The sequence below is a fragment of the Heloderma suspectum genome, chromosome 4, assembly GCF_057233095.1.
Source record: "Heloderma suspectum isolate Gila_16-S chromosome 4, 16-S_ref, whole genome shotgun sequence".
NCBI classification, from domain to species: Eukaryota; Metazoa; Chordata; class Lepidosauria; order Squamata; family Helodermatidae; genus Heloderma; species Heloderma suspectum.
In genome coordinates, this window is record NC_139461.1 from 65550472 (window position 1) to 65611419 (window position 60948).

General features: G+C 47.3%; 2 protein-coding genes across 2 annotated transcripts; one reads left to right on the forward strand and one right to left on the reverse strand.

The window, feature by feature from the left end:
- Positions 1-15590: 15590 nt before the first annotated feature.
- On the reverse strand, positions 15591-30277 carry LOC146346952 (DGAT1/2-independent enzyme synthesizing storage lipids-like). The gene is made up of 6 exons (XM_084849510.1): positions 29947-30277; positions 27585-27749; positions 22548-22741; positions 19769-19829; positions 18494-18633; positions 15591-15695 (listed from the first exon to the last, which is right to left on the reverse strand). The coding sequence occupies exons 1-6, from the start codon at positions 30275-30277 to the stop codon at positions 15591-15593; spliced, it is 996 nt and encodes a 331-aa protein (XP_084705636.1).
- Positions 30278-45605: 15328 nt separating this feature from the next.
- Positions 45606-55377, forward strand: LOC146346953 (uncharacterized). Its single transcript, XM_084849532.1, is given in 3 exon segments — positions 45606-52105; positions 53810-53940; positions 55166-55377. A coding segment is annotated over 1 exon segment (5415 nt). The 5' UTR covers positions 45606-46512; the 3' UTR covers positions 51928-52105; positions 53810-53940; positions 55166-55377.
- The last annotated feature ends 5571 nt before the right edge of the window (positions 55378-60948 follow it).

Consider the following 60948-nt stretch of genomic DNA (forward strand, 5'->3'; position numbering starts at 1 on the left):
TATTGCAACAATGTAATTCTCCATGATTAATCACGTTGACACTTTGATTCAGCTTCTTTGTTTTGAAAAAGATCTGTGTATGTATGTGCTCATTGGGGACAAGTCTGCCTAGATGTGGTGCGACCAATGTTAAAAAGATCCTTTAGATGCATGTATCCATGAATGTGTGGATGGGCATATGCATGGTCAGAGAGAACACTCCTTAACACTCCTCTATATACACTTCTGCATTCTGTACTTCCTGGAAGCTCACAGGTCCTTGTCAGGACATTGGGGTGGACTGGAACTACTGGACTCAGAGGAAGTGAATTAAAACAAACACACTGCATTTGAGAAGATCATTTGAGAAGGGCTGTACAAAATTACAACAAGAAAACAAAGAGGATGTAAATTTGACCAACTTAATTCAAAACTTGAAATTACAGCCTTTATCCATATTTGCCAAGGGTGAAAGGTGCCACCGAGAGCTGGTGTCATCCTTAGGCAAATGCTGGGACCCCAGTGCTCAAAGACAGCACATTGCTGACCCTGCCCTGGCTCCCATGGAGGAGGGGTCCACCATGGGCACTCTTGTTGAGGACCCCCTCCAAAGTCTAGCTGGTGCTCTCACTTCTCAGCCATTGTCTTCTAGGGTGGCCACTTATGAACTATGAACAAAAGAGAGGGAATGCATCAATAAAAAATGTTGGAGGATTAGGGATTCTGCTGCTGCCCTTCGGTCTCATCATCTGAGCTCACAGAAATGCTCTCATATTTGATGTTGAGGATTTCCAGGCATGTCGTCCTAGGTGACCTCAACATCACCTCCTGGTTAGATGAAGGCTTGCAGCAGCCTTTCCCTGCACAAGGACAGCAGACGTATTAGAATAGTTTCCCTGAGACACTGATGGAATCCCAGGGTTTCCTGAGAGCCACTGGGGACTCTTCTGATGGCATGGCTGGCTAACAGGACTGAATCCCAGGTAACCCTCTTGGTATGCAGATGGTGGTACTTCCAAAATTTTTATTTTTGTTCTTAAACATATCATTAAAGCGTCCCACAAAAGATACTTGGAGACTGACAAACAATGTTCTTAGATTTTGTCTGGAATGGGAAAAAACCAAGAGTAGCAAAAAAACAAACAACTTTAATAAAACCAACAAAGAATGGTGGATTAGCCTTCCCATCCATACAAAAAATTATTACGTTGCAGCTATGCTTATGCATTTGAAGACATGGTTTAATCCAGATAGAGCAACTGAGTTAGAACATTATAATGTCTCAACAGAGTTGTGGTGGCACCCAAGGCAGAGGCCCATCCACAAGCCTGCACAGCGCAGACACCAAGTGTATCCCGACAGCTCCAGGTGCTGCTGGCCAAACCTCCTTTCATCCAGGCTCCTGTAGCCTTGTATCCCCCAGGACAGACAGTTACGCCACAGGTGCAGTAGTCCACACTCCAGCCCCACAAAAGCAGTCTGGACTTGTGTAGAGGAAATGCACAGGAAGACCATCGTATTTTGAGGAGACAGGCGAGTGGCATGCCACAGTTGGCAGGTCGCCCCCTCAAACAGCTTTTAAAAGGTTGAAAAACCTTTTCATCTTCCCCTGGAATTAAAAGGGGAAGCTAGAGTACCATCTGGATAAGATCTTGGAAGAACAACTCCTTTTGTGGAGCAGCAGAAGACCTGGACTCTAAGGTCAGTTTTCCGGAGCATCATCTAGTCAAAGCTGTTTTGAAACTCCTATGTAATTCAGAGACTTCAGGGCTGATGAGCTCCAAAAATATTTATGAATTAAAAATACCAACAATATCTGAGGACCTGCAAAATCTGTTGCAGTGACCATTTGTTTGTAATTATACTTACTTGCTTTCTCTATGGAAGAGGAGAATGGCAGCATCAAAGGGAAGGAAAAAAGCCATGGGGCCACCGCCAACTCCCCCAACCCCTCCCTTGGCAGGGGTTTTTAGAGGTGCCGGAGATGTACAGGAGCTCCTGGCTCTGATTAAAACTTTGTCTTCTCAATTAGCAGAACAGCCTAAGAGGCTGGATACAATCCAAGATTCTATTATTAACCTTCCAGGGGCTGTGGGTTTAATTAATGGCTCTTTCCAAAAGATGGAACTGAAGGTTAATGCTCTCCAAGACCAGGTGTCTGCGCAAGAGACGGCTATACATGCCTCACATAATATCCTGTCAGCAAGAATTTCCCAACTGGAGGCATATATTCATAGAGTGAACCTGCGTATCCTTGGTATTAAAGATTTGCCTGCTGATACAAGTCTGTCTAAATTCTTGGATAAATTTATGCATAAGCTACTTGCTCTGCCATCTGATTATTTACTTGATATGGAGCATGCATATCATGTTCCAGGTCCAGTTCATGCATCAAAGGGACTGCCTATACTGTTAAAGTTCAATTTGCAAGAGTTCCTATCAAAAATCATATTTTACGCTTGGCAAGAGAACTGGGAGAAGTTTTTTTTGGGGGGGGGGCAACACGAGACAAAGTTATGTTATTTCTGGATTACACTACAGAAATTGCTGACAAAAGAAGGCAGTTTACCAAGGCGAGAAATCAGGCAAGACAAATGAATCTGCAATATCATATCAAATATCCTACTATATTTTGCATTCTTTTTGAAAGACAGATGAAAAAGTTTTTAAATCATGAAATGGCAGAGGCATGACTAGCTGTAGGGATGTACGAAAGGCACTTACCTTTCACGGAGTATGTTTATGGTTGGGGGGGAGGCGTTCCGTTCCTCCCCCCCCCTGGAATCCTGGCCGGCCAGCTGTGCTCTGCAGGGATTCTGCAGAGCCGCCAGCCGGCTCTGCCAGCAGCCGGACATCCGGCCGCTGGCTAGCAGGGACACAACTGGTGGCAGCCGTAGCCAATGCCGTTTGCGTCCCTGCAGTCAGCCATGATAGGCTATGTAAATGTTTACGTAGCCTATCACGGCTGACTTAAAAAAACACAACAACAACGCGCCATGGCCGCCGCCATTTGCGTTCCTTATTTTGGCACGTCTTAGTCTACGTAAACATTTACGTAGACTAAGACAGCGAAACTAAGGGGAATGCAAATAGCGTAGTGTCTACGCTATTTGCATTCCCCTTATTTTCGGTGCCTTAGTCTATGTAAATGTTTACGTTGACTAAGACATCCCAAAATAAGGAACGCAAATGGCGGCAGCCATGGCCGCCGCCATTTGCGTACGCATGTTGTTGTTGTTGTTTTTAAAGTCAGCCGTGATAGGCTACGTAAACATTTACATAGCCTATCACGTTTTGTTTTTTTTTTAACTGGAAATGGCGGCGGCGGCAGCCGGTCGGGAGACCGGCCGCCGCCACTGCATCGCTGCCGCCAGAGCCGCCGCCACCGCCGCTGCCAGGAAGATCCGCCCAAGGTAAGTCTCGTACGGGGGGGGGGACGGGGGGCAGGCCGTTCCACCACCGATTTCGGGGTGCCGAATGCGCTGGCATTCAGCCTCCCTGAGATCCTTGGAGGAATTTTCGTACATCCCTAGCTAGCTGGCGTTCAAAGGCATGGGAGACATCTTCCCCAGCCTCATGAGCTGGGAACTTTTCAATTATCATTGTACTGCGGATGTGTTTGGGTTATAAGGTCCGGGCAGTATGCCAGTCCAGAGGATTGTTTACATGTATCCCCGTTCTTACTTCTATCTTTTTTACATTAGACATGATATACTGGATAATAAAATTCCTGTTCGTGTGTTTACAGATATGTATACATTTATATATAGATTTAGAAATGATACTATCTAAAATATAGATAGCATAAAATGTATTAATGATTTGTTATTAATAATACTTATCCTATTTAATTTCCCTCCTTTGTTATCATTATTATAATCATTATCATGAGACTTTGATTCGTAATATTTTTGGCTGGTTAAATTGTTAAGCTTTACTATTATAGGTTAACTGAAGGGCAATATATGGTTATTGGAAATGAATGGTACGCCTGCTCCCTTGCCATAAGACTGATGATCTGATATTGAAATGTAAGGTTGATTATCTATGCTGTATTGAATTGTAATATTGGCAATGTTATAGGTATAGCTTTTAAGTAGAATGATATTTGAAGTTTGTGTATAATGGAGTTTAAATTTAATCCTTTTAAGGAACTTTTTATTTTTTATTTTTCTCTCTTGCTTTCTTCTTCCTTTTCCTTCTTGTGTTTTTTCCCCTTTTCCCCCCTTTTTCATTATTGCTGTGTCCTCCTAAGAATACTGTAATGTTGGAAACTGTAGATATTGACTAGGTTTTTAGTACTGTTTATTTCATTTATAAAGATAAAAAATAGAATAAAAACTATTTTTTAAAAAAGCATCAGTATGTTGTGTTCCTCTGTGTCATTTTTGCCTGCTTTTTAATAAATTCCTTGACATCTCTCCAAAAGCTGCTCTCAGTAAAGGACAGTGACATTGGAGTTGTCTTCATTTCCACTCAGAGCTTAGCTAGGAAGGGATTCCTTAGGCCAAGCTTCTCAATGGAAAAGTGAACACACACTCCCATCCACCCATTTCCCCTATTCTCCCTAGGGATGTACGAAAGTCACTTACCTTTTCGAAGGGTGACATTCGCGGTGGGGGGGAGGAGCTCTGTCCCTCCCCCCGAAATTCTCCCTGGCCGGCTCCGCTCCGCAGCGACTCCGTGGAGCTGCCAGCTGGGGCCGCCCGCAGCCGGACATCCGGCCGCTGGGCAGCCTGCACAGAGACGCAAATGGCGGCCGCCGTAGCGGCCGCCATTTGCGTCCCTGCATTTTGCCGTGATAGGCTAGGTAAATATTTACATAGTGTATCACGGCAAAAAAAAGGGAACACAAATGGCTGCTGTAGCCACCGCCATTTGCGTTCCCTTTTTTTTTTTGCTGTGATAGGCTACGTAGATATTTTCGTAGCCTATCACGGCCTCCGCAGGGACGCAAATGGCATCCTTGTGTTAGCTGTGATAGGCTACGTAAGTATTTACATAGCCTATCATGGCTATAACGAAGAAGAGAATCACGGCTGCAGATGTGGCCGCTGTTCACAAAGTAGCGCGAACGGCAGCAGGTAAGTGCTTCATTTTGCGCGCCTTTTGCAAGGAGAGGGGCCGGGGGGCTTTGTTCTGCCACGGATTTCAGGGGGCCGAATGCACTGGTGGAATTCTCTGACATCCCTAATTCTCCCCTTTCCTGTGGAATTAAAGAAATGTGCAAAAGGGCCTTATCTCAGTAATGATCCACTGCGGTCCTGGAATCATGGGAGCAAAGACGCCTGTCTTGCAAGCAGGGAGAAGTGGCCAGAGAAGGGCAAAGGGCAGCTGGAGGTAGAACTCCCTGTCTGTTTGCTGGAACGGGGCTTACTTGCGCTGGTGGGGGGCTGCGATGGGGAGGGAGTATCTAGCTATGGGGAGGGAGTATCTAGCCTGCCTTTTAAGTGGGGCCGTGCAGGGACCCCCTGATCCGACTTGGAAGCGGCTTCGTGGCTTTGCAGGCAGGCCCAATTCAGCTCAGGCTGATTCGGGGGCCCACCCACAGGACTCTGCCCCAGACTCAAAGTGGGATTTGGATGGCCTCCTTTGCCTCCGCTGCCTCCTCCGCCGCCGCCGCCGCCTCCACCTCCTCTGCCTCCTCCACCTCCTCCGCAGCTTCCTCCTCCTCCTCCTCCTCCTCCTCTGCCTCCTCCACCACCACTGCCGCTGCCGTCATCAGCTCCTGAGGCCTGGACGCATGCTGGCTCTTACTGCTGGGACTCTCCATTTTTAAAATGGCAGCTCCCTGCAATAACAGCTGGCGGCATCCAGGCCTCAGGAGGTGGCGGCAGCGGTGATGGAGGCAGCGACAGAGCCAGCAGCGGCAGCAACAGCAATGCCAGTGGGCAGGCAGAGGCAGCCGCCACAGCAGCAGCACCAGCCATGGCAGCGGAGGTGGCAGTGACAGGCATGGGGGGCTCAGGCAAGCGCCCGGAGGTGCCCGCGCAGATGGGCTGGGGGTGCCGAAGCTCCCAAGGGCATCGAGGCACTTCGTAGAACCCCCGACGCACTCTGGGGTGCTTCGTGCCCCCTCCGCTTCACCTCGGAAGGGGCTCAAAGTGATCCGAAGCAGTCTGCTTCGACTCGGGCTGCGGGCCTCAGGCCAAAGCAGTGCACAGCCATACTTTCTCATGCTGTTTCTGGCCTTCAGAATTGTGAATTAGTTGCTCTTCATTCATAATGATGTTGTAGTGGGGGGGGGGCTGGATGGGAAAAGAATCAACCCCCTCTTGTCGGTTGAGCCACCCCTGCCGGCTTGATGTTCATTTCGACTCCCCCCACCCAACCCTGAAGGATGTTCCTTTCAAGCACTGTGTGACCCATGAAAAGACGATTTTTCTGGTGTGGTACCCTTGGCTTTTCTTGCTTCATGCATCTGTGACTGACTAAAGGCAATTCTATGAGAAGGGGGAACCCTCTTTCTCTATATGAAAATGGCTGCAAGGTTATTGTATGCACAAAAGTGGAAGAATGAAACAATACCTACTGCGAATGAGTGGATCATGAAAATGATGGAGCTGGCAGAGATGGCAAAACCCACTATTATAATTAAAGAAGGATTAACAATTAAATTTATGTCAGAATGGAAACTTTTTTTTAGAATTTGTACAAGAAATAGAGAAAAATGATATCTATGTATGCGGATTTTGTCAAGTCTCTTTTTCTTTGTTAAAAATTAGCAGTGAAATGAGATAATGTCTGTGAACTCAATGTATGACATACAACTAAGATAAGAAGTAGAGAACAATAATAAGCATAGTTGTGTAAGGGGAGTCGAAGGTAGATAGCTTATAATCCTAGATGTATTTTAGTGTATCCCTGTGTGTGTGGTTGTAATATGTGCCTCTCTTGTCTTCCCCCTTTTTTAAAAAAACTAAAACTATTAATCAGAGACAAAGGCAATTCTATGAAAATCCGGATAATTCTCCAACATGCTTCTCATTCCGTTGTCGTGACCCCCCCCCCCCTTCATCAGATCAAGGCATCCTCCTTCTCATGCTGGAAACAGCCATGCAGAGGGCCGGCAGGCAGCTGGGGCTGATTCCGAAGTTGACACTGAGCACTGCTTGTTCCCGGCTCAGACTGATGAAGGAAACACAGCTGTGGGTGGAAAGTGAAGGCTTGAGTGGGCTGTGCGTGTGTGCGTGTATGTGTGTGAGCACGCGCCATTGGTTTAGCGCCATCAAGGGAGGGACGAAGGTGCGATTTCTCACCCTGATTTTTATGCCTAAACCTTCACCAGTCCTCAGTGCTGTAACTAGAGGAAAAGACTTGGAACAAAAAGCTTACTGCACTAAGAGTTGCACACTCTTGTAATCATGGAGAGCATAAAAGAGACCGGGCTTGATGTGCGGGAGACCTGCCCACGCATCCGAACTCACACAGGTGTGTTTTTGCGAACTGTCTAGCAAGGACCCAGGACAAGGAAGCGGGCAGTTCCCTCCAGCAGTCCCATGACCCAGGCTCCCAAATTTGAGCTGCTGCCAACACACCTATATGCCTAGCTCCCGTGTCACCGCATGACATCATACTGCCAGCTTGCTTCTCGCCTCTTTCCTGCCACCATCAAGTTGCTCTTGCTGTCTGAGACAGGCACCCTCCCTCCAACTCGCCTGTGATGTCCTTGACAGTGGAACAGTAGCTCCGGGTTCCCTACAGCTATTCCAGGCAACTGGGCTTGTAGTGCAAGAAATGTGTCTAGTAAGTCTCAATGGCCCTTGAGCTCAGATGTTCTATAAATACATAGAATGGAAGCTGGAAGAAAATATTTTATAGCGTGGCTCTCATTGCTTATTGCGCCCAAGTTAAATGACGTGCATGGTGTGCATAACTTGAGTTCACAAATACATGGAAAGATACCAATGAGAGATGGAATTTCATTTCCAAGGGGTGTCTGTCCACAAGAGACCTTGTGCAATATGAGATTTGAAGCATAGGAAGCATTAGCCCTACGATTCTCTCACTTAGGTGCTGGGCATGTTTGTTAGCACTGCCTGCAGCACGTTTGTGTCTCACGGGCCCTTGCACTCCTGGGAGCAGCAGCACTGCCTCTGGAGTGCTTCCATGGGGGCTTCAAGCAGGTTGATGTGTGTCCAGGGAGTCCACAGGAGTGTCAGTCTGCTGTATGATTCCGCAAGGACCTGGCAGTCCTGGTGGCCATCTACTCTGTGTTGTTGTTCAGTCGTTAAGTCGTGTCCGACTGTTCGTGACACCATGGACCACAGCACGCAAGGCCCTCCTGTCCTCCTCTCTCTCCCCGAGTGTGCTCAAGTTCATATTCATTGCATCGGTGATGCTATCTAGCCATCTCATCCTCTGCCGTCCCCTTCTCCTTTTGCCTTCAATCTTTCCCAACATCAGGGACTTTTCCAGTGACTTTTCTCTTCGCATTAGGTGGCCAAAATCTTTGAGCTTCAGCTTCAGTATCTGTCCTTCCAATGAGCAGTCAGGGTTGACTTCACTTAGGATTGACTGATTTGACCTCCTTGCAGTCCAGGGGACTCATTTGAGTTTCAACCAGCTTTTGCACTCTCCACTTTCACCCTCAACAAGAGCCTCTTTAGATCTGACCTGTGATTCATCCAACCCGGAGTTTCTCATGATGTACTCTGCATATAAGTTAAATAAGCAGGGTGACAATATACAGCCTTGTCGTACTCCTTTCCCAGTTTTGAACCAATCGGTTGTTCCATGTCTGGTTCTGACTGTTGCTTCTTGGCCCTCGTACAGGTTTCTCAGGAGACAGGTAAGGTGGTCTGGTACTCCCATCTCTTTAAGAATTTGCCACAGTTTGTTGTGATCCACACAATCAAAGGCTTAAGCATAGTCAATGAAGCAGAAATAGAGGTTTTTCTGGAATTCTCTTGCTTTCTCCATGATCCAGAGAATGTTGGCGATTTGATCTCTAGTTCCTCTGCCTCTTCGAATCCCAGCTTGTACTTCCGGTAGTTCTCGGTTCACATACTACTGCAGGCTAGCTTGTAGGATTTTGAGCATAACCTTGCTGGCATGTGAAATGAGCGCAATTGTATGGTAGTTTGAATACTCTTTGGCATTGCCCTTCTTTGCAATTGGAATGTAAACTGACCTTTTCCAGTCTTGTGGCCACTGTTGAGTGTTCCAAACATGTTGGCATATTGAGTGCAGCACTTTAACAGCATCATCTTTTAGGATTTTAAATAGCTCAGCTGGAATACTGTCATCTCCACTAGCTTTGTTGTTAATAATGCTTCCTAAGGCCCACTTGACTTCACTCTCTAGGTTGTCCGGCTCAAGTTCAGTGACCACACTATCATGGCTATCAGGGACATTAAGATCTTTCCTGTATAGTTCTTCTGTGTATTGTTTCCACCTCTTCTTAATCTCATCTGCATCTTTTAGGTCCCTGCCTTTTTTGTCATTTATCATGCCCGTCTTTGTACAAAACGTTCCCTTGATATCTCTGATTTTCTTGAAGATATCTCTAGTCTTTCCCATTCTATTGTTTTCCTTGATTTCTTTACATTGTTCATTTAAGAAGGCCTTCTTGTCTCTCCCTGCTATTCTCTGGAACTCTGCATTCAGTTGGATATGTCTTCCTCTTTCTCCCTTGCTTTTCATTTCCCTTCTTTCCTCAGCTACTTGTAAAGCCTCATCAGACAGCCACTTGGCTTTCTTGCATTTCTTTTTCTTGGGGATGGATTGATTTGCTGCCTCCTGAACAATGTTACGGACCTCCGTCCATAGTTCCTCAGGCACTTTGTCTATCAAGTCTAATCCCTTAAATCTATTCCTCACCTCCACTGTATATTCATGAGGGATATGACTGAGGTCATACCTGAATGGTTTAGTGGTTTTCCCTATGTTCTTCAAGTTAAGCTGAAATTTTGCAATAAGAAGCTCATGATCTTGTTTTTACTGATTGTATAGAGCTTCTCCATCTTTGACTGCAAAGTACATATCAATCTGATTTTGATATTGACCATCTGATGATGTCCACGTGTAGAGTCGCCTCTTGTGCTGTTGGCAAAACTCTATTATGCTCTGTCCTGCTTCATTTTGTACACCAAGGCCATGCTTGCCTGGTATCCTGGTGATTTCTTGACTTCCTACTTTAGCATTCCAATCCCCTATGATGAAGAGGACATCTTTTTTGGGTGTTAGTTCTAGAAGGTGTTGTAGGTCTTCATAGAACTGATGAACCTCAGCTTCTTCAGCCTCAGTGGTTGGGGCATAGACTTGAATTACTGTGCTGTTGAACGGTTTGCCTTGGGTTCGTACTGAGATCATTTTATCGTTTTTGAGATCATACCCTGGTACTGCTTTTCCCACCCTTTTATTGACTATGAGTGCTACTCCATTTCTTCTAAGGGATTCTTGCCCACAGTAGTAGATATAATGGTCACCTGTCTTAAATTCGCCCATGCTTGTCCGTTTTAGTTCGCTGATTCCCAAGATGTCAATGTTCAATCTTGCCATCTCATGTTTGACCGCCTCCAGCTTACCTTGATTCATTGACCTTACATTCCAGGTTCCTAAACAATATTGTTCTTTACAGCATCAGCTTTTCTTTTCACCACCAGACACATCCACAGCTGAGTGTCCCTTCGGCTTTGGCCCAGCCACTTCACTCTTTCTGGTGCTATTTGGAAATTCCCTCTGCTTTTCCCCAGTAGTATATTAGACACTTTCCAACCTGAGGGGCTCATCTTCTGGCGTCATCTCTTTTAGCCTTGTGATACGTTCCATGGGTTTTTCTTGGCAAGAATACTGGAGTGGGTTGCCATTTCCTTCTCCAGTGGACCACATTTTGTCAGAACTCTCCACCATGACCTGTCCGTCTTGGGTGGCCCTGCATGGCATAGCGTATGGCTTCACTGAGTTACGCAAGCCCCTTCACACCACAACAAGACAGTGATTCATGAAGGGGCATCTACTCTGTATCGGTCTACTAAACATCTGTGTGCACGGGGAAGCATTTCAGTGCTAGAATCAACTGCAGCTACCACTTCTCACTACCTTTCCAAGGAACTGGGAACTTTTCGGTCCAGTTCTCCCAAAACAGCAGATGAAGGAATGAACCCATGTTGGGCATATAGTGCTTAAAAACAAAAGGTGGGTCCTCACTTGAGGAAATGTGTCTCATAACTTCACATACGAGTTCACAGCTGCTAAAGTAATCTAGCAGGAAGTTTCCTCGCCAGATGAAATCCACCAAGGGCACAATCCCATGGCCTCTAGTCTGCGGCTAGACTGCCATAGGAGTGGCTGGCTCTTGAGAAACGGCCTTGGAGCCCGTGCGCCAAGGTCGGTTCCCGAAGAACTGACCTCCCCGCCCTGCACTGCCTTGTAGGCAGCGCGGATCGGCCCCACGCTCTGTGCTTGGAAGAGTAGTGCAGGGTGGGGAAAATGGGGCATTCCCAGGGGTGGGGTGGGGCAGGGAGGTCGGAAGTGCCAGTACAACAATTCCCATGTGTCGACTGGCTGCCTTTCCCCATGTCCTGAGGTCCCATCGCTAGACAGCCGGAATTGGCTGTCTAGCCATAAAAGCAGGCAGGGGAAGCTGTGAGGAGATCCACTCCTCACTGCTCCTCCTTCCCTGTGCTGGATAGGTGGTCGCCCACAGGATTGGAGGTGACCGTCGATCCAGACAGGATTGCTCCTTAAGTATTGGTTCACTTATACTTTTTGTGGGTACGTTCATGCTGCTTCATAAGCTCTTTTCAAATAGTCGAGAGAGTGGACGCTCCCCCTTACAACAACGTTCTCATTCAGCCAGGAAGAAGTGTGCCTAAAAACCCTCTTCTTGTGTCTCTGTAATGTAGGTGCCTTCCGGAAAGTGAGCGGGGGTAGGCTCAACATCTCCCCAGACATTGCCAAATCTCCCCAGAGCAAGGAAGATTTGGTAAAACATAGAAAAGTCCACCAACGTCTTAGGAAAAGGCAGAAAAACAGTTCCAACTGTTTAACTGGCTGGCTGGGGAGAGAGTAGAAGAGGTATCCCTGTCCTAATACTCTGTGCCTCTGGGGCCTGGTGGATGGGACCCCCGGAGTCTCCAGGCACAAAAGGGGTGATGAGGAAGTTTTCCTTGCAGCATGCAGTGAGGCTCTTTGGGGGAAGGGGCAAAAGATTCCTAGCACTTCATGGCTGCACCCGCTCCACCTGCTCGCTGCGTGTGAACATAGTGAAGAAAACAAAGTCTGTGTTATTTTTACATGTATCTGAAGTACTTGATTTAAATAGGCCTGGCTAGATGTTTCAGCTCAACTCCAGGGCATCTCACATGAAAAGAATACAAGAAGAAAACCCTAAACAACGGAGTAGAATTAATACTATTGATAGTACGTTTAGCACTAACAAGGCGTTATGCTCCGTGGACAGCCCACAAGGGACACAAACACTGTTTACAGCGTTGTTGGGGAACTGTTTATGTGCTGGGCCTGTTTTGAGAACTGCATACCAGAGCTGGGTGGAGCCAAAATCTCCCCCCACCCCTCTCTGTGTGTCTCAAGAACATCACTTCTGAAGGGAGCAGGTGTGGCATGGGGAAGATCTTAAGAGAGAAAGATTATGGGGTGGTCATCTTAACAGGAGAGGGTCCCCATTCACTCATAAACACCTCCTTCCCCTCCCAGCTGCCATCCCCAAGAAGCCACCCTCCTTGGCTGCTGTCTCATTGTTGCCAGTGGCACCTTCTTCTCCTTTCAAAACCTCAGTGCTGTGCTGGGGTGAGCATGGGCACGGAGGAAAGGCCATGGGCCAGCTCCAAAGGCTCTGCAGACCATTGGTTTCATGGCTAGTTTACAGTCAAGGGAAAATACAGAAACAAGGGTGGGATTAGGGAGAGGTTGGGACTGGGAATGTGAATTAGGTCTGAGAATGTGAAAGCGTCATGTATTGAGAGCTAGACACTCAAGTGTCAGTGCTACAAAGGCATGAGAGAACAGCTCCACATGTTATTTATTCATTACATTTCTGGGCGGTTTACTGGATAAAGCTTAGAATGATAACATACAATAGCAAATCATAATATCAAACCACAAATTTACAACAGAATAAAACCAAAATAGTAACCAAGAAAAAAGCCAGCAGCCGTGCAAAGACCTGAAAACACACTAACAGGTTTTTCAAAACTGAAGGGCTAAGAAGTGTGGGAAAATAAAAAGGTCTTTACCTGGCACTGAAAAGCCCACAGTGAGAGAGAGGCAAGCCTAGCTGGGAGGGTCATTCCACAAGCAGGGTGCCACAACTGATAAAGCCCTCTCTTCAGTAGCCACGGGCCTCACCTCCTTCGGCAAGGGCACCCAGACAAGGGCCTCTACGGATGATTTTAGGGTCCAGGGAAGTATATATGGAAAGAGACATATATGGAAAGAAGCCTGGCCCCTGTCTGGGGCTTTGTACGTTCATACCAGTGCTTTGAATATGGCCCAGAAATGGACTGGGAGCCTGTGCAGATCATAAAGCACTGGCATAATATGGTCACATTAGCCAGTCCCTGTTAGCAATCTTACTGTGCCATTTTGGACCAGCTACAGTTTCCCGATCATTTTCAAAGGTAGCCCCATGCATAATGCAGTGCAGTAATCCAAAAGAGAGGTTACCAAAGGGTGGATAATTGTAGTCAGACTAACTCTGTCCAGGTGGGACTGTAGCTGCTACATTAGCCGAAGCTGACAAAAGGTGCTCCGTGCCAGTGAATCCAGCTGTATCTTGAAAGCAATGCTGGATCTCAGAGCACCCCAAACTACAAGTCTGATCCTTTAGGGGAGTTCAACCCCCTCCAGGACAGGTTGAATATCATTCGTCTGGGCAGAGGAACCAGCCACCAACAGTAACGCTGTCTTATCTGGATCAAGTCTCAGTGTTTTGGCCCTTATCTAGTCCATATTGCACCCAGGCACTGGGTCAGAACACCCACGGCCTCACCTGGATTTGGTGAAAAGGAGAGATAGAACTGGGAGTCATCTGCATATTGGTGACAGCTCAGTTCATATTTGTGGTAACCTCCCCCAGCAGTTTCATGTAGCTGTTGAGCAACATGGGGGATAAGATAGAGCCCTGTGGCACCCCGTGGGATAACTGCCAAGGGTCAGAGCAATACTCCCCTAGCACCACCATCTTGAATTGCCCATCCAAGCAGGAACAGAAGCACTGCCATGCAGTATTTCCAACTGCCAGCCCAGACAGACGATTCAGAAGGGTGGGTGGTCTCGAAGCCACTGAGAGGTCCAAGAGAATCAGCAGGGTCACGCACCTGTTCTCCCTCTCTTGGCCAGGATCATCCCACAAGTTGGCCTTGGCAGTTTCTGTTCCAAAACCAGCCCTGAAGCCCAGCAGAATTGGAACTTGATAATTAGTGCCAGCAACCACCTGCTCAAGCACCTTGCCCAGGAAGGGGCTATTAGCAACTTACTGTCCTCTAACAAAGCCAATAGTTATTAACATCTTCAGGGTCTGTGTGAGGCTTAATCAAGAGTGGCCTGATAACTGCCTCCTTTAAAGCAGCTGACAACCTCCTGGACCTAACTGGACACTCTCTCCCTATTAGACATAAGAAGGCATGAAGGGTGGTTGACAGACTTGGCCAAGCACCTTGTCCACAGCTTCAGGCCTCAACCATCAAAACCCATCCATTACAACTGAATCAGATGGTGCCCTGAACACGTCTACTAATGGAACTACATTAACAGTGGTGTCCATGTCATGCTGAAGGTAAATGATCTTATCTTCAAAGTGTTGTGCAAACCTGTCACAGCAATCTACCAAGGTTTCCACCACCTCTCCCTCCCCAGATTGCAAAAGAACATGAACCACTTGGAAAAGGTCCTCTGCACAACACTGAGAAGATGCAGGGCTAATGGAAAAGATCTCCCTATTTGCCACCATCATCCCCACAAGTTTGGCTCGATGATGAGTTCTAACCTGGGTTCGGTCAGGTTTGGCACTAGTTTTCCTCCACCTGCATTCTAGCCATCTTCCCTCTTACTTCATTGTCCCCAGCTCCGGTGGGAAGTTACCCATGATCTGCTCAGAGGGAGAGGGTGCTTGACAACGATAATGTGAACTGCCCTATGGCTTTTCTACACGAGGCTGTTAATCCTCTGCATCGACTTTCTGTTTCCTCGCTAAACTGAGATTAAACCGGTACAGGAGGAGTCTTTCTTTTACTGCTTTTCCACTACATAACCTCTAGGTGGCATTGTAGTATACCAAAATAGCACAAATACACACAAGGAAATCACCCTTTCTTTTACAATCAGAAATAATACCCCATTTTCCCTGGTCTTAAAAAAAGCTCTCAGAAAGTGCAGATTACAAATGGAAGTGAAACTGTACGGTCACACCATTGTCTCAAAAATCTATAAACACCTATAATTAGGGAATGATGAGCACACAACAAAGGCCTCATGTAGAAAAGCTCCTAGTCATCTCTGCATTCCACGAGTGCTCAGGGCTTCAACAGGAGCATGAGCCCCAGCAGCATGAAAATCCACCGAGACCTCTGGAATCCATCCGAATCCATTTAGAGCTGCTTGGGAGGATCACTGCAGAGAGGTCATATCCATGCAGGTCATTATTCACACTATTCATCTTTGTGACGCTTCCCAAAGCGTTCCCCAAGGGCTCTCAGTACATTTCCTGGTATTTTCTGGTGTTTGTCTCGCAAAGCTTCGAATGCAATTTTTGCCTATTCGAAGGAAAGAGGGGGGGAAACCCCATAGGTTTAGAATCAAAGGTATACTTAGGGCCTTGCTATAAAAGAGGCCATAATTCTAACAAGTCATTTAAACTTCCCCTGTTCGCATCATTACAATTTAGCATTCTAGTCCAATTTTCACCTATGTTGGAGAAATCATGCCACCATCGGCTGTTGTATACTGGCAGAGAGTGACAATCATTTCCTTTCTCCGTCTTCACTCGACATCAGCTCCAGATGCTCTTGGATGAGACTGTTTATCTGGCTCCATGTGAGTCGTGGCTCAAGTGGGGCTTTGGCATGGAAACTGCTTTGATCGCCCAGTATGATGACTAGGGATGGGCAACCCCCGCGACGTCCTTTCCGGAGGGGGTTCTGCCACAGAGACGTCCAGGCCACTTGGGGCCCCGTGGTTTTCTCTGCAACCCTGCTGCATCCACTGGAGTTTGTAGAGCAGCTTTCCAGCTTTCAAAAAGGTTTGATATGCTAATGGTATGGAGTTTGTTCTCCAGTACACGTCTGCAATGTGGCTGGTAAGAATCCTTATGCTGGAAAGGTTACAAGCCCAGTTCTTACCATGAGTTCTTACGCTATATGAAAGTAAGATAAGCTTGGGATCACACTGGGAGACCGCAGAGAGTCTTCTTACCTAGGGAGGTGTGGGCTCTCCCACGCCAGAGGCCTTCAAGACGAGGCTGGGTAGCCATCAGTCGAGGATGCTGTGACTTGGATTCCTGCACTGAGCAGGGAGTTGGACTCGATGGTCTTCTAGCCCTTTCCAACCCCGCTATTCTATGAATATTGAAATTCACGTGTCATCAGCATACTGATGGCTACATACTCCAGAACTCCAGGTGACCCTACTCAATGGAGTCATGTAGATGTTAAATAGCATGGTAGACAAACCCAACCCCCGCTGAACCACACTACACAGGCCGCAGAGTTGAGCAATATCCCTCAAGCACCACCTTCTGGAGCTGACCATCCAAATAGGAATGAAACCACCTCAAGGACTCCACCCTTCCAGGTCAGACAGTCATCCCAGAAGGATACCATGGCTGATGATGCTGAAAGCCCCTGAGAACTCAAGGAGAATCAACAGGGTCGCACTTTCCCTGTCTGTCACGACATAGGTCATCATTAGGGATGCTGGAGAAATCTGCTGCGGACTCAAATGAGGCTGGATTCCAAAGAATCCAACCTCTGGAGTCCATAGAGGACTGGCCGCTTTCACCTTGGCATCCGCAAGAGGGTGGCTCTCCAGCTTTCAAAAAGATGTGACAGGCTAATGGAAGCTGCCATTAGCCTATCACAGGAAAATTCCAGCCATAACTGGTATATTTTATGCCATTTGTGGCAGTAAAGCATTACCTTTTGTAAGTTGCTGCCTTTTACGGCTGTATTTTCATAAAGTTTGTTATTAATACATCTCCCTCCTTCTGTTTCTCGTCTGTCTTTTGCAATAGTGTTTCCTCAGTTTCCTTAACTCCTTCTATTGTGCCTACTACATATTCTTCAAATTATTTGGTTAAATTATTTGGCATTCAAGATGAGGCTGGATAGCCATCTGTCAGGGATGCTGTGACTTGGATTCCTGCATTGAGCAGGGGGTTGGACTCGATGGACTTCTAGGCCCCTCCCAACCCTCCTATTCTATGATTATTGAAATTAGCATGTCATCAGCATGCATACTTCTCCCTCCTTCTGTTTCTCTTCTTTCTTTTGCAATAGTGTTTGCTCAGTTTCCTTAACACCTTCTATGGAGCTACTACATATTCTTCAAATTATTTGGTTATAGTGCTAGCATTCCTCTGCTGATGGACTAGATGTTCCTGCTTCATCTTCATCCTTTTCTACTTTTTTGTCCTTCCTACCCATCATTAAAAAATGCATGATTTTCCCAGATGTAGGACCTGTTTCCATTCAATCTGTAAAGGCTATAACAGTCAGTAATTACTTCTGCCACTAAGTCATTTAGCGACAAGATTAATCAAATGTCAAGAATGTAGAGTTGGTGATTTTAAATAAATCACTTTATTCAATTGCTTTGTCCAGAAAATTATTTATAAGAGATTACTATAATTTGAATTCATTGAAATTCTTTCTAATAAAAGTTAGGATTCCTCATTAGCTGGCCTCCCCAGTCCCCTCCCCTCCCCCGCCCATGGGAACGCCCCCTTTCCCTCCTCTCCAAGGTTGCATTTGGGACTTCGGAGAGGCAGCCAGCACTGTTCCCTCTGCTCCAGCTGTGAGGGGGAGGGGGTGGGGAGCTCCAACTCTGCGATCCAAGGTCAGAGCACTGACTCCAACTTTGGATTGGGGAATCTGAGCTGTCCTCTGAGCTCCAGAATCTGAGCTCCAGATGCTACCAGGGACCAGAGGATTGCTGTCTTAAATGTGGGTCTCTACGAATGTGTGGATGGGCATATGCGTGGTCAGAGAGGACACTCAATAACACCCCTCAATGTACAGTTCAGTATCCTGTACATCCTGCAGGCTTACAGCTGCTTGTCAGGACACTGAGTGTGGGGGTTGGCAGAGGTTCAAACTTAAAGAAATTTTTACTTACAGACTTACATATTTCTGTGTACCCAGGGAGTCCCATGTGAATGTAGAGATTACTGTCTCATTTTTGGGTGAGCCAGTTTGTTGATTCCAACCTCATAGGCACTAGACAATTTGAATTCATTTTTAGTATGTATGATAAATGAATAAAACATTCATGATTATTATTCCCAACACTCACATGACCTTCTCCTCATGGTTTCCCAGAATCTTAGGGCACTTACTTTTTCAACTAGTTGTTCAGCAGTTATATCTGGATCATATGGAATTGGTTGTCCAATATATGTTCGAAATTTGACTGGTAAGAATCCAAATGCAGGAAAAGTTACAAACCCAGTTTTTTCATTAAGCCATCTCATTAGACCTGTATATGAAATCAACATAAGTTGGGGATGAGGTATTGAGAGACTCTCCTGAGAAACCTGTATGAGGGCCAAGAAGCAACAGTAAGAACTGGACATGGAACAACCGATTGGTTCAAAATTGGGAAAGGAGTACGACAAGGCTGTATATTGTCGCCCTGCTTATTTAACTTATATGCAGAGTACATCATGAGAAATGCCGGGCTAGATGAATCACAGGTCGGAATTAAGATTGCCGGGAGAATTATCAACAACCTCAGATACGCAGATGATACCACCCTAATGGCAGAAAGCAAAGAGGGGACTCTTAATAGTCCCCTGGACTGCAAAGAGGTCAAATCAGTCAATCCTAAAGGAAATCAACCTGAGTGCTTATTGGAAGGACAGATACTGAAGCTGAAGCTCAAAGATTTTGGCCACCTAATGCGAAGATAAAACTCCCTGGAAAAGACCCTGATGCTGGGAAAGATTGAAGGCAAAAGAAGGGGATGACAGAGGATGAGATGGCTAGATAGCATCACCGATGCAATGGATATGAACTTGAGCACACTCTGGGAAAGGGCGGGGGACAGGAAGGCCTGGCGTGCTATGGTCCATGGGGTCACGAAGAGTCAAACATGACCAAACGACTGAACAACAACAAACAATTGAGAGACTGAAGAGAGTCTTCTTTAAATTAGCCGGGGCTTTGCTTGCACATGTAGCATCTGTTTTGAAAAGTCTGAGGAAATTAGCATGAGTCACCACATATGTCATGGCTGCAGTCTATAAGCTCTGTGGATTGAAAGCATGAATACTGATGCATTCACAGGTATTTCCCATCAGAGAAATGTATGGAAAGCCTCTGAGAACATGTAAAGTTTTGCATCACATCCATTGCCATTCTCCATAATAAAAATGTAGGAGAAGGGAAAACCCACGTATACCACACTTTAATCAGCTTTCAGAATAGATATGGAAGCCTACCAAATTCCTATGTGCATAAACTAGATTAAAAAAATACCTACAGCCTGACCTCTTGCTTTTTTTCCTCAGATGTAAGTCCTGCTGTATTCAACAAGGATTACTCCTAACTAAGGGTGCATAGGTATGCTATCTACAAAACACGCTCCTAAGAAAGTATGAAGTGGAACTTACGTATCTTTCCATATGTCCTGTATCCCTCATGCAGATTCTGTGTAAATATAGGGATGATGGGCTAAAAGAGATCAAAAGACAGACATTATTACAACTTTGTTGTTGTCGCTTCAGCCCATGTAGATCACTGAAAATGCAGAGCTTGGACACGTGGAGAGGAGAAACTTGATAGATATCCTCTAGGGTTCTGTCACCAGCTAAGTGTATTGAAGGGTCATTTGGAGAAGTGAATGGGGAATGGCAGACCAGGCTCCTATCTCCCAAGGATGTCCTGCTACCTCCCTTCTCCATGGAGTTACTACTCCTCTTTTGCTCCTGAGGTTCGCAAAATTGAACCTGGTTGTGGCATAGTCACACTTAAAGGCCTGGTTTGGACGCTCAGTTCCTGGCTCACTGAACTGGACTTGGCACCTGGAAACAGGGGACAGGACAGAGCTGTCCCTCAGTTTCCCTGTCCTCGCATCCAACAAGAAGGCAGCATGGCCCTCTAACAGTTTTTCTGTCTTAACAGCCCATAACATTCATGAAGGAGGCAGTGTGATGGCAGTATAAAAGCCCCATCTGGAAGCACACTACGAATAATGTATTGTCAACTTCTTTCTTAGTACCAAACTAGGCAGGATGTTAAATGCATCTTTGCTTTTCTACTTGAAGAAATGTATTTTTTTTTTTTTTACCGTAACCTGGTGTTACGTTTCTTGGATTTAATATAGTAGCAATTAATCTCTGGCTACTTCAGAAGACACCAGCCATAGTTCAGCGTTCTTTGTCATCACTAAACAGAATTTTATGTTTTGAATGAAGTAGCTTCTTGCCTGAACAGGAAACAAATTAATAAGTACATCAGTTGAAGGGCTGGAACTGCATAGGAGGTGAATTAAAAGGAACACACTGCAGTTGAGAAGATCATTAACAGGGCTGAACAAAATTACACCACAAATAAACCCTCAATCCACAAGGGGGATGTACATTTAGCTTACTTAAAACCTAAAGATAAATCTAAAGAAATGGTCATGATTCTTTTCTTTTCTTTATACTTTCTGGCCGTACAGCCTTTATCCACATTTGCCAAGGCTGATCGGTGCCTCCGAAAGATGCTGTCAGCCTTAGGCAAATGCTGGGATGGCTGTGCTCAAAGAGAGCACACTGCTGACACCTGCCCTGGCTCCCAAGGGAAGGCATCATTGTCAGGAGGGCCAGGAAATGCCTTATGATGGTGAAGATTCCTTCTGAAAGAGCCCCAAGGGGGCCAAAAGTATGTTAAAACAGATGCATGAATTCATCTCCGGAACCCATGAGAAGCCTCTGCAGTAGCTCTAAGGCTGAAGGGAGCGGGCAGAAGTCCATTCCACCCTTCTCCCTGGGCCTCTAATTGAGTCTGCGCAAGGAGACTCTGAGGACACCCCGCACCGCGTCCAGAGTTCCCAGGTCATTTTGCGGGCCTCCCAGTGCTGGGTCTCTAGAACATTCCCCGGTGTGAGAAGTTGAGGATGGCAGGAAGGGCACTCCCTGGTGGAGCTCCCTGGTCCTTAAACATTTGCACATTTCAGAGGTAGCTTTTCTGCCTCTTATTCACAAGGTTGGCTGGACTATTTCCTAAGCTAAATATGGAGATGATGTACCAAATATTCCAGAATTTCAAAATACACAACCATGTGGAGTTATCTGCATCGTTTCCTCTGTAAAGTTGGTGCAAGGAATGAGAAATATAGAAAAGTAGGAATGAGGACACATACAGTTTGCTTCTTCCTGTGGCCAGGTAATACACATAACCTGCTTGCCTCGTGGTAGCATGTGGCTTATGATGAGGTCACAATTAGCCTGTGACATAAGTACGTAGATTACAAGCAGTTGTAAGTAAATAGATTACCACCGATTGTAAGTAAACAATGGGCAGTCAACAGAGTGGAAACAGGCCCAACCTCAGTAACTGCTCTGAAGAGCCATGAAAAGGGAAGCAGCCAACATCTCCCCTTTGTGGGCTTGCTGGAGACTCGGGGAAGTGTTGAATGAGAGGAAGATGTTGACAAGTGTTAGTCTAACACTTCATAGCAGGAGGATTTCATCGCCAAGTGGGAGATATTGTCTGCTCCTTTTTGGTGCAGCTACTTCTCTCCTTCTCCCCCTTGTTTTGGTGCCTCTCAATTGTGAATTGGGTTCCTCCTTTCGCTCGGCAGTATTTTCCCCAGGTTCTTGGCAGCTGCACTCGTATTAGCCTATATGCCGCCTCGTCTTGTCAGTTTCCTTGTATGTTACTACTCCACTTTGGCACTCCGTTTGACAGCTGAAACATCCAGGGAAATTCACAAGACAATGCTACACATATCAGACAGGTGAATCTGCACCCTGCTGCCCTTGCGAAAGAACATATAATAATAATAATAATAATCTGAACACGTTTGCGTATTTTCAAAGGACCAAATTAATAACAATTTTCAAAGGTCCCATTTGGACATCGGTGGCGGGGCAGTCACTGGCGAGGGAAGGTGGAGGTGCTGGTGGCGAGATCACGAAGAGCGGCAGGGTTTTTTGCTGCTCTTGCCAATCAGCACTCTAGTTGATTCCAGCAACCACGATACACTTAGTCTCCTAGGTTCAGATGACACAAAATGAGGGTATGAACAACCCCAAAATAAGCCATGCATTCTCAGGTTGGCTTTTTGGAGAAAAATAAGCCACTCTGCAGAAAACGCATCGGGTTTGGGGAATACAACAACTCACCACGTCTGGCTGCCTATGCAAACCCAGTCAATATGAGAATCAGAGACAACCCACTCACCACTTTTGCATCTATGGCTACTTGAGCAAACCCTTTACGTTTATTCCAATGAAGATTGTAATTCTTATCTCCATAGTTAAGCTCTGGAAGTCCTCCAGGTGAGACACCCAACAGATGCCCTTTCTTCAGAATTTCCACACATTCTTCTCTTGTGTAATAGTGAGCACGAAAGACTTTAAAATACATCCGTAGTCCTGCAAAAATTGATTCTTGCTTAATAGAGAATACACGTCTGTAAATGTTTGGGGCTTACAGAAGCAAGGAAAGGTAAAAAGATCAGGCCTAGAGGCCTGGGTTTTTCTACTGGGAGGGGGTATCCCTGACAGGAGTAGTTTCTAGGGACATCAGAGAAATCTGCTGCGGATTCAAATGAGGCCGGATTCTTTGGAATATGGCCTCAGGAATCCACAGCGGATCAGGATTACTTACCTCTGCTCCAGGAGGACTGGAGGCGGAACGGCACTCGGCTGCCTCTTGCCAGCCAGAGCCGTTCGCCTCTTCCCTGTCCCTGCCAATTGCCATGTCTGAAAAAAAAAATTAAAAAGGAGATCAGGAGGATGTGCCCATAGGCTTATATGCAAGATTCACAGCTCTATTTTGCGTATAAGTCTATCTGCACATGCAATCAGCAGGATGTGCCCATAGACATATATACAAAATAGAGCTGTGAATCTTGCATATAAGCCTATGGACACGTAGACTTATATGCAAGATTCATGACTCTATTTGCATATAGTTCTATGGGCACATCCTCCCGATCACCTTTTTTTTTTTTAAGACGTGGCAATCGGCAGGGACAGGGAGGAGGCAAACGGCTCTGGCTGGCAGGAAGGAAAGTAAGTGCCCCTAAGCCAGTCCCCCCCACCAGAATCTAAGCGGAGCAAAACCGCTCTAGAGGATTCTGGGTGGTGGGGAGGATCGCCTCTCCCCCCATGGATTCCCCACCAGAACAGATGGTGGGGAATCCATACACTCCTAGTAGTTTCATTTCCCCAGAAAAGTTTCAGTTTCATTTCTCCAGTTAAGTTTCATTTCTTCAGGTTTGTAGCAGTACTTATAGTTTTGAGGAAAGAGTTTATATAAAGAGATTGAGAGAGCCAGTAAGAGCAGAGTCAGGAAGACCAGAGAATGAAGAGAGAGTAGGAAGAAGCAGCCTGGAAAAGTCTAAGTGCAGCTAGGGTAAAGGAACTTGCATTTTTGCAACCTTTATTTTCTCTTCATGCCTTTTGTATCATTCAGCTATATTCTGTAAATACCTAGGGATGGTGGAGAATTCCACCATGGTCTCCAGTGAGTCCAGCCCCCCGGAGTCCGTGGTGGAACTGAACAATCCCCCCCGCCACCCCACGAAACCTCCCCAGGACGGAACCTACCTTTTGTTGGCCATCCGCGGGTGCGAATGGCGGCTCCAGTCTGTGGCTGCCATTTCCCTTGCTGCATTAGCTGTGATAGGCTATGTAAATGTATACCTATGACGGCAACGCAGGGACGCAAATGGTGGCAACTACGGCAGCCACCATTTGCGGCCGCAGCCCGGCAGCAGACAGAGGTCCAGCTGCAGGTGGCCCAGGCCAGTGGCTCCACAGACTTGCTGGGGAGCAGAGCTGGCCGGGGAGCATTCCGGGGGGAGGGACGGATCACATCACCCTCACCGCGGATCCCCAGAATGGAGCCAAGAAAGTGATCCGTCCACCTCTATAAATACCTTTAATTGTAATTTGCTTGCTTTAATTTACCAGTAAACGGTTGTGGTTAAAGCCGGTGTCTAGAGTGTCAATCCAGACCACCTTACCTGTCTCCTGAGAAACCTGTACAAGGGTCAAGAAGCAACAGTAAGAACCAGACATGGAACAACCAATAGGTTCAAAATTGGGAAAGGAGTACAACAAGGCTGGATATTGTCGCCCTGCTTATTTAACTTGTATGCAGAATACATCATGAGAAACACTGGGTTGGATGAATCACAGGTCGGAATTAAGATTGCTGGGAGAATTATCAACAACCTCAGATACGCAGACGATACCACCCTAATGGTAGAAAGCGAAGAGGAGCTAAAGAGCCTCTTGTGGAGGGTGAAAGTAGAGAGTGCAAAAGCTGGTTTGAAACTCAACATTAACAAAACGAAGATCATGGCATCTGGCTCCATCACTTCCTGGCATATAGAAGGGGAAGAAATGGAAGCAGTGACAGATTTTATTTTCTTGGGCTCCAAGTTCACTGCAGACGGTGACTGTAGCCATGAAATTAAACGACACTTGCTCCTTGGGAGGAAAGCTATGGCAAACCGAGACAGCATAGTGAGAAGCAGAGATATCACCTTGCCAACAAAGGTCCGCATAATCAAACCAATGGTTTTCCCAGTAGTAATGTATGGCTGTGAGAGCTGGACTATAAGGAAGGCTGAGCACCGAAGAATTGATGCTTTCGAACTGTGGTGCTGGAGAAGACTCTTACAAGTGCCCTGGACTGCAAGGAGGTCAAATCAGTCCATCCTAAAGGAAATCAACCCTGAGTGCTCATTGGAAGGACAGATACTGAAGCTGAAGCTCCAATATTTTGGCCACCTAATGCGAAGAGAAAACTCCCTGGAAAAGACCCTGATGCTGGGAAAGATTGAAGGCAAAAGGAGAAGGGGACGACAGAAAATGAGATGGCTAGATAGCATCACCGATGCAATGAATATGAACTTGAGCACACTCCGGGAGAGAGCAGAGGACAGGAAGGCCTGGTGTGCTATGGTCCATGGGGTCACCCATGACCATGGCACATGAGTCGGACATGACTCATGAGTCGGACACGACTTAACGACTGAATAACAAAGAGTGTCAATCACCCCAGGTCTCCAGCCTAAACTCCACATTATTGGAAAGGGGAAGGTAAAAGAAGGAAGGCAGGGCTGTTAAAGAGACAAGAGAGCCTTAAGGAGTTGCTCAGGGGGTCCAGGTCATAAGGGGAACCTGATGATATCATGTTTCTTACATGACACAAGCAAAACCTTGGACTGTTTGTACAGGACAGTGAATATATTTTTGAGTCACTTTACACATTTGAAATTGTGAGAGTGTTGTGGGTGCTCTCACAAAATGGCTGCCACGGCAGGAGCTTTAATATTCACAGAATTGCTGCCACAGTGGGCATAGCCAGACACAAAACACCCAACTCCCAGAAGGCAAAGCGGTGAGACTGAAAGAAAAGTAACTTGCCCAAGGAACTAATTACAAGGGAGAGGTGTGAGATGAGCTCCAAAAAACGAAACTCCTTTGAACCCAAAGAAAGGTGGCGTTGCCCTTCTGCTTTGACCATGCCATCCTTCCAGTTGGTTGTTTTTAATGTAAAAAATGTTGAAGAATAAAAATCAGGAGGGGCAGTGAGCCTGGTAGGCAGGTCAACCTGGGCACATTGGTGTCCCTGGCCTCCACATTGGAGACCCCAGGATTAGGGATTCTGCTGCTGCCCTTCAGTCTCAGTGTCTGAGCTCACAGAGGTGCCCTAAGAATCAGTGCTGAGGACTCCCAGGCGTATAGCCATGGGTGACCTCAGCATCACTTCCTGGTTAGATTAAGGCTCGCAGCAGCCTTTCCCTGCACAGGGGTAGCATACGTATTAGAACAGTTTCCCTGAGACACTGATGGAATCCCAGGGATTCCGGAGAGCCGCTGGGGACTTTTCTGCCGGCATGACTGACCCACAGAACTGAATCCCAAGAAACACTCTCGGCATGGAGATGACACAGGTGGTTGACACCACTGCTCCCAAGTGCTTCCCTCCTCTGAACAGAGCCTATGACTAGGCACGCATGTATGGAGATGATACTTAGGAACTTTTCCATCGTGTCGTAGGCTTGTTTTCATTAGCCGTGCTGAGCAACTATGCTGGAAGAAGTACGGAGGAGGGGAGCAACCCAGGGTGCTTATGTCCTATCACTACACTCCAGTGGGTTGCTGTGGCAGCCCATTCACGAGTCATTCTCCTTCAAGTGGCTGCTAGCCTTGGTGCTGCAGCTGGAGGGTGTCACTCTTCCTCGGGGCCAGAGTCTCCTCATGGGCCAAGATGTATCGTCACCTGGCTCTTGTTTGTTGCGGTCCACATTTGTAGTGAACTATACCCATTCTTGTTTTGGCCACCATTTTGTGCCAGTATACAAGACCTAGACTACAAAAACTGAAGCGTATTCTGGCACAGAGGCTTCCAAATCTTTCCTTACATCCTCTCCACTGGGAATGGATCACTGCAGAGTTCTAGTAAACCCCTGGTCTGCTCATGCATGCAGGGGGATGCCACAGAGATGACTGGTTCCTGCCATTTCCAAACAATTCCACTACAATCACCCCACTTGCCTTTGCTATTCTGCTTTTTCCAAAACCCTTCAGTTTGGTAATAACAGGCGTGTTTTTTTAAAAAAAGTTTAAGTGCTTTCAATTGTCCTTTCTGAGAAGAGTGGCCACATTGGATCAAAAGCCCACATTTGCTAATGGTGCAGATGTAGGCTCGAACTAAATGTTAGATGAAGTTCTGTGAAATTTGCTTCATTTATGTTTTTGGTTTTGTTTCTCAATAGCAGCATAGGGGAGGCTGCATCGGAGTAGAAGAAGGGTGTGCGGAGACAGACATTTCCCATCTGTTCCTTTTCTGCTCAAGATTGTCCCCCAAAAGCACGCTCTCACTCCCTGTTTCTCCCTCTGTGTGTGTGTGAGTGTGTGAGAGAGATAAAAGGTCCTTATATATTCACCATATTGCCACCCCCAGGGTGGAAAACAGTGCTATGAAGAGGGAAACCAGAGAGAAAAGGGTTAAGCACTGTCTCCCCATCCATTCTGTCTCTACCCACCAGCTGATACATTTTTTTAAAAATGGAAAGAAACCTAGAATGCTGTGCAATGTACACTTTGAGCCTTAATGTATATCCAGTGTACTGAAAATTCCAAAAAAAACAAGGGGCAATGAGAAAATTCCAAATTGCAAGTTAGAATCCTAAGTCAGGGAGGCCTTTTATTAAAAAAATAGCTCCCTTACAAAATGTACAGGATCAGTTTTTACCTGGTAGAAAATTAATGACTCGGTGAATCACAGAATAGCACCATCTTCCTGTGACTCTGTAGATCCTCCATAGGAACAAGTAATAATCCATTATCATGGCTCCATGGTAATAAACAATAATCCCTGGTCCTTTTGGTAGATTTTCTATTCCGCAGACTTCATAACCTGTAAATGGTACAACAAGCAATGGCTTCATTACTGTTTCATGTACATGCAGATGACATTGTTTTCGATCTTGTTAATAGAAGAAAAGAGGATGGAATAAGGAAGGCCAACGAGTAAAATGCTATACCTTAATGTGAAGTTTAAAATACAAAGGCATCAAAAGGTATATTGTTAAGTTAAAAATAAGTTTAGAAGCGAATGTGTGAAGTGTAAATTCGCAATTGCTGTGCCGAAAAACCTGCAGTGGTGAAATTATATCCTCAGTCATGATTAAGGAGGTACAAGCAGGAATGATTTCTGAAAATGCTCACAAAGTAAAAAACTCAGTTTAGATTCTTCCAGGTTTTTAATGCCTGATAGGACAAAAGGAGCATGTGGGAGAGATTTTGAAGGCCAAGAAGGAATTAGGGCCAACTGGAATCCGCTCCACCACTGCTGTTGAGCAACGGTTGCCTTTGGACTTCCCCTCAGAGACCAAGCGTGGTCAGATAATGATGCCGGACCTTTTAGCGATATCGGGGATGTCTGGCTGGTTTCCTCCTAGTCTGCATCTGCACTATCCTGATGCGACTCTTCTGTTGCAGAAACAGTCCTGCTGTTTTCTGGCTTTACTTTGTCTTTGCACAGGATGTACACAGCTCACCCTTCTGCAGCTCATTCTGATGAGTGGTCCTGCACCCGATGTGCTGCATCCCGAAGGAGTGCAGTTAGGCAATGTCAGACTCTCAAGGTCATGCGCTTACGCCGTCCTGCCTTCAGATGGCAACTGTATTAATTCCTTTACTCCAGAATGTGCTGCGGCAGCTTTGCTCCGTCCTGCTCATTCTGCTGAGGGGTCCCTTGACTTCTGTCCTAAGGTCTGTACCTGATGACATCACTTGGGTCCAGTCCTCCCGCCTCGCCCTTCTGCCTTTTAAAAAAAAAAAAGATGGCAGAACTCCCATGCTATGCTGCTCCTGTTGCCCTGGAGCTGGGGTGGCTGGCCTTTTCGGGCTGGGAGACAGCATTGGCCCCCATGGAACCCTTTGGTGGCCTCACGCACGAGCACACACACACTCACACACTCACACCTCCCCCCGCCGACACTCGGATACAGCCATTCACGCACACAGACACACATCCTCCTCCTCATCACAGGGCTCTACCCCTGCCCTGCTAGCAGCGCTCAGGACACCGTCCGCAGCAGTTCACCAGCCATCTTGGTCGGGATCCCTGGGGAGAGGATTGAACCCCCTCTGGAGCCATCAGCGCTCCTTCTGGGGGACAGGGCACGAGAGGGAGCGATCCTGCCTGCCCTGGTTCCCTGCACAGACAGGCTCACGACAGCGCAGCAGACAGCTGTTTGGCCGGGCGCCAGCAGCCTGATTCTGCTGGGAAATGGCACACCAGGGGAGCCATCCCACGCTCCCCGTGTCCCTGCAGCACTGGGCTGCCGCCGCTGTGCCACACAGCCACTTGGCGAGCTCCAGAAAACCCTGGTTTGCGAGAAATCATGGCGCGTGGGGATGACTGTCTTTGCACACCCTGCGTGGCGGTGGCAATGGCAGCGGGGAGCGGTTGGGGTCAAGGCAGCCACGTCCATGACGGCCTCCATTTCAGGAATGGCTCTCAGGGACAGGAACGATGACAGCTGTGTGCGTACATAAGCCAGGTGCTGCTGCTCCCTCCACGGCGCATTTCGCCTGCCGCACGGGCCTCTCTGAGTCACATACCCTTTCAGTGACCCCAAAGCGTTAGGCAAGTTTGGTTTTTCTTGCATTTTCAAAAGAAAAGTTGATCCATTTTTCATTACGCAACTCTAGGAAAAATCAAAGGCCGCAACTGCTTCAGGTGCTATGCAAACGCTGTATCTCTGAAAAGGTGCATTGTGAACCTGCCATTCGGAAAGCTTTCCTGAAGTATTTTTATAACTTTAATACCCACTTGGCTCCCCACCCAGAAGGAAGGATGGGGATTGGGTCCAAGACAGAAAGCACAGTGTGTGCCTGGCTTAAATTCAGTTATTCACCATAATGTTCAAGTTACGTTGGGTTGCACAACATTCTCGGCTCATGATCAAATCACATTAAATGGACTGTTGCAATAAAAGAAGAGGATAGCTGGATTCTCATTTGTCTTCTGAAATGAAGACATATTGCAAGAGAGGAATAATTGGAAATCCAGCCCCTTGGAGAGTAAGTGAGAAAATCATGCTTACCATGCAGCACCCTTCCTAGAAGATCTGACACAGAGCCCAATATTTGCCTTGGCTTGTCCCATTGTTCACTTGTAAAATCGTCTGGTAAGTCCCAATTTTTTTTAGCAATGAAATAGAATAAACTACCAGTATAGAATATGAATCCCATTAGAGCAAAGGGATAATACAATATTGTCAAAATTACTGACATTATCAATGGATACACCAGATAGTTTGGACAACCTTCCAAAATGTAATTTGGCCAAGCCAGAGGTTCTTGCACTAAAGTAGAGTTGGTATTTTCTGCTGCCATCTTCGGAATAAAAGACAAACTCAATAAAATCCTGTCCATGAACACACAATTTCTTCACTTGTTTCCCCCTGGAAAAAAGAGAGCACACAATTATCAGACTTATAGTACATTCCTAATCCACCAGCAGGAAGGGATCTGATGTGGTAGATGCCCTCCCCCCGCTGGTGGAAAGTGCCCTCCACCAGGCTGTGGCGGCCCCCTCCACTGGATCTCCTTCTGTTCTCCAACCCAGATCTTATCCAGGAATCCACACCATCTGCAAATGTTGCTGGTGGAGTTGCCAAGAGAGTGGGTGTAGCAAAATGGTCCTGGGGAGAATAAATGTACATCTCAACCAAACCGCCTCTATTCCCAGGGCGCACCCACTTCAAAGATGGAAAGTGACATCAGGTCAAGTACTGTCATGGTGTAACTAAATTCTCTCCCATTGAGTTAATGGGAAATCCAGAAAAACGGCCATGTACATCTGGACCCAATCACAACACATACATAAAACCCACCCAGGCACACCATCACTCAGAAGACAGGTTACACAGTGTGAGGCTGCATCTCCCTGGCCTCATGACTCTCAGAGGCAGAGCTCAAAACCGGGAAGTCTTGTGATGGGAACCTATTGAAGAAAGGCTGCTTTGAACAAGAGAGGGGACAGGGGAGCACATTCCACTCAAAATCCAGACTTGGCAAAAGAAAAGCAAAACCCTCTTCACTGCACAAGTGGGTGATCATCCATTCTGCTAACACCTTTCTGTCTGGAATCCCTACCGGATGATCCCACCAGAGTCGCTGCCATCAACACCAGCCTTCCACTCTCGGAAGCGGGACCCTCAGCAGCTAACCCAGGAAAGAGTTGGGAAGGGGAACACATGCCACCATGCATAACTGCGGAAACCACCATCCTTTCCTATGTGTGCACACCGAATCTATGGCATTAAAGTCTGCCAGCACTGTCGGTTCTTTCAGCAGTCTCAGTGCCAAAAAGTACAGCACAACTTGTACTCCATGGCCCATAAGCAAGTACTCCACCCCAACCACTGAGGCACTGGGCTAGCCATACGTTTCAACTCATGTCGTGCTGTACCAGAAGTAGAAGGTCAAAACTGCATATATTGTCGCCACGTACAGAGGCCCAGCACGATGAACAAGAGGACAATACAAGGAGCCTGGGGAGAGAACAATAGAGAAACAGGGCACTATGGGTTCCCCTGGACAGATGATGGGGGGCAGGAATCTGTTGGAGTGTTACTCTAGTGACCACCCCCCATCTTATGTTCAGCCTGTTTTATGTGTAAATATATCTTATGTCGTGGAAAGTCTCCAGACCTCCTTCTAAGGAAATGCAACCATGAGCAAGTGCTGGAATCCCTGAAACTTCTCACTGCTTGGATCCAGAATCCTCATTCCGTCAGCGGAAGGACCCTGCTTTTGGAATGACACTTCCACATCCTCTCATCTCTCCTGCAGTCCCCCAAATGCCCCCCAGAATTCCTCCACAGGGTTTGGTGGACTCCTTGGAGATGTGGAGGGCTCATGGGGGGCTGAAGGGGAGGAGGAGAGGAGAGGATGTGGAAGTCCTTTTCTGCAAGCAGCGTCCTTGTGCTGCTAGAATGGAGAGTCTGGATGCGACCCTCAGAACATATCCTATGTCACATTTCCTGCACTTACTGTATTCTGCTTCAACTTTACAAATCTAGGCTGCAATTAGATTCGAGGATGGTAAACCCTACTCAGTCCAGCTCCTGCCTATAGTGTAAGGAGGTGTAGAAGAGTGTATATATGTGGGGTGGTATGATTTACAGTGCAGCATTTATAGCCTGGAGGGGGAAGATAAACCCACCCTTTCCCACACAAAATGCTTTCCTTTAGTTAATATCAAAGCATTAAAGGAAATGTTACAGATATATACACAGTTATCTCCAGTATGCTATTCATGATCTCAAAGGAAAAAAGTTAGAAGGCATTCTCCTCAAAAAGCAAGCAAAGATAGAAATTGCCCTGACCCTTTCCAGCCCTCATATGCATATATATCCCCATCTCTTACCTCTCTCCTGTCAGAGCTGTGTTGGAGGCTTTCGCTGGAAATCACTTTAGCTCTGGCCTCTTCTCTTTCTGAACTTTTAAAACTGTCTTCTTCCACCCTCAGCTCCACCTTAATTAAAAATCGGTGGAATAAGATGCCGCCAACGATTAGGCAATGGAAATGTTTATGTTCATGCATTGCACCTACCTACTATTTTACTTGATGGACAAGATAACCTATTTGCCATTCTGAATGGCTACTAGTGTACAAATGGCTTAGAGTACTGAGGCCTACTTGTTGTTGTTCAGTCGTTCAGTCGTGTCCGACTCTTCGTGACCCCATGGACCATAGCATGCCAGGCCTTCCTGTCCTGAGCTCTCTCCCGGAGTGTGCTCAAGTTCATATTCATTGCATCGGTGATGCTATCTAGCCATCTCATCCTCTGCCGTCCCCTTCTCCTTTTGCCTTCAGTCTTTCCCAGCATCAGGGTCTTTTCCAGAGAGGTTTCTCTTCACATTAGGTGGCCAAAATCTTTGAGCTTCAGCTTCAGTATCTGTCCTTCCAATGAGCACTCAAGGTTGATTTCCTTTAGGATTGACTGATTTGACCTCCTTGCAGTCCAGGAGACTCGTAAGAGTCTTCTCCAGCACCACAGTTCGCAAGCATCAATTCTTCGGCGCTCAGCCTTCCTTATAGTCCAGCTCTCACAGCCATACATTACTACTGGGAAAACCATAGCTTTGATTAGACGGACCTTTGTCGGCAAGGTGATGTCTCTGCTTCTTACTATGCTGTCTAGGTTTGCCATAGCTTTCCTCCCCAGGAACAAGCGTCTTTTAATTTCATGGCTACAGTCACCGTCTGCAGTGATCTTGGAGCCCAAGAAAGTAAAATCTGCCACTGCTTCCATTTCTTTGGAGCCCCATTTCCTTGGAGCCCCATCACTGCCAGGAAGTGATGGGGCCAGATGCCATGATCTTAGTTTTTTTAATGTTGAGTTTCAAACCAGCTTTTGCACTCTCCACTTTCACCCTCAACAAGAGGCTCTTGAGATCCTCTTCGCTTTCTGCCATTAGGGTGGTATCGTCTGCATATCGGAGGTTGTTGATAATTCTCCCGGCAATCTTAATTCCGACCTCTGATTCATCCAATCCGGCATTTCTCATGATGTACTCTGCATATAAGTTAAATAAGCAGGGTGACAATATGCAGCCTTGTCGTACTCCTTTCCCAATTTTGAACCAATCGGTTGTTCCATGTCTGGTTCTTACTGTTGCTTCTTGACCCTCATACAGGTTTCTCAGGAGACAGGTAAGGTGGTCTGGTACTCCCATCACTTCAAGAATTTGCCACAGTTTGTTGTGATCCACACAATCAAAGGCTTTAGTGTAGTCAATGAAGCAGAAATAGACGTTTTTCTGGAATTCTCTTGCTTTCTCCATGATGCAGCGAATGTTGGCAATTTGATCTCTAGTTCCTCTGCCTCTTCGAAACCCAGCTTGTACTTCCAGTAGTTCTCGGTTCGCATACTGCTGAAGCCTAGCTTGTAGGATTTTGAGCATCACCTTGCTGGCATGTGAAATGAGCGCAATTGTGCGGTATTTTGAACACTCTTTGGCGTTGCCCTTCTTTGGAATTGGAATGTAAACTGACCTTTTCCAGTCTTGCAGCCATTGTTGAGTGTTCCAAATTCGTTGGCATATTGAATGCAGCACTTTAACAGCATCACCTTTTAGGATTTTAAATAGCTCAGCTGGAATACTGTAATCTCCGCTAGCTTTGTTGTTACTAATGCTTCCTAAGGCCCACTTGACTTCACTCTCGAGGATGTCCGGCTCAAGTTCAGTGACCGCACTATCATGGCTATCAGGGACATGAAGATCTTTCCTGTATAGTTCTTCTGTGTATTCTTGCCACCTCTTCTTAACCTCATCTGCTTCTGTTAGGTCCCTGCCTTCTTTGTCCTTTATCATGCCCCTCTTTGCACAAAACATTCCCTTGAGATCTCCAATTTTCTTGAAGAGATCTCTAGTCTTTCCCACTCTGTTGTTTTCCTCTATTTCTTTGCATTGTTCATTTAAGAAGGCCTTCTTGTCTCTCCTTGCTATCTTCTGGAACTCTGCATTCAGTTGGATATATCTTCCCCTTTCTCCCTTGCTTTCCACTTCCCTTATTTCCTCATGTACTTGTAAAGCCTCATCAGACAGCCACTTGGCTTTCTTGCATTTCTTTTTCTTTGGGATTGATTTCGTTGCTGCCTCCTGAACAATGTTACGGACCTCCGTCCATAGTTCCTCAGGCACTCTGTCTATCAGGTCTAATCCCTGAAATCTATTCCTCACCTCCACTGTATATTCATAAGGGATATGATTGAGGTCATACCTGAATGGTTTAGTGGTTTTCCCTATGTTCTTCAATTTAAGCCAAAATTTTGCAACAAGAAGCTCATGATCTGAGCCACATTCAGCTCCGGGTCTTGTTTTTACTGACTATATAGAGCTTCTCCATCTGGATTACAAGTTGGGAAATCTACCTCTGAATTGTCAATGCTCTCAGTAAAATTTGTAAGGTTAAGTTAACTAACGTAAGGGTTAGAGAGGGAAGACAGCAAAATAATAGATTTACAGAAAAGTGGTCCTCATTTGTAATGTACTGATGTAACAAGGGTCAAGAGAATGTACAGCCTTTTGTGTTATTGGGAACTTTGTGATATTTGCTGGCTTTGTTGATAAATTTGATTGTGTTCTATATGGTTGAAATTGTTGATAGTATTTGGTAGTATTAGGACATTTTGTACACTCCTTTTGTATTTGCTACCCACAACACAAAAACGGGGATGGCATATTTGGACAAGTCCTTTTGTACAGCAGTTCGTACGGGGGAAACCTCCAGTGCAGTTCCTTCTGCCTGCATGCTATGTTGTTCCATGCCAACAGAAGAGAAAGAGGCTGTTTGAAAACAAAGAATGGATAAAAGCAAGCGCCTACCCCAGCCTTCCCCAGCTTGATGCCCTCCAGATGTTTTGGGCATCAACTACCATCACCCCAGGTCAACAAGGGCAATTCTTGGGGACAGTGGGAGTTGTGGTCCAAACCATCTGGGGAGTACCAGGTTGGGGAAGGCTGACCCGCACATAAGATTTTACGCACTACTAAGGCATACTGTAATCCTCTATCAGCTAAATCAGGTACAATTTAAAAAGAGAGCGAGTGAGAGAGAGAAGATAGTTCCTGCTGTTTCCCAATAATCAGACCACAATCCCCCCACTCGCCATCTTTATTCTGCTTATTCTGCGTTTTCCTCCTCCGCCACCCACCCACCCCAAATAGCAAAATCTTCTTGTGACTCTCTAGATGTGGAAAAAAATAATAACAATGTAATGGCCTAGTGGTATGGCTGCATGGTAATAGACAAGAACCCCTGGTCCTTTTTGTAGATTTTCTATTCTGCAAAGCTCATAGCCTGTAAATGGAACAAACAGCAATGGCTTCAGTATCGTTTCATGTACATGTAGACCACATTGTTATCTATATCCTTCATAGAAGAATAGAGGATGGTATAAGTAGGGATGTTATGGGGGTTTGGCTGGGGCTTGAAGCCCAGCGAGACATTGCCAGCTTGGCCCCCTGGATGCCAGTCCACAACCCCCACCCCCACTTGCCCGGCTTGGCATGTGCCAAGCTGGGCAAGTGCATGGCTGCCTCCTTTCTTGCTGAGCCATCATTTTGCAGGAAAATGGTGGATCATCCTGGTTTGTAAATGTCCATCTGTGCAAATGCTGGCCGTAAAGGGACCATTTACACAAGATTACAAATATAAATGGACCATTTATGCTTTTAATGCTGCCATTTGTGCACATGGACATTTACAAACAAAGACAAGCTGCCATTTTCTGCAAAATGGTGGCTCGGGAGGAAGTGGGTGGTCATAGGCTGGGCACCAAAGCTCCAAAGTCTGAAATCACGTCAGACTTTGAAGCTTTGGGAAGGAAACTCAAGAACTTTGGGGCCTAGATAGTTTTCTCATCCATCCTTCCAGGAGTTAGAAGAGGAGTATTTTTCATTCCTTTTCTATCCCTCTGACATGATTTCTTTGTAGCTCCGCTTGGCGGTATCATTTGTTCCCACATGGATGAGAAGAAAGGGATACCTGTCAATGGGCTTTATGAGCGCAGGCAATTCAGTCACGTCTCTAATCCGTCCTCCCGGAAGACAACGTACCTGGCGAGTCCACGGCTCTTCGCGACATACTTGGGTCTCGATCCCACGCAGCAAGGAGTCTCCCACTACTACCACTCTTCTCTTCTTGTTGTTGTAGGCCTGGGTTTCATCAGCCCTGGTGCCAGAGCTCGAAGCCTCTCTTCCTGAAACCAAGACAGTGCATCTGCTGTGTTGTTGTCTACACCTGGAACACAGAGTGCTGAAAAGATGTTAGCCACCAAGCAAACAAGCACAGATTTTCTGACCCATAACCCCATCAGACTGAGAAGTCTGTTTCTTGATGGCCCTAACCACCGCCTGGTTATACTTATCACACCAAAAGCACTCCTTCTTGTTCCTAAACTTGTCCTGCTATATACACACAGCCACCACAACAGGAAATAATGCAAAGAATGTCAGATTCTGGTGATGCCTTGGTTTGTTCAGTGTTTGGGCCACTTCTTCGCATACCACCGGCCCTGCTAATAAACCCCCAACCTAAGGCTACCTGAGGCAACTGAGTGAACCTGAAGGTCCAGTCCCTTGCTAAGCACTCCTGCCAAAATGAAACTCCATTAAAACCATCCAGGAAAGCCAGCCACACCCTCAAGTCCTCCTTCATCCCTCATGTGATCCTAATACACAGGTGAGGGGGAAGGAACTCTAGCTGTGGCCCTGCCAAGCCTGGCGCAGAAGGCCCTGCCTGGTGCAACCACCCTACATGCAAAATTAAGGTGGCCAATAAGTGCCTGCAGCTCCCTCAATGTGCATTTACTGTGTTTGAGAAAGCCCCGGCTGGGAGACCTGACTGTGGCTAGCTTGTTTTCAGGCAGGCATGTTGTGCCAGCCTCAGAATCCAGCTGGATTCTGAGGTAAACCAAGCTTCTAGTGGGACCCTCAGTCTTGTCGCTTGCCAAAAGGACTCCAAGGAGCTCAGCCAGCTCCTGGAATGCCTTCAGGTATTCTTCACAGGCTGTTGAGTTTGGTGGGCCGGCAGACAAGAAATCGTCCAAGTAATGGGCGATGTATGGGCGACCCACCTTCATGGCCCATTCCAAAAATGTGCTAAATGTTTCAAAAGCAGCACACGCTATAGCGCATCCCATTGGCATTGCTTTATCCACATATCACTTGTGGGTGAATTTGAAACCCAACCGGTCCGGTTGACATTTTCTGGGTGAACTGGCAGTAGCCTAAAAGCTGACTGGATATCACACTTGGCCCTGATTCAGGCAACTGCATGATCAAATGATGCATAACGTACTGTGGCATGGCATCATTAACAGATAGGGATGGCGGAGAATTCCGCCATGGATCTCAGTGAGGCTGAAACCCATGGCGGAACAGCCTCCCACCCCCCGCCACCCTGCGGAATCCCCCCGGGACGAAGCTTACTGGGGCAGAGGCGGAGGCGGCGGGGGCGGTGGCAGTGGCTGGTCTCATGGCATAGTGGCTGGTCTCTTGGCATGCTTGGCATAGTGGCTGCCATTTGCGTGGCTGCCTTTACCGTGATAGGCTACGTAAATACTTACATAGCCTATCACGGCAGCCTGGAAGGACGCAAATGGCGGCCACTACGATGGCCGCCATTTGCGGCCACAGCAGCCCAGCCACGGCCGGAACTCCGTCTGCGGCTGGCCCTGGCCAGAGGCTCCGTGGACCTGCCATGGAGCGAAGCCGGCTGGGGAGGATTCTGGGGGGAGGGACGGAGTGCCTCCCCCCCCACGGATGCCCCAGCGCGGAGCCAGGTAAGTGTTTCGTACATCCCTATTAACAGAGGACCCTTTGAGGTACGGCAAATGGTGGATAAGCTGGTACTCACCTGGTGTTTTCTTTGGCACTATTCCCAGTGGGGAGACTTGGAGGTTGGGGAGGGGTGGGGCGAGGAAGGGGCCTGCAACTCTACCTGCTGCATTCCTTGGCCTTTTTTTGCCTCTGCCATCTCTGGCATGTCATGAGCCGATTTGAGATGGTTTGAGTCTGTGCTGACCCGTTCCCCCATGAAGGGGATTGGGAATCCTTGGGCGAAACGTTCCCACAAGTATTGTGCCGCCTTCCTGTTGGGGTAACTTTCTAGGATTAGCAACAGGGCCTCTGGGCATATAGGGTTACTAGCCCACCCCAGACCTTTCTTCCTCTCCTTTGCCCCACTACTTTCTCTGGGAAGTTGGGGGTGTCTGGTTTCCATCTGCCTTTCCTTCCCTCTTACTGAAGGGTGGGTTGGTGGGGCGCTTGCCTCAAAAGGAACTCTGCCCTGCCCTCCCTCTGGGACAGGAAAGTCTAGGGTGTGAGCCCATGCAGTTATCACAATCATGACTGAATTTGCAGCGGGACCTCTGGCATTTCCCTTGATTGTATTCCCAGCAAACCTCCTGAGATATCTCCCTCCTGTTCTTGCCCTTGGCCATTTTGGGAAACTCCAGTCTATCCCTTATATGGGGGATCCCAAAAAGAAGCCATAGCTTGTTGTTCAGGAGCTCCCACCATGCCTTTGGGCTATGGGAGGCTCTTTTTCTGAATGCCTCATCATAATCCATGGCAGGGCCCTCGCCAGCTAGGGCTCGTGCCCTTAGGTCTGTGGTCTGGTGATTAACCAAACGCCAGCCCCGCTCAAGCTATGCTGACCACACTACCCCCATGTATGCTGAGTAGCCCCACCAGCCAATTCTTAAATGTCCTCTCAGCTCCCTCTTTTTTGCCCCCTTTTCTACCCCTCTCTTTCTTGCTTTCCTCCTCCCGTCCTCTGTGTCTGGTTTTAGCAGGGAGAAGACGTCTCCATGATAGCCGTCCAAAATCCATTCTCTACTTTTTGTGGGAGGGGTATGCCCAGGGGATCCTCCTCACCCTTGCACGTGGGGGATGTTTGTTCCACGTCAGAAGCACCCTGGCTGGAAACCCAGACTTCTTCTGGACCTGCGCCAGATGGTGGCTTCCTAGCCCTCCTCCTTCAGGCCCACCCTGGTAGGCTTGGGGCATGGGCATCAACCGGCCCATAGTTCTTTGCTGGCCAGGGATTCCCCCCCAGATGAGGCGGTCTCACCTGGAGATCCCCCACTGTCTGACTCCTCTCTCGGCTTCTTGGCAGCATGCCTGGTGCATCTTTTTGCCTCGCTCCTTCTCTTGGCAGGCGGCCTTCCCTGGCCACTGCCTCCAGCTCTTGGCTGCCTGACCTGCTGCTGCTCCTCACTGGCTGGTCCTGCTGACGCTGCTGTGGTTCCGTTGCTCTGCCCGTGTCCCTGCTGCTGGGTTCGCCCTGCTGCACCTTCCTGGGTGGGCTGCACCTCGCTGGTCCCTGACTGTCTGGCACCTGCTGTGCTTGCGGGCTACGTTGCCCCATACATGCCGCCACCCAGGCCATTGCTTCGGATATGCCCTTCAGCGTCGTGTGGGTCTCAGCTTCGGGGCTTGCTTCTCAGCAGTGGGCGGGCACTCTCTGTGTTGTTCCTGCCTGGGGTGCATTCTTGCCTGCAGCCCGCCGCCTTGCTGGCGATGCTGCCCAGGATCTTCTGGGCGGCCACCCTCTCCATGCCTCCGTGATGGGGGGCATAGCTGGCTGCTGCTCCACACTGGTGCTCTTCTTCTTGGGCGGCATACCTACCCTAGCTAAGGGCCTGGAAGAGTCACTGCCATCCCTACGTTCATGCCTCTTGGAGCTCGGACTTCCCAGTGGCTCCTCGAACCATGTGTGCCTCTCTTGCTGGGAGTCCCCCCTTTTGGCCCTCATCGTTGCGTCCAGTAACATGCACACAACAGCACTCTTCCCCCGTTCCACATTTGCGGAAGGCCTGTCCCCATTATGCCCTTCTGGGGAGGGGAGTGTGGGGGGAAGCCCCTCCTGGTGCCCAGGGAGGAGGGCGATAGCCCCTTCTTGCCACCTTGCAATGGCCTGGCATAAAACTGAGCCTAACACTGACCTATTCCACTTTGAGTCTGTTGCCTGGCCTTCATCACTGTTTTCATCGCTATTACTATCACTGCCATTACTATAGCCTAAGGCTAAGGCTGAATGTAATGCCTACCTGCTCCACTTTGAGCCTGTAGCCCAGCCTTCATCATCATCATCATCATCATCACCACCCTGGCCTGAAGCTGAGCCTAGCATGCCTGTAGCCCAGCCTTCATTATTATTACCACGGTCTTTATGGAGGCATGAAGCTGAGCCTGCCACCGGCACCAACACACTCCATTTGAGCCTGTAGCTCAGCCTTCGTTATCGTTATTTTTTCGATCATTATTGCTATTATGGTATAAAGCTGAGCCTCAGAAGGGAGCTCAGCCTTCCCTATCATTAGCATATGTAAATATTTCCTGGGCTGCTTGGAGGGGGTGGGACAGGCCCTAGGCTTCACCCCCACCCATTGGGTGAACACAACCAATTGTCCTGCTGTAGGCCTCACTGGAAGAGGGAATTGGTGTGTGTGGGGTGGCCTTTTGGCTACCAAGTTCTCTTTGTGCCTCAGTTCAAGCCACCGGGGACTCTCCCCCCGCATGGCAACCCGCCAAACCCAGCCACAGGAGGTTGCCGCTCTTGCCTTCATGGCCCCAATTCCCCCTTGTCCCCTTTGGCTCCCCTTCCCAAGAAAGCTCAGCCCCTGCATGCCCTCCATGACCAGCTCCAGTCTTGTTCCCACTGCTTTTACTGGGCTGGTCAGTGCTGGCCCAGGCAGGAATCTCGAGTCACTTTCTCTGCCACTTTCTCTCCTCGCTCGGCTGCGGCGGATGTGCACGTGGCCTCCTCCTCTCTGTGCCCGTCACGCTGCTTTCCTTCCAAGTCCGAGGCAGCAGAGCGGGGAGGAGGCCTGAGCCACCGCCTCTTGAAGTAGCTGAGGAGCGGACCATAGGGAAAACCCGTCCCTCAGGTCGGCCCTCAGCCCCATCCCCTGCAAGCCCAGGCAGTGCTTCTGATCGGGCTGCAGGAGGTGCGGCCATGAGCAGCTGGCCCCAGCCCCTCTCCTTCAGAGCCTTCTTGGCTTGCCAGCCATGCTGCGGTGGAAACCGGGACCCTGGTGAGCAGGGCAGCCAGGCTCCTCTGGGAGGGGGTCCAAAGGCAAACGCTGCTGAATCGGGTCCGTTCCACAGCAGTTGTTGAGCTGAATCAAGCTGTCCACTAATTCCTTGTCTCTACTAAAAAGTCGCTGGGTGAAAAGTCTCTATTACATGCTCCGTTTTCATATCAGTAATGCATTAAAAGCCTGGAAGTATCCAAAACGGATTTTGTGCATTGATTCTTAGAGTTTTCACAACTTGTTCCTGCTTGAACCTTCCCTAATCTTGACTGACGATGTCTTTTCACTACTGCTGTTTTTCAGCACAGCATTCGCAAATTTACACATCATACCTTCACCTCTAAACTTAATGTAACTTAAGAACGTAACTTTTGATACCGTTAACATGTTGAACTTCACATTAAAGGTATAGCATTTTACTGTTCGGCCTTCCTCATACCATCCTCTTTTCTTCTATTAATAATAGAGATAACTATGTCATCTGCATGTACATGAAACAGTACTGAAGCCATTTCTTTTTGTATCATTTACAGGTTATCAGGTTTGCGGAATAGAAAATCTACCAAAAGGACCAGGGATGCTTGCTTATTACCATGGAGTCATACCGATGGATTATTATTTCTTTGTATGGAGGATCTATAGAGTCACAGGAACATTTTGCTATTCTGTAGTGCACTGTCTCTTTTTTTTCCTACCAGGTAAAAACAAATCCTGTAAGTTTTGTAATAGAACTCTTTTTAAAAAATGAAAGGGACTCCCTGGATTAGGATCCTAACTTGCAATCTGGAATTTGCTAATTGCCGCTTGACGTTTTTGGAATTTTCAGGATATACATTAAGGCTCAAAGTGTACATTGCTCAACATTCTAGGTTTCTTTCCTTTGCATTTCTAAAAAAGCACATCAGCCTCACCAGGCTGCATAGAAGCTGGAGAGTGGAGACAGGATGGATGGGGAGACAGTGCTTGTCCGTGTTCTCTCTCTGGTTTCCCTCTCGATAGCACGGTTTTTCACCCTGGGTGGCAATATGGGGAAGTTGTAGGGATAGTTCCACCACGGATCCCAGGGGTGCTAAATTCCAGTGAATTCGGCCCCCTGGTATCCATGGCGGAATGGAGCCCCCCACCCCCCCACCCCGCGAAAGCCCTGCGAAATGGAGCCTGCCTGGCTGTAGCTCCGGCTCCGTTGGTGGCAGCGGCTCTAGCCGCTGCTGAGCTGCTGCGGCCACAAATGGCAGCCGTAGTAGTGGCTGCTATTTGTGTCCCTATGCCATCCCATGATAGGCTACGTATATATTCACATAGCCTATCACGGCTAAAGCAGGGACGCAAATGGCATCCCCTACGCCATTTGCGTCCCTGCTTTAGCCGTGATAGGCTACATAAATATTTACGTAGCCTATCACGGGCTTGCGTAGGGACGCAAATGGCATCCCCTAAGCAGGATGCCATTTGCGTCCGCAGCAGCCCAGCAGCGGCTGGAGGCCCTGCTGCAGGTTGGCCCAGCCGGCGGCTCCGCGGCCTGGCTGCGGAGTGGAGCCTGCCGGGCAGGATTCTGGGGGGGAGGAACGGATCGCCTCCCCCCCACCGTGGACTGCCAGACTGGAATGGGGTGAGTATTCCACACACCCCTACTGCTGATTCATAAGAAGATCTCCCCTCTTATTCCATGATGGCTAAGTTTGGCCAGAAATCTCTGGTGAGGGACTTTGTCAAAAGCCTTTTAGAAATCTAAGTAAACAATGTCTACTGGACCATCCCTGTCTACTTGTTTATTCACACTTTCAAAGATCAATAAAAGATTAGTGAGACAGGACTTACCTTTGCAGAAGCCATATTGGGAAGGAAACTCAATATGATTCTTTTTCAGCAGGGTTTTTCCTTCCATATGCTTACTAATTTTAGCTTTAATGATGCTTTCACCCAATTTACTCAGAATGGATATTAAGCTAACCAGCCTGTAATTTCCTGGATCTCCCCTGGATCCCTTTTAAAAAGTTGGTGTTACATTGCCCATCTTCCATTCCTCTGGTACAGAGGCTGATCTTAGGGATATGTTTCATATTTTAGTTAGAAGATCAGCAGTTTCATATTTGAGTTCTTTATGGAGCAATCCTATGGCTGCTAGTTAGAGGCTAGATGGCCATAGGACATCTGGTTTTCTGGGAACCAACCTTCCCCCGCATCCGTGCTGCCTCATAGGCAGCGTGGAACAGCCCTGTGCTCTGTGCTCTGAAGAGGAGTGCAGAGAGGCCAAAATGGGCATTCCAGGGGACGTTCCAGGACGGGGAAGGCGGAAATGCCCACACGACACATTCTATGTGTTGTCGGGCAGCCTCCACTCCACCTTCCCATGGCTAGACACATTTTAACACATTTTTTTGTGCAAAAATGGTGGCTCAGGTTTCTCCATAAAAGTAATGTTGTGTAAATGGTAGCCGTAAAGGGGCTATTTACACAACATTACAGGTGTAAATCGTCCATTTAAGCCTGTAATGTTGTGTAAATGGCCCCTTTACAGTCGCCATTTATGAAACATTACTTTTACAGAGAAACCCGATCCACCTTTTTTATGCAAAATGGCAGCTCACTAAGGGGACTGGTGGTCGCCAAGCGCTCGCCCACTGTGCAAGCGCCTGGCGAACGGGTCTAGTAAGATGCAGCAACTTGGTGAGTGGGGTCCGGGGGCTGAGTGGGGGGTGGGAGGAGTCTGTCAGACTCCACCCCACTCTCAGACTCCTGTGACATCCCTAGTCTAGCTGGCTCTGCACATGGAACAGGAAGCATTTCAGAAAGCACCACCTTGGTGGTCCTGGATTTCAGCTTCCTACCTAGCAACTTACATTTGGTTTCCAGGACCTCATGACTACATTTCCCCACATCAGTGGTATCAGCATGGATCACGACTGCTGACTCTACTTCAGCAATTTACCATGTGGTCTACACCCATAATGGTAGCTGGGACATGCCACAGCACCCTGAGGGCTAAATAATCCATGACGGGCTGTTGTGGGTTAAAAAACAAACAAACTTTTTATTGTAGGTTTCAATAACTAAAAAAACCAAGCAACCCAGAAACATCAACAAGAACAAATTGAAAAAAGAAAAGAAATATAAACTATAAGTACATGCTTTAAAAGTCTCATTTTCAATTTTTACAGCATTCAAAAAAAGAAAAAAAAGAGTAGATTATACATACACTTCCCCAAAAGAGGCAAGTATTGGACATCTCCAAAACATGTGGTTAAAAGAAGTATTAGCTGTATTACACTTCCAACAATTAGCTGAGTTAGACAAACCTTTATTACAGAGATATTGTGGCATCCAGTAGATCCCAAACAAGAGTTTTTGCTGAAGCAAAATACAGCAAAAATAGGGCCTGAGCAGAAATTGAGCTGTGTGTAGGGATGTTAGAGAATTCCGCCACAGACTCCAATGAGGCCGGATTCTTTAGAATCCATCCCTGTGGAGTCTGTGGCGGAACAGAGCACTCCCCCCGCCACCCCACGAAATTTTCCCAGGATGGACCCTACCTGTTGTTAGCCGGTCCGGTCCGTCCACTGCCCCGGTCTGCGGCCGTGAATGGCTGCCCCCGTCTGTGGCCGCCATTTGCCTCCCTACTTTACCCATCATAGTCTACATAAGTATTTATGTAGCCTATCACGGCAAAGAGCAGGGATGCAAATGGCGTCCACTACACCATTTGCGTCTCTACTCTTTGCTGTGATAGGCTACGTAAATATATATGTAGCCTATCATGGCTAACGCAAGGACGCAAATGGTGCCCGCTGCTCCAGATGCCATTTGTGGCCACAGCCCGGCAGAGGATGGTGTAGCAGCCATGTAAAAAAATCAGAAATGTCCTTGCTGAGCTGGCATAAGATAGCAGAAACAGCAATGTGGAAATTCCCCGAATTATTGACAGGACTGGGTCTCTCTGACACTGGCATATCATGTTCCAGTCCTCTGCTTGGCTTGCATATTGCTTGGATACATATCAAGGTCTCATTCTTTGCAAATCATGCCCTATTACCCATTTTCATAGACCTCGCAGTTAGAAACCGTGACAGAAGGGGAGGGGGAAACTGCTTGCTGTCATATCTATAAAAGTCATGTATTACTGTGATTCGGGGCTTCTGGCTCTTTGGAAACGATTCCAGCCTTAAGCCCGCGCGTTAAATAAAGAAGAATCTCTTTTTCCTTCACTCCGTGGTCTCTCTGACTCTGATTTCTGCTACATAAATGGTGCCGTGACTCGGATGTGGCAGGCTCTGAGCCAGACAGGTGGCAGTTGCCTGCTCTTGATCGCCGCACCGGGGAGACGGGCTCGGCGCATGCCTCCCTTTCTTGGCGCCACCGACCTTTTTGTTGGATGAACGGGAGACAGCCTGAGCTGGGACCGCCCGAACGGTAGCGAGCGGCAAGAGAACCTTGGGAAGCGGTGGAAGGAATTTGAGCCCTGCCTGTGAATTCCACATTGGAAGCCTTCAGGAAAAAGGCAAGTATATGGGAAAAAGAGGGCCCCGCCTTTAGGGAGAAAGGCCACTGGGCAGAAAAAAAGAGGGCCCCGCCTTATGAAAAAGGTCAGTGTTGGTGGTATACGTATACAAAAGAACCTACTCCTTGCGGGTAGAAGGGGGGCCTGATCACACCCCCGAGTGGGCGCCAGTACCTAGCACGCCAGTACTCAGTAGGAAGCTGAGGAAGCTGGGGAAGCCGTTTTCCGCTCTGGTAAAAAAGTGGGAAAAGTGGGTGGCAGGGACATATGGAAGCAGTGGAGAGAATGATGATTGTGTGAGTGGCTACTGCGGTTTCTGAAGCATACCGTTGACCGTCCGGGTGCCCAGGCCAGTAGCAAAGTGCGTGGTGTGTAAAATCCTCTTGTGTCGGCCAGTGAGACCCCTTACTCACTGACCAATCCCATTCCCTCATTGTGTCTGTCTTCAATTTAGGAGGGAGGCTATGGGTGGCGGGGGAAGCAAACCTTGCACCCCCTTGGGATGTATGTTAGCAAATTTTAAGAAAGGTTTTAGTGGAGATTATGGGGACCCCCCCATGAATCCTCAACGGTTGCGAACTTTATGTGAAATAGAGTGGCCATCTTTTGGTGTAGGATGGCCTACTGGAGGCTCTTTGGAGCCCAGCAAAATCAGTCGCGTATATGCCATCATAGTTGGGAACCCTGGGCACCCTGATCAATTTCCCTACATAGACTCATGGGATTCCATAGTCCGTGTTTCTCCTCCGTGGCTAAAGAAATGCCTTGAATCCCAAGCAAAAGTTTTGGTGCTCAGAAAAGAAAAATTAGCAAAAAAATTACAGCCAGTGTTAGAAGCCCCGGGTGAAGATCTGGCAGAGCTAACGGCATTTCCACCCGCTTATGCCCCGCTTCCACCCCGGGCCCATGTTACTGTAAGACCGCCTCGTCGAAATCCTGAGTCCCTGCCATCCTCCCCTTTCGGAGGCCCTGCCCCGCGCCTCGACTTGGAGTTGACGCCATCAGTTACAAGCCCCACGGGCAGTAATTCGCCGATTTCAGCTACAGTCCTCAACTCTCAGATATTGCCTGCTGAGGCTTCCATCTCTGCAGGATCGGGAGAGTCCCCTCTTACACCTCAGTCAGCATTAATAAAAGAGGTTGCAGAATTGAGAAGTTGGGTAGAAGAAGTAGTAAAATCAGCAACGGCCCTTACAGAGATGTGCTCACAAGAAGAAGAGGGGTTGAGCCCATCTACGGCTCAGCAGTCAGGGAGTGAAGCCCAGCCTCTGCTTCCTCTGAGGCAGATAACTCAGATGGTGCACAACCCAGATCCCGAGGCGGCAGAGCATTATATCCCCATCCAAGCCTACACTTATGCACCCTTTACAACTTCAGACTTGTTAAACTGGAAGACCCATTATGCTTCATATACCACAAAGCCTAATGAGCTAGTGGAACTATGCTCCAGCATTATGGCCTCGCATATGCCTAACTGGCAAGATTGCCAACAGTTGCTTTTGACGTTATTTACCACTGAGGAAAGGCGACGAATCCATCAGCAAATGGAGCAAATCGCCTTAGAAAGAGCCCCAGAAAATTATGTAAATCCCCAAGGATGGATGAGAGAGAGAGTGCCCTTAGAAAATCCCCATTGGGATCCCAACCTACCGGCAGGGTTAGAACGCATCACACAGTACCAAACCTTGCTGTTGCAAGCAATGAGAGCAGGAATGAAAAAGTCTATTAATATGACAAAAGTCTCTGAAGTGTTGCAAGGAGCAACCGAAGCCCCTGGAGAATATTTAGAACGTCTCCTGGATGCGTATCGCCAGTACACCCCTCTCGACCCAGAAGCCCAAGAAAATATGAAAGTGATTAATATGGCTTTTGTAACTCAGAGTTATAAAGATATTCGAAGAAAGCTACAAAAGTTAAATGGTTTTGCTGGGAAAAATTTAACGGAATTATTAGAAGTTGCTCAGAAGGTGTATGTAAACAGGGACCAAGAAGAAAAGAAAGAAAAGGAGAAGAGAATGGTGAAAAAGGCGGAACTGCTTGCTGCAGCACTAGTAGGTCCACAAGATGGAGGACTGGGCGGAGAGCAAAGAGGACGTGGACGAGGGAAGGGGAGAGCAGGAAGAAGAGAATTTTTGAGAAGGAATCAGTGTGCCCAATGTGGACAAGATGGGCATTGGTGGCGTGAGTGTCCAAATGGAACCAATCCGATGTACCAGGCGGAAAATCGAGGGGGCCACCACGGACGAGGGAGGGGACAGCCGCCATGCTGGCAACCAAATAACTGGCAAATGCAAAGAGAATCAACTGGGAATTACGAAGTGAATCCCTTTACGGGAATGGCTGCAACTGAAAGTCTTGAATAGGACAGACCGGGCCCCTTTAATCTTGGCCCCGGGGAGCCCATGGTCACTGCCACTGTGGGGGGCCAAAATATTGATTTTATGATTGACACTGGAGCAGCGTCATCAGTGGTGACCTACCCCGTTGCTCCCCTCACCCATCAAAAAGTGCGGGTGATTGGGGCAACTGGTGCAGTAGAAGAAAAGCACTTGTTGCAGCAACGGACTTGTCGGCTTGGAAGCCACATAGTAGAACATCAGTTTTTATATTTACCTGAATGCCCTATGCCATTGTTGGGACGTGATTTATTGTCAAAGCTGAGGGCCCAAATATCCTTTGAAGAAGATGGAACAACGGCTGTCGCCTTCCGCAGGCCCCAAGAAGGTCAGCTCCTGTCACTCACATATCCACAGGAAGAAGAGTGGAGGCTACATTGGACCATGCCAGTACTTGATGAAGAGCCATGGCAGGCTTTCCATGTGCCTGGAGTGTGGGCTGAAGATAATCCACCAGGAATGGCAAGATGTGTGCCCCCTGTTGTAGTTGAATTAAAACCAGGAGCAATACCAGTGCACGTACGTCAGTATCCACTGCCGCGCCGAGCGGTGCTAGGAATTCAGAAGCACCTAGACCGTCTGTTACAATATGGTATCCTTCGAGAATGTCAGTCTCCATGGAATACCCCCCTTCTGCCAGTCAAGAAACCTGGCAGCATAGAAGATTACCGTCCAGTACAAGATCTCAGACTGGTCAACCAAGCAACTGTGACGATACATCCGGTGGTCCCGAACCCTTATGTCTTGTTGGGATTGATTCCATCTGAAGCAACTCATTTTACTACCTTAGACTTAAAAGATGCTTTTTTTTGTATCCGACTGGCACCTAAGAGCCAAGCTATTTTCGCCTTTCAATGGGAAGATCACATGACTGGGAGGAAGACCCAACTGACTTGGGGCCGTCTTCCCCAAGGTTTCAAAAACTCCCCCACATTATTTGGGACGGCCCTAAGTCAAGACCTCCAAAATTTTCATTCCGAACCCGGGAAAAGAGTTCTATTGCAGTACGTTGATGATTTGCTCTTAGCAGCATCATCAAGACTCGAATGCTGGCAAAGCACCCAAGAACTGTTGCAACTTCTGTGGGAACGAGGATATAAAGTATCCCGGAAAAAGGCACAACTTTGTAAAACCCAGGTACGATATCTAGGGTTCATAGTATCTCAACATCAGCGAGAATTGGGTCCTGAACGGAAAGAGACTGTGTGTGCCCTGCCAGAGCCCACTACTAGGAAGCAGGTGCGGGAGTTCCTTGGGGCTGCAGGGTTTTGTAGAATCTGGATTCCCAACTTTGCTGTAATGAGTAAGCCTCTTTATGAAGCTACCAAAGGTTCAGAGGCAGATCCGTTTCAGTGGGGAGAGCCACAAAAACAAGCTTTCATAGATATTAAGAAAGCATTACTCCAAGCGCCTGCTCTAGGACTTCCTGATGTGGCTAAGCCTTTCCTGTTGTATGTCCATGAACGAGATAATGTAGCTGTAGGGGTGCTGACACAGCAACTTGGATCATGGCAGAGACCTGTTGCATATTTATCCAAGCAGTTGGATGTAGTTGCCAAAGGCTGGCCAGCTTGCCTGAGAGCCATTGCCGCAACCGCCCTCCTGGTTAAAGAGGCAGATAAGTTGTCAATGGGACAAGAACTAACCGTCCGGGTTCCACATGCAGTACTCACGCTAATGGAGTATAAAGGAAATTACTGGTTCACCAACGAGCGCATGACCAAGTACCAAGCTCTGCTCTGTGAAAATCCACGTATCAAGTTAGAGGTGTCATCCAACTTAAATCCAGCCACGTTGCTGCCAATAGAACCAGGAGGTCAGCCTGAACACGATTGCATCAAAACTATGGATGAAGTTTATTCCAGTCGTCCAGACTTGCGTGATAGCCCCTGGCCTCACCCAGACGTCACCTACTTTACTGATGGAAGCAGTTTTGTCCGAGATGGGAAAAGATACGCCGGCTATGCAGTAGTAACTAAAGACAAGGTTATCGAGGCCAATCCTCTGTCTGTGGGAACTTCAGCCCAAAAGGCAGAATTAATTGCCCTAATTCGAGCCCTGACGTTAGCTGCTGGACTCACGGTCAATATTTATATGGACTCTAAGTATGCTTTCACCACCCTCCATGCCCATGGAGCATTGTACCGTGAGAAAGGATTAATAAACTCCACCGGACAAGGTATCAAAAATATAACAGAAATATCGGCTCTATTAGACGTCGTATGGCACCCCAAACGTGTGGCAGTAATACATTGCCGAGGGCATCAAAAGGGAACAAGTGAGGTGGCAGAAGGCAATCGATGGGCAGATCACGTAGCCAAGCAAGTTGCCCTCAGAAAAGAGCACAATAGAGAAAAAATTGAGATGACCATCTCGGAAGCCCCGTTGTTCCAAGTTAACTTGACAGATGTGCATCCAACCTACACTCCAGAAGAAGATCAAATGGCTGTTGAGACCCTGCAAGCTAAGAAAATAGCCCAGAAGTGGTGGGAACTGCCAGATGGACGAATCTATGTGCCACAACGGCTAGCTTGGAGCATTGTCCAGACTGCACACAAAGCTACCCATCTGGGAAAAAGTGCTCTGGCAGCACTACTACAAAAGCAAGTCTACATCAATGGACTACACAGTTATGCCAATTTAGCATCTATGCGATGTGTAGAATGCTCCAGAAATAACCCCAGACAAGGGAAGAAACCCCCTCCCGGCATTCAGCAACTTGGCACTCTTCCTTTTGAGGCCCTAGTTGTTGACTTTACTGAAATGCCTAGGGTAGGCCATTATCGTTATCTACTAGTTTTTGTGTGCACTTACACAGGATGGGTAGAAGCCTATCCTACCCGAACTGAGAAAGCACGTGAAGTTATAAAAGTCTTAATGAAAGACCTAATTCCGAGACACGGATTACCCCTATTTATTGGATCCGATAATGGCCCTGCATTTGTTGACCAGGTGTTGCAAGGAGTTAACCATTTATTAGGCATTCAGTGGAAGCTTCATTGTGCGTACCGTCCGCAAAGTTCTGGACAAGTGGAAAGGATGAATCGGACCCTCAAGACCCACTTAGCCAAGCTGTGTCAGGAAACTCAGCGAAAATGGATAGAGATGCTGCCCTTAGCTCTGTTCAGAATTCGATGCACTCCACACAAAACTACTGGTCTGTCTCCCTTTGAATTAATGTATGGCAGGCCTCCCCAAATTTTGGTAGGATTAAAGGGAGACCTGCAAGAATTGGCTAATGTTAGTTTAACCCAAGAGGTTCAGGCACTGGGCAAAGTTCTTCAAGCCCAGCGTCGGTATATTTTGGAAAATAGACCCCCAATTCCTATTACTGAAATCCATCCTTTCCAGCCGGGAGACGAAGTGTGGGTCAAAGATTGGAAAAATGACCCTTTAACTCCCAGATGGAAAGGACCAAATACTGTTATACTTTCCACCCCTACAGCTGTAAAAGTAGCTGGAGTTAAACCTTGGATACATTGGACGCGAGTCAAGAAAGCAAAAGGGGGGGAGTGGATTGCAAACAGAAATCCTGACAATCCTTTAAAAGTTGTACTGAAAAAGAAAAAGCAGTAAAAGAAGACTCAGGCTAGACCTTACTGGGGACAAACCAGGAACTTGTTCCCCCTGCGTACGGTCAGACCTGCAGCTGGAGAATTGAAGAAGGGGACTAGACCCTACTGCAGCTTGCCAGGTGAATAGCTGCCCTGCGTACGGTCAGATCCCGAAGAAGATTAAACATGTATATTGCAAAGTTAGTAGTGATAAGCTGCACCTCCTCAGTATTGTGCGCAAAAGGAGGGCCTGCTTTAGGAGAGGGGAGTATGCCCTTAAGGTTTGCTGATAATTATTGGCTTCACTTAGCTAATATCACTGGAGTAAAGCATTTTTGTTTGCCAGAAGATATACCAGCCAATAGACTCATTAGTTCCTGTTTAATACCTGTTTGTAGGCATCCCGATGAGATTCAAAATGATACTATGTTAAGCCATTACTATATAAATTTGACTTATTCCCAAAATGCAAACTGGGGCGCAGTTACAAAAACTCTGCCTCCTACTGAATTTACTTTATGCACTCCCATTGTAGCCGGTATAAATGCCACTTGTGCTCGTATGATTAATTGTCAAAAATCTTCTGGAAAATGTAAAGCTATCCCTGGACCCCCCTTCCACTGTAACGAAATTCAAAACATATCCTTTAATTATGCACATATACTTCTGCCTCATGGATGGTTTTGGACCTGTGGTTCCCGTACCTGGTCTTTCATCCCTGCCAATTTGTCTGATAACCACCCATGTTGCCTTAGCCGTCTGGTACCAGTCCTTCCCCCATGGCCTGAGAAAATTTGCCAACGACAGCCCCGGGCACTCCAGCTGACTGAGAGCTGTACTAGTCATGTGAGTCTGTACTCTGATTCAGAGAAACTAGCATTAGCAGCATCTCTGGTTGGAGTGCCAGGCCTAGCCCTGGCCGATGGTCTGGAGATTAACAGGTTAGCCTGTAGCTTAGCCAAAAGCATAAATGCCACCTCACGAGCTCTGTCATTATTAAATAAAGAATTACGTGACCTAAGAGGTGCCGTCTTAGAAAACAGAGCTGGTATAGATTATCTTTTCCTTCTCCATCACCTGGGCTGTGAGTCACACCAGAAGCTTTGCTGTTTTAATTTAACTGATAACAGCAACGCTGTAAATGTGCAGATCAATAATCTGCGTAATATAGTAGCAGATATAACAATAGGAAAACATGATTGGCTCGATTGGTTGACCTCTTGGCTTCCAGACCTCAGATGGCTAAAAGCATTGTTCGTTCTAATATTGCCAGTAATAGTGGTAGGAATGCTGTTGTGTTTCTGCATCCCCTGGTTCATGCGTTGCTTGAAACATCAGTTTACTGCCTCGGCCACCAAAACAGCTGCCCGCTATGCTTTAATAGCTCAGCAAGATATACAGTAAAAGTGCTATAGTAATCCTGTGTTATGCATTGCCAACTTCTTGTGTAATTTAATGCTATAATTGTAATAAAATTATGCATCAAAGGGGGGAATGTAGCAGCCATGTAAAAAAATCAGAAATGTCCTTGCTGAGCTGGCATAAGATAGCAGAAACAGCAATGTGGAAATTCCCCGAATTATTGACAGGACTGGGTCTCTCTGACACTGGCATATCATGTTCCAGTCCTCTGCTTGGCTTGCATATTGCTTGGATACATATCAAGGTCTCATTCTTTGCAAATCATGCCCTATTACCCATTTTCATAGACCTCGCAGTTAGAAACCGTGACAGAAGGGGAGGGGGAAACTGCTTGCTGTCATATCTATAAAAGTCATGTATTACTGTGATTCGGGGCTTCTGGCTCTTTGGAAACGATTCCAGCCTTAAGCCCGCGCGTTAAATAAAGAAGAATCTCTTTTTCCTTCACTCCGTGGTCTCTCTGACTCTGATTTCTGCTACAGAAAGTCCGGCTGCGGGTGGGCCTGGCCAGTGACTCTGCAGACTCACCGTGGAGCGGAGCTGGCTGGGGAGGATTCTGGAGGGAGGGACAGATCGCCTCTCCCCCACCACAGACGCCCGGGACTGGAACGGGGTAAGTAATCCGCCCATCCCTAGCTGTGTGTCATCAACACGTTTTGCACTCTAAAACTTTGGATGGCTCCACTCAATGGCTTCAGGTGTATGTTAAGTAGCCTGGGGGACAAAACCAACCTCTGTGGAACCCACACTAGAGAAACCATGGGGTTGAGCAATATCCCTTAAGCACCACCTTCTGGAGGTGACCATCCACATATGAGTAAAACCACCTCAGTACTTTCCAGCTCAGACAGCCATCCCAGAAGGATACTATCGCTGATGGTGTTGAAAGTCACTGAGAATCAAGGAGAAGCAACAGGGTCACACTTCTGTCTGTCGCCTGACATAGGTCATCATTAGGAATGGCTGAACCCCCCAGTGTCTTGTCCAGGGTGTCTGCCGTGAGAAATCTGGGCCAGTTGCGGCCCCGTGGATTGCCCCAGAGTCCTGGTGCATCTGCCAGATTTCGCATGGCAGCTCTCCAGCTTTGTAAAAGGCAAGATAGAATAATGGTGGCTGTCATTAGCCTATTGTGGGAAAATTACATCCGTAATTGGCACATTTTACACTTTTGCAGATGTAAAGCACTCACTTCTACCTAAATTGCACCCATTTATGGCCACAATTTAGGTAGAGGTGCTTTATGGCCACAAATGGCGTAAAATATGCCAATTACGGATATAATTTTCCCATGATAAGCTAATGGTGTCTGCCATTAGCCTATCTACCCTTTTATAAAACTGGAGAGCCGCCACATGTGAAATGCAGAGGATGCTGGTCTGCTGTAGACTCCACAGGCTGGATTCTTGGGAATCCAGCCTCACTGAAGTCTGCAGCAGATTTCTCCAGCATCTCTAGTCATCATACAGGGTGACCAAAGCTGTTTCTGTGTCAAAACCCCACTTGAACCGTGACTGATATGGATCCAGATAATCAGTCCCATTCAAGAGCATCTTCAGCCGATGCTGAGTGAAGACAGAGAGAAAGAAAGGAAATAATTATCACTCTTGGAGGTACGTTACGGACAAGGGTGGCATGATTCCTCAAACACAGGTTAAAGCTGGACTAGAGTGCTAAATTGTAATGAAGGCAAAATGGTAAGTTTAAATGTCTTTTTAACCATGGCCTCTTTTATAGCAAGGCCCCTATATCCTTTAGCTCTGACAGCCTCCATCTTTGGAACCTGAAGCATATCTTTGATTTCAAATCTATGATTTTTTCCCCCTCTTTCCTCCTAACAGACAAAAATTGCAATGGAAGCTTTGCAAGAGACACCAGAAAATTCCAGAAAGTATACTGAGAGCTCTTGGGGAACACTTTGAGAAGCCACACAAAGATGAAAAGTGTGAACAATGACTTTCTTCAGTTCTGCCAGGAATTCTTTGCATAAGCAGGGTTATAAAACAAACAAACTGAGATCTCAGTAAAGTGACCATAAAGTAAGGTATACCCCACTGTCTCTACTTCTCTGACTTCACAGGGGCATAACCATTCTCCATAAGGGATCTTTTTGAATCTACCTTCCAAAAGCGCAGATGGTAAAACATTAAGCTTAACTAAGGTAAATGCTTTTCTGAATCTGGGAGTGGTCAAATTAGCCAAATAATTAGCGGGTGCAATTTTCCCTCTATTATCCCTAAAAGCAGGGTATAAAGCTGCTTGACTTAAATGATTTTGAAGTTCAATATCCTGAATTCGCTAAGAAATGCCAATTTTTGCTCTGGCATAACTGAAAGTGAAAACAGCAGAAGAAGAGAAACCTAAGGTTAATAGTTTCATATTCAGTGAATTGTTCCACTTTGACTGGAAAGACTCAGGTAACATAAGTGGAGCCAGTCCCACAGGCGAGAACATCATTTTTAACCAGAAAAGAATCTTACATAGCCATACACGGCCCTCTACTGAAATTTGCCCTGCCTCTAATCATATAATTGCATTGGGCACACAGCTTGGAACACCAAATATTGCTCTCAAGAATTTGGTTTGCCCAGCATCCGACATATACACATACTTCTGAGCCGTACAACATCTGGGCTAATACTTTAACAAAAACCTGGATAGCCAAGAGAACATGCTGCCCTCCTTTGTTATAAAAGAAGGAGAGGAGTGCCTTTACATTCTTCTGCACATTTGCAGTAGCATTTTTTGATTGGGCCCTCCACGTTGCTGATAAGTGAAAGGTTATTCCTAAATACCTATAGGTAGTAACCTTCTTAATTGGATGATCATTTATTGGCCATTGATATTTTAACCTCTTCCTGGAAAAACCCACAACCTTAGATTTATCAGAATTAATTACCAATAGTTCCTTTTAACAGTAACTATCCAGGGCTCTCATCAAACGCCTCAGTCCAACACTTGACAGTGATAAAAGGACTGCATCATCTGCATAAAGCAGAATTGACAGAGGTCTGTTAGACAAACTGGGGTGGTTTGCTAAACTTTTGACCAGGGAATTAATGTTAAAGTTAAACAGAGTGGGGGCTAAAATACATCCCTGTTTCACTCCATTCATTCAAGTGGGAATGGCCCACACTGTCACATCTTACCCACAGTCAAGTATTGTCATATAGACCACTGATAAGAGTCAACAAACAACGATCAATATTAGTGGCTTCAAACTTTTCCCACAATCTATCTCTTGATATCAGATCAAAAGCTGATTTAAAATCAATAAAGGCAGCATAAATAGTTATCCCAGATGTGCCTGTATACTTTTCAAAAGGGACCGCGGTGGCTTAGTAGTTAAGACGCTGAACTGCAGACTGGAAGGTCGGCAGGTCAGCGGTTCAAGACCCGAGTGCTGCGTGACGGAGTGAGCTCCCGTCTTCAGTCCCAGCTTCTGCCAACCTAGCAGTTCTAAAGAAAGAAATTGCAAGTAGATAAATAGGTACCGCCTCGGCGGGAAAGGTAACAGCGTTCCGTGCACCTCGGTGTTCAGTCATGCCGGCCACATGACCACGGAAGCGTCTTCGGACAGCGCTGGCTCTTCAGCTTAGAAAGGGGGATGAGCACCACACCCTAGAGTCGGACACGACTGGTTGGGGACACCTTTACTTTTCAAACAGATGTTGCAGAACATGCCCATGGTCCACTGTGGAACACTCTCCCCTCAATCTGGCCTGCTCATCTTCCAAAATATCTTCCTGCTCCAGCCATCCAAATCTGGACATGCCAACCTATCGTGGGTAAAAGGTATCGGGCAGCAAGATGCTCAGCAAGAGCAGCAGAAACCCCCACCGCTCTTCCAGAGTGTAGCTGCAATCGCTTTTTGCTGCTTTCAGCTTCATTATCACAGATAGTCTTTTTCAAGCAGATCCACTTGTTTCCCCCCCCCCCCGCCCCCTGCTTTCCACTAGCCAAGCTGGAGTTGGACAGCTCCATTGGCAGCTGTCCAACTCCAGCATGGCTAATAGAAAAGGGTGGGAAAAGGAGTGGGATGCACTTTTCTATGAAAATGGGGTCTTGCCGACTCAGGGTGGGATGGGTTAGAAGGGGGGCACCGCCATTGGGCAGGGCAAAATTTTAAATCCCAGAGGGCTTTTGGCTGTGTGTTCTTGAGCATGTTTGATGTGTGTAAATATACCCCTTTTTTGTTTTCAGTTCAGTTATTTGCGCTTGCACAACTGCGGGTATCCAAAATACAGGGGCTTGTTTTGACTGCTCTCTTGTATGTCAAACATACAAGGTACCAGTCAAGGCTACACTTTAGCAAGGCTGTTTTGACAGCTTTGCACAATTGACTAGTGGGGAAATGGGGTGTAGATCCCCTCCTAGCAAGGCTATCATAGAATAGTAGGGTTGGATATTTGCACACATAAAAGGGGGGGGGTATTTGCACACATAAAACAGGGCTGGGAAAATGCGGGGGGGGATTCTGGGCCCTGTTCTTGTGCTTTAAAAAAAAATTAAAATAAAAAAGGTTCCAACATAATCGGGATCGTGGTTGGAATGGGGACGGGGGCTTGGCAGGAGTCCAGGGGCAGCGGAAGCCCCTCTGTAGTGCCGTTTGGGCACTTTGGAGGGGCCGCTGCTCGCAAGGGCAAAGGAGCACTGGAAGCAATTTGGCCGTGATCGTAAAAAGGCTCCAGCCATGATCAGAGTGGGACTTGGGGCTTGGTGACAGACAGGATGGGTTCTGCTTTCAAGTCGCCCAGGATGTCAGGCGAACTGGGCGGAGGACCAAGAGAGAAGGGGGGAAGCAAGCCATGCACTGTGCAGTGCACCCGATCGTCTGTTGGGTGCGCAAACCACTCACTGTGGGTTGTTGGTGAAACAACCCACAATGTGTGGCGACTCACCCATGATGGGTTAGTGTGTCATGTGAACATGTCCTTAGTGTGTATGCTGCCCAATAACTGAAGTCCTCTCAGCGACGGGATTAAAACAAACAAAATTACAATAAAATAACAAAATACAACCAATACAATTCTATTTAAAAAATCACAAATCGCTTTAGAATAAATAACAGAGGAAAAGAACCTCTGCAGTAACAAATCAGTATAAACCTGAGGGCAAAAGAATAAAGCCCACAGAGCTCAAACTGTATAAAATCCAGCAGAACTTTAAAAGCCTGGGAAATGAAAAAGGTCTTTGCCCGGGGCAAAAAGGATATTAACGTAGACACCAGGCAGGCCTCTCTGGAAGGGGCATCTCACAAGCAAAGGGTCACTCTTGCAGAGGCTCTTTCTCTCATGGGCACCTGCCATACCTCACCAGGCAGGGCCACTTGGGGAAGGGCCTTAGGGGATAATCTCGGGGTTTGGATGGGTTCATGTGGAAAGAGGTGAAAGTGGGTACTGAGCTCCCAAGCTGTGAGGGGCTTTCAGGGTCAAAACCAGCACTATGAATTGGGCCTGGAAATAAATCGGGAGCCAGTGGCTATGATGGAGTACCAGCATATGCTCCAGGGCTGGCCCAAGGCATTTTGCTGCCCGAGCCGAGGCACACCAGCAAATGGCACCCCCCACTGACCCAAGTCAAGATGCGTAGTACCCAAAGCCAGCCAAGTAATTTAATATCCAACCTCGAAATATTTCAGATGGATGACATGTATTCTTTGTAGTGAGTCTAGTCATATTTCTGTCCCTGCTCTAGAACAGGGTGATTAGGGCATTATAATTTCTTCCAAATTAACTAGATCATTCTATATCGTTTTTCTTTTTTTTTAATTGCACATCTTCAAGCCCATTTACTCTGGAGTTGGTGGAGAATAAGGGGTTTAAGCAAGTTTTGTTCTGAGGCATTAAGTTTCTCAAAACTCATAAAATGTGGATGCCTCAAAAAAGCTGGCAATCAATGGACATGGGGCTGTTCTGCATGAAGCGTTTATTGTGCGCTTGTCATTCCCTAGCCTATCGCGTGAAAAACCGCAGAAGCCATCTGTGGCTGTAAAGACCTTCGTTTAAGCTAAATGCAGCCATTTATGGTCCGGTATGCCATTTGCATCTCAAGTGAGCCCTCAGCCAGTGATGCGGCACGGCAATGGCGATCTGGAGCCGGCGGCCAGCTCTGCGGAATCTGCACGGAGTGCAGCCGGCTGAAGAGGATTCCGGGGGGAGAGACGGATCGCCTCCCCCCAGGTGGATTGCCCCTGGAGCAGTGGCTGGGGAATCCTACCTGTGGGTGCTTCAGAATCTACACTGTGTTTCTGCTCCCCATTCTGCACTGATGGTCTTTCAATATTGGTAGCTGTCTGGAGCCAGGGCCTCCCTCTTAAAACCTTGTACATCCAAGCTACAGCCATTTCCCCCTTTAATAAAGCCCATTGTTGGTCTGACCCCTGGCCCTCCTTTAGGGTTAGAAGGACAGTAGAGGGATTGTGCTAGAAGTGACCAGCAACACCCAATGGGGGAGACCCATAACGTTTATTTTGCTGGCTTGGTGGGCCCACATCACCACTAAATTATGTTCATTGCAGTTCAAGGCCACACTATGCAGGGCAGCCTTCACCCTGGCAATTTTGCGGGCATGAAGTGTAAGTGAAGTAGTTGCTATATATTGGGGGGACTCCACAAGGTGATCCATGGATGTCCAAGACATGACACCACTGGTGTGCAGTCTTAACATCAAGAGTTTTTTTAAAAAAAACCCTGTTCAAAATGGAAAGAGCCACATGGTTCCCTGAAGGAGGCCTTGACTAAGGGCCCAAGTCACACCCCCTAAGGGAGGCATGGGACTGTTAGCAGTGCAATTGGTGAGCACACTATGGGATGGTATCAGCTCCTTGGGCCTCTCTCCTCGTGAGTTCAGCTCATATTAATTCCGGACCGGGGCAGTCACAGCCACAGCTGAGTGGGGCATGCCAGAGGACAAATAAATACATAAATAAAAATAAAATAAATGAAAAACAAAAAAGCTGGGCAATTGGCTGAGGGAAATCATCCACCAACAGATCATCCCCCAGCCCACGAAGGACCTCTCATCATCCATCTCATCTGTTTATAGCTGCAGGGCAAGAAAGGCCACTTCAGTGTGGATTTGCAGACATGATATCATACATTGGGCATGACAACAGTCTTTAAGGAACAGATGGATCTCCAACTGAGCTCCTGGGAGACACGTTTGGAGGTGGGCCAAAGAACTGGCCAGAGTGGAGGTGTCCAGCAGAAGGAACATGCATAAGGCCATATAGCGCTTTGTGCAGGCCCAGAGCAGGCAATTTAGCCATCAGAAACAGGCCTGATGGCGTCCACCTGTCTGACGAAGGCTTTAATATCTGGCTGGAAGACAACAGAAATGGTATCATGAATTGGCTGCAACCTGAATAGGTGGGACTGCGAGGCAGGGATGGTAAAAGACACACACACCCAGCCTCCTGTCTCATGACAGGCATTGGGCTGAATCCATTGGTGAGGGGGAGCAGGATTGCACTCCCTACTCCCCCATGGTGGGGGTTCCCATGAGGGATATTGGGCACATGGCACCAAGTCCAGCCCAGCATGAGGGCTGCAATCTAGCCATGTCTAGAGTGCTGGAAAGGGGTTCACATGAGTGGTCCATGCCATGGTGTGCCCCTGGCCCT

What these genes read in the sequence shown, in the direction of transcription:
- LOC146346952 (XM_084849510.1), bottom strand. Translation starts at nt 30,277, where the DNA reads ATGGACAGGATTTTATTGAGTTTGTCTTTTATTCCGAAGATGGCAGCA. An exon ending in CAGGACATATGGAAAGATAC is followed by an intron (nt 18,634 to 19,768) that starts GTAAGTTCCACT and finishes TTTCATATACAG; the next exon opens with GTCTAATGAGATGGCTTAAT. An exon ending in CTGAACAACTAGTTGAAAAA is followed by an intron (nt 15,696 to 18,493) that starts GTAAGTGCCCTA and finishes TCCTTCGAATAG; the next exon opens with GCAAAAATTGCATTCGAAGC.